This window comes from Salmo salar, chromosome ssa09 (assembly GCF_905237065.1).
Source record: "Salmo salar chromosome ssa09, Ssal_v3.1, whole genome shotgun sequence".
Lineage (NCBI taxonomy): Eukaryota > Metazoa > Chordata > Actinopteri > Salmoniformes > Salmonidae > Salmo > Salmo salar.
In genome coordinates, this window is record NC_059450.1 from 123021845 (window position 1) to 123093933 (window position 72089).

Here is a 72089-nt window from a genome sequence, read left to right on the forward strand (position 1 = left end):
TAGACCATTAGAGGTGTAGCCTAGGAGAGGATGTCCGCAGGGAGCTAGCTTGTCAGGACACCTCCCGTACCTTGGAACAGTTAATAGACGTCCATTCGACTGGACAACTTGCTGGCTGCCCGTGGGCGTCCGGATTGGGTCCTGCTCGTTCCACCTCCCAGCCCACCTGCTCCGATCCCCATGGAATTGGAAAGTGCTACCGCTAGGCCGACCGGAGGAGGAGCCTCCTCCTGCACCAGTTGTGGTTGTAGAGGACACACTGCTGACCGCTGCTGGAGGAGCTCGTCTGGGAGTTGAGAGGGCCGGCAGAGCGCTGTTCGAACATCCCAGGTGAGTCCGCACCAGACTCACCCAGAGCTCCCTGTTGGTAATATGTATGTGTATGTTTCCTTTCCTGAGTTTTCCCCTCACTCCCAGCATAAGGCGCTAGTAGAATTCAGGCGCAGCGGGGAGTTTTATTGATCGTGGGTTCGCTAATAAGTTAGGGATTCCCTTGGTTCAGTTGGACCAACCCTTCTCCGTGCACGCCTTAGATAGTTGACCACTAGGGTCAGGGCTGGTCAGGGAGGCCACGGTTCCACTGGACATGGTGACGCGAGGGGGGCATGAGGAGCGGATTAGTCTCTTCCTCATTGACTCTCCTGCGTTTCTGGTGGTGCTGGGGTTTCCCTGGTTGGCTGATCACAATCCTAAAATTTCATGGAGACAGGGGGCTCTAGAGGGGTGGTCAGAGGAGTGCTCAGGTAGGTGTTTAGGTGTTTCCATCGGTGCGACGACGGGGGAGAGTCCAGACCAAGTCTCCACTGTGCGCATCCCCCCGAATATGCCGATTTGGCTATCGCTTTCTGTAAAAAGAGGGCGATCCAATTACCACCTCATCGACGAGGGGATTGTGCGATAGACCTCCAGGTTAACGCTGCACTTCCTAGGAGTCACGTGTATCCCTTGTCACAGGAGGAGACAATGGCTATGGAGACATATCACTGAATCTCTGAGACAGGGATACATTCGGCCATCCATGTCACCCGTCTCTTCGAGTTTCTTTTTTGTGAAGAAGGATGGTGGTCTGCGTCCATGTATTGACTAAAAAATGTATATTTTTTATTACTTAAGCTACCACTTTCCATTACTGAGTGTCTGTAGGAGCACAAGACCGGATGCTCCCTTTTTAGTGAGACAGTCAGCAAGCTGTTCCTTTGTGTCCGACCCCATAATCCACTGGATTCTCTGTGCTTGAATAAATTCCTTGATGCTGCTAATCTCAAGACAAAGTCTTTTCTCTGTGACAGACTTGGTTGACTTGACAGCATCAACTAAGGAGCAGTTGTCAGTGACAAACTGCAGGTAGAATGTGCCGTTTTGTCTCACCAGTGGTAAGCTCTGAGAACAGAGGTGCCAGAAAGATGACATTGTCTATCCATCCACAAGAGCAAGGGTTTCTCCAGCAACTGTGTTTCTGACAGCCATTCTGATCCTTTTTGACTGCCAACAGATAGGTGAGAATCTTCCTTCTTCATCCATTAACGCGATTAGATGTCCACCTTGCGTGCCACCATCTGTAAGGTTCCCTAGGGAAACATCACTGTAGACAACTAGTTTCAGAGACTCATCTTTTCCAACATGCTGAAACTTTAGTCACTTGTTGTGATTTCAGTTCACGAACAACTTTGTTTGCCTCATGAATGGTTTATACAGTGATGTGCTTTGTGTTGGATGCTAAGTTGCAGCCATCAACTATTACATCAGGTCTACTCTGTCTAGCAACCCATGGAATTTGACCTATCTTTGACCTCAATTTTTTTATTTATTAATTTTTATTTCACCTTTATTTAACCAGGTAGGCTAGTTGAGAACAAGTTCTCATTTACAACTGCGACCTGGCCAAGATAAAGCAAAGCAGTTCGACACATACAACAACACAGAGTTACACATGGAATAAACAAACATACAGTCAATAATACAGTAGAGAGAAAAAAGTATATATACAGTGTGTGCAAATGAGGTAAGATAAGGGAGGTAAGGCAATAAATAGGCCATAGTGGCGAGGTAATTACGATATAGCAATTAAACACTGGAGTGATAGATGTGCAGAAGATGAATGTGCAAGTAGAGATACTGGGGTGCAAAGGAGCAAAATAAATAAATAAATACAGTATGGGGATGAGGTAGTTGAATGGGCTATTTACAGATGCGCTATGTACAGGTGCAATGATCTGTGAGCTGCTCTGACAGCTGGTGCTTGAAGTTAGTGAGGGAGATAAGAGTCTCCAGCTTCAGAGATTTTCTTTTTCTCAGTTAGTTCCAGTCATTGGCAGCAGAGAACTGGAAGGAAAGGCGGCCAAAGGAGGAATTGGCTTTGGGGGTGACCAGTGAAATATACCTGCTGGAGCGCGTGCTGCGGGTGGGTGCTGCTATGGTGACCAGTGAACTGAGATAAGGCGGTGCTTTACCTAGCAAAGAGTTGTAGATGACCTGGAGCCAGTGGGTTTGGCGACGAATATGAAGCGAGGGCCAGCCAACGAGAGCGTACAGGTCGCTGTGGTGGGTAGTATATGGGGCTTTGGTGACAAAACGGATGGCACTGTGATATCCAATTTGTTGAGTAGAGTGTTGGAGGCTATTTTATAGATGACATCACCGAAGTCGAGGATCGGTAGGATGGTCAGTTTTACGAGAATATGTTTGGCAGCATGAGTGAAGGATGCGTTGTTGCGAAATAGGAAGACAATTCTAGATTTCATTTTGGATTGGAGATGCTTAATGTGGGTCTGGAAGGAGAGTTTACAGTCTAACCAGACACCTAGGTATTTGTAGTTGTCCACATATTCTAGGTCAGAACCGTCCAGCGGGCAGCGATCGGTTGAAGAGCATGCATTTAGTTTTACTTGCATTTAAGAGCAGTTGGAGGCCACGGAAGGAGAGTTGTATAGCATTGAAGCTCGCCTGGAGGTTAGTTAGCACAGTGTCCAAAGAAGGGCCAGAAGTATACAGAATGGTGTCGTCTGCGTAGAGGTGGATCAGAGAATCACCAGCAGCAAGAGCGACATCACTGATGTATACAGAGAAGAGAGTCTGCCAGAGAATTTAACCCTGTGGCACCCCCATAGAGACTGCCAGAGGTCCAGACAACAGGCCCTCCGATTTGACACACTGAACTCTGTCAGAGAAGTAGTTGATGAACCAGGTGAGGCAGTCATTTGAGAAACCAAGGCTGTTGAGTCTGCCGATAAGAATGTGGTGATTGACAGAGTCGAAAGCCTTGGCCAGGTCGATGAATACGGCTGCACAGTATTGTCTCTTATCGATATCGTTTAGGACCTTGAGCGTGGCTGAGGTGCACCCATGACCAGCTCGGAAGCCAGATTGCATAGCGGAGAAGGTACGGTGGGATTCAAAATGGTCGGTGATCTGTTTGTTAACTTGGCTTTCGAAGACCTTAGAAAGGCAGGGTAGGATAGATATAGGTCTGTAGCAGTTTGGGTCTAGAGTGTCTCCCCCTTTGAAGAGGGGGATGACCGCGGCAGCTTTCCAATCTTTGGGAATCTCAGACGATACGAAAGAGAGGTTGAACAGGCTAGTAATAGGGGTTGCAACAATTTCGGCAGATGATTTTAGAAAGAAAGGGTCCAGATTGTCTCGCCCGGCTGATTTGTAGGGGTCCAGATTTTGCAGCTCTTTCAGAACATCAGCTATCTGGATTTGGGTGAAGGAGAAATGGGGGAGGCTTGGGCGAGTTGCTGTGGGGGTTGCAGGGAAGTTGACCAGGGTAGGGGTGGCCAGGTGGAAAGGTGGAAATTCTCAATTATCGTAGATTTATCGGTGGTGACAGTGTTTCCTAGCCTCAGTGCAGTGGGCAGCTGGGAGGAGGTGTTCTTATTCTCCATGGATTTTACAGTGTCCCAGAACTTTTTTGAGTTTGTGCTACAGGATGCAAATTTCTATATGAAAAAGCTAGCCTTAGCTTTCCTAACTGCTTGTGTATATTGGTTCCTAACTTCCCTGAAAAGTTGCATATCATGGCGGCTATTTGATGCTAATGCAGTATGCCACAGGATGTTTTTGTGCTGGTCAAGGGCAGTCAGGTCTGGAGTGAACCAAGGGCTATATCTGTTCCTGGTTGTAAATTTATTTAATGGGGCATGCTTATTTAAGATGGTGAGGAAGGCACTTTTAAAGAATAACCAGGCATCCTCTACTGACGGGATGAGGTCAATATCCTTCCAGGATACCCGGGCCAGGTCGATAAGAAAGGCCTGCTCACTGAAGTGTTTTAGGGAGCGTTTGACAGTGATGAGTGGTGGTCATTTAGACCCATTACGGATGCAGGCAATGAGGCAGTGATCGCTGAGATCTTGGTTGAAGACAGCAGAGGTGTATTTGGAGGGCAAGTTGGTTAGGATGATATCTATGAGGGTGCCCGTGTTTACGGATTTGGGGTTTGAGGTACCTGATAGGTTCATTGATAATTTGTGTGAGATTGAGGGCATCAAGCTTAGATTGTAGGATGGCCGGGGTGTTAAGCATGTCCCAGTTTAGGTCACCAAGCAGCACGAGCTCTGAAGATAGATGGGGGCAATCAATTCACATAAGGTGTACAGGACACAGCTGGGGGCAGAGGGTGGTCTATAGCAAACGGCAATGGTGAGAGACTTATTTCTGGGAAGGTGGATTTTTAGAAGTAGAAGCTCGAATTGTTTGGGCACAGACTTGGATAGTATGACAGAACTCTGCAGGCTATCTCTGGAGTAGATTGCCACTCCGCCCCCTTTGGCAGTTCTATCTTGTCGGAAAATGTTATAGTTAGGGATGGAAATTTCAGGGGTTTTGGTGGTCTTCCTAAGCCAGGATTCAGACATGGCTAGGACATCTGGGTTGGCAGAGTGTGCTAAGGCAGTGAATAAAACAAAATTGATAATCTTCAATTCCACAGTGGGGAATTCCTTTGTATGGCTCTTGAAGAATCCATGTGGATGGGTTGAAGATTCTTGATATAGCTTTCCTGTTGCATCAGTATTGTTCCGTCAACTGTAATAAACTCTATGCCAGCATAACAAAAACTATCATGCTCCTCACGACCAACCTGTAAAACAGCTTTGAGGTGTGGAATCACAGTTGTAGCAAAGGTCTGTGAGCTACCCCAGATGAAGTCATCAACATGACAGGCAAGTATTCCAGTCACATTGCAGTCTTGATCAAGCCAATAGAAGACTGCAGGATCCACTTGTGACATTTTTCCTTTGTTGCCTTGACTTTGTTGTACCAGTAGAATGATGCGTCTGCCAGGCCATACAAACACTTTTTTAGTTTCCACAGTGTTCCTTTGCTCTTAGCTTCAGGGGAGGTCGGATGTGAATGTTCCTCGACAGCTCTGTTCCCTGCAAAAATGCAGATTTCATGTCTATTGAATAAAGTTTCATTTTTTTTCTGGCAGATCACTGTCAGAACTCACGACAGTACATGTCGTGAGTTCTTTAGCAGCCAGCTCCTTAAAACCTCTAGCCACTAGACGTGCTCTCGGCATGATTCCAGTTAAGGATGCTTTAAGGGTACACACCCACCTTGTTGAGACACATTTTTGGCCAATGTCTTTGACTTCCTCAAACACAAAATTTTTCCTCCAATTATCTAGTTTAGCTGAGTCAAATGACATGTCCTTTGCTTCAAGTACATCATCATTTTGAATGTCATTCTGTTATTCTCGATTTTCCATTGGTTCAAATCTGAGATTATCTACAAATGACAGGTCAGCTGATCCTGTTGTACCAGAAAGTGTACTTGGTTCAGAGTATTGCAAGTGTACCAGTTCTGTTCCTTTGGCTTTCCTGCTCGTCCAGTGACGGAATGTGGAATACCTCTTTCTCTGTCCATGTATTTAACAGTTTGTCCAGTTTTCAGATTGGAACAACCATGTTGTCTTAATTGAGGATCGGACCCTTTTTTAAAATTTTCGCCTAAAATGACTTACCCAAATCTAACTGGCTGGAGCTCAGGACCTGAAGCAAGGATATGCATATTCTTGATACCACTTGAAAGGAAACACTTTGAAGTTTGTGGAAATGTGAAATTAATGTAGGAGAATAACACATTATTTTGTATCAAGACTGCCCAAATGTGCCTAATTGGTTTATTAATAACTTTTCAAGTTCATAGCTGTGCACTCTCCTCAAACAATAGCATGATATTCTTTCACTGTAATAGCTACTGTAAATTGGACAGTGCAGTTAGATTAACAATAATGTAAGCTTTCTGACAATATCAGATATGTCCATGTCCTGGGAAATGTTCTTGTTACTTACAACCTCATGCTAATTGCATTAGCCTACGTTAGCTCTACCGTCCCATGTTTTCCTCATTTTAACCCTCAACAATATTTGCTGATGCTCCAGATACTCAACTAGTCTTAAGAAGGCCAGTTTTATTGCTTCTTTAATCAGAACAACAGTTTTCAGCTGTGCTAACATAATTGCAAAAGGGTTTTCTAATGATCAATTAGCCTTTTAAAATGATAACCTTGGATTAGCTAACACAAGGTGCCATTGGAACACAGGAGTGATGGTTGCTGATAATGGGCTTCTGTACACCTATGTAGATATTCCATAAAAAAATCTGATGTTTCCAGCTCCAATAGTAATTTACAACATAAACAATGTCTACACTGTATTTCTGATCAATTTGATGTTATTTTAATGGACAAAAAAAATTGCTTTTCTTTCAAAAACAAGGACATTTCTAAGTGGCCCCAAACTTTTGAATGGTAGTGTATATATGACAACTCTCACCTTTTCCATGTGCTACATCTGTACATTATCATATCACCTCTAAACCAGTGATTTTCTTGAAAGATTAATATCCAATAATGTTACACACGAGTGCATATACATTATATACAATAATATTGATCTCTAGACTCTAAGCAGAACCACAGAGGAAAGTGGGAGAGGGAGTGGGTCACGTTCATAATTAAAACACAAAAAACATTACATCCATGATGAATAGATTCATGATGTTTAATCTAAAACACATGTAGGTTATTCTTAATTTTAGTTAAACATCTCAAGGTATAGTACTGTAGGATTGTAAAAGTAGCCTATACAATTTATCATAAGATTAGCGTTTGTTTTTTTAACCGGCCAACTGAATAAACAAGAAAAGCATTCACGCTAAGATTCAATGACTTACGAAGAAAACGCCTAGCGTTCCTGCGCATCCTCGCAGTTGTAGACTACTAGAAGAGGGATCTTATGCGTGCTTATTTGGGGAACAAGTTTGCCAACCGTGCGCGCAGATCTCTTATAAAACATTTGAAGAGCTCCATGCGCAACAGACCCTACGGAGGTGTTCTGAAATTAGCACAGCCGACGCAGCCCCTTGGCTCACTCAGGGATATTGTGGATATTATACTCCGTGGAGCATCCGTTTGGGTAGCATGACAAACGGGGCCATTCGAGACGCAGCGGATCGGGAGAAGCCCCCTCTCAGTCAAGCCGGTGGGCTATGGAGTTCAATCATTCAATGCGTGTTTATTTGGCTGTTTAGCCTATACTGTGAATTAGTGTAGTCTACTGTATTTGAATTAGGCTACTGTTTGAATTAGGCCTACTGTTTAACCATATTATGCTTTGTAAATTATGACAGCATAAATTAAATAGCTTAGTTGAAAGGATTTCGTTTTGGGCAAGTAAAATGCAAGTGATTTTTGTCTGTATACATGAAGGCTATACAAGTTATATGCTTATTTAAAAACATTATTTGTACAGCATTTTGACATAACCTATAATCTCCAAAGTAGTTTAGCCTAATCATTAATCAAATAAAGAAATATATTACATTTATTTGCAGGTTTAACTGTCTTTTTTAAAGATTTACTACGATTTTCTGCATTGGACCTTATTCTAATTTGAGACCTGCCAATGGAAAGAACTCTGACTGACGTGTAACTCATGTACGGATCTCGATCTCTGATCGCAAATTAGAATTCGGCCCATTGTGGTTATTATACTGTCTAATTATCAATTTGCAAACTTGGTAAAGCTGTTTTGCAGATGTGGAGTTATTCTCTGTCTGAGGGTTTTTCATATGTATTCTCTATACTGTCCTTTCAGTATGACACTCCGCACAATAAATGAGCCCTTAATACATCTTAAATGTAATTATTACCATCATATTAATAATCCTTATTATTTTGAAAATAATAAATCATGGACTGGAGCATATCTGCTCCCTCTCTGTGCCAGAGTTCTCAGTAAAAACATGTAATTTCTTATTATTTAAAAAAAATCATAAATGGTCCCAGCCAACATTTCCATGTGGGGCCCATATGGGTTAATGAAGGGCTGTTCCACAGGCCCCATGAGGGAAACCCAACAGGGAGTCAGGGACCCACAACGTTTTGTCCTCAGTATCAAAGTGCCCCACATGTGGTTATGAAGCCCTAAATGAGCCCACATAATGCCCAACATGGCAATCACATGTGGGGCCAACGTGGATTCTGAGGACAAAACTTTGTGGGGCCCCAAGTGTTAACCCTTCTTTAATCCACCTGGGCTAAGTATACATTGTACAGGGAAATAGTATTGTGACTGAATATGCATTTGTGGGTTCAGAGCTGATGAAGAGGAGGAACAGGATGGCGATATGGCTGGTACTGGGCATGCTCTGTCTGTCCCTGGTCCTGGTCATTCTGGGGATCTACACCACCACTCGCACAGAGAGCCTCAGCATCACTGGATATGCCTCTGGAGTCATTGTAAGTACATCTTCATCATTATCATCATCCTCATTATTATTAAAACCATCATTATCATCATAATCATCATTATGTTAATCTGCCATTTTAGTGAAAATTACTCACTATACATATAAATGAACTATTAACAACAACCACATTTTCTCAAATGTTCTCTCTTTTTGTCATAAAAAAACTACACATACCTTAAAAATAAAGAAGTTGCAATGCCAAGAAGGCAGGTCTATTATTGATGGATAGGGAAACTGGTTTGTGAGTCGTTGTCCACAAAACAAGATGTCTTCCAAATCATGACAATTAAAATCTCATAAATGTCGTGAGAGCTGTCATCATTCCCATTGTGGAACAAACCCTCATCTTATTATAGCACATGACAGACAAACAACATATATTTCAGCTGTTATTCACACCACAGTCAGTAAATCTTTCCAGTAGATTTTATACACATTTGAAGACTGATTATTTCTAAGTGTATAATCTCGGTTAACCCAGAACTAAAGTCTTGTGCAATTGGTCAGCTGCTCAATACATTATGGGTCCATACGTATTAACAAATTGGATCAAGAGATGGTAGAACGAGGTGCTCCACCTTCTCTCTTTGCAAGTTACGGTCCGAATGTCCCCTTCCCTTCGGAAATTCGAAATATGCTAACAACTGCGAAATTGTCATTTGTCCAAATAACCAGTGACGAAAAACCCAAACGCTGGAACTACTGCGGCTCATTATCCCACACATCCCATTCCTTTCCGTAGCAGTTATTTTTACGTAGAACTGTCCACGAGAGATTACTACATTTAAGATAGAGAATATTGAATAAAAGTTTGATTCTGTTTTGTAGTGGCATCATAGTTGGAAAGAGAGTCCACGATTCTGTGACATCATAGTAAGCGCTATTGGTTCTTATCCGTTTTTAAAGTAGTCAATTTCTTTTTCTCAACCAATAGGAAGTCCCACCCAATTGACTATTCGAAAATTGTGAAAATCTCCAATGGCGCTGCCCATGCTAAAACAGGCTTTGTGGCAAGTGTGCCCTCTATCCACCTCTATAAATTGTAATATTAAATTGACATGGATAAGACACAGCCATGTTGTTAGCAGGTACATTTTCTATTATGTCCACGCTGGATCACTGCAACTCTATTCTGATTTGGGGGTAACATTAGTGGAGTGATTCAACTGCACAGCTCATTGACGCTCCCAATTCTGTAGTAGTAGTAGTAGTCCACCAGGGAATAATCTTTCCATAACAATAACATCAGTTATATGACTTTTAATAGTGCATAAAGTTCTCAACAGTAAGAGCCAACCTCTGGCATCTCTCTAACAGTGGCTGTTCTATTTGATCTCTGCAGTTGGCGTTTGGATCCTTCCTGGGTGTTCTTGGACTCTGCCTGGAGGAAAACCGAAAACAGCTGGTACATAATACTTCTCACTCATTTGTCATATTTGTACTGTTCTTCCATCTGAATGGTCTCTCTCTATTCCCCTGCTTATCTCATCATGTTCTTGCCTGATCCATCTCTCTCTCATCCTTTTGGTTTAAGTTGCAGCAATGCACAGCAGAGATGGATTTGGGTAACTCCAGGCTGTGTGCAGGCTTTTTTTCCCCAGCCCAACACTTTAACAACTGATTTAGCTGATATTGGACCATTTGTTAAAAAGGAATGCACACCCCATTGCTGTTGCTCGCCCCTGATGCACAGTATTCACAGGGCTAATGACCAAAGGAGTAGTTTCAAAAGAGGTTACTTGGGGTTGAGTTTTGGTTTCAGTGTGTTTCCATACTGCATCTTTTAGTTAATTGTCTTTTTTATCTGTCAAAGAGAGTGGGAGTGATTAACAATAGAGAGTGGTGTGGTATCCAAGTCACAACCACAGCCTCAGTTTGGTGTAAAAGACAGAAATATGGTCTGGCCTGTAAAACATTGAAGGAAAACCCCTAAAACTCATTGGATAATAGTATTGATCAAATCACATCACATTTTATTTGTCACATACACATGTTTAGCAGATGGTATTGCAGGTGTAGTGAAATGCTTGTGTTTCTAGATCCAACAGTGTAGTAATATCTAACAATTCACAACAATTCACTCAACCTCAAAGTAAAAGAATGGAATTGAGGAATATATAAATATATGAGCAATGTCGGACTGGCATGGACTAAATACAGTAGAATAGAATACAGTATATACATATGAGATGAGTAAAGCAAAAATATGTAAATATTATTAAAGTGACTAGTGTTCCATTATTAAAGTGGCCAGTGATTTCAAGTCTATGTATATGGGGCAGCAGCCTCTAAGGTGCAGGGTTACGTAACTGGGTGGACGCCGCCTAGTGATGGCTATTTAACAATCTGATGGCCTTGAGATAGAAGCTGTTTTTCAGTCTCTCGGTCCCAGCTTTGAGGGACATGTACTGACCTCGCCTTCTGGATGACAGTGGGGTGAACAGGCAGTGGCTCGGGCGGTTGTTGTCCTTGATGATCTTTTTGGCCTTCCTGTGACATCGGGTGCTGCAGGTGTCCTGGAGGGCAGGTAGTTTGCCCCTGTGGTTGTGGGTGGAGAAGTTGCCGTAACAGGTGGTGATACAGCCCGACAGGATGCTCTCAATTGTGCATCTGTAAAAGTTTGTGAGGGTTTTAGGTGCCAAGCCAAATTTCTTCATCCTCCTGAGGTTGAAGAGGCACTGTTGCACCTTCTTCACCACACTTCTGTGTGGGTGGACCATTTCAGATTGTCAGTGATGTGTACGCAGAGGAACTTGAAGCTTTCCACTTGCTCCACTGCAGTCCTGTTGATGTGGATAGGGGCGTTCTCCCTCTGCTGTTTCCTGAAGTCCACAATCAGCTCCTTTGTTTTGTCGACATTGAGTGAGAGGTTATTTTCCTGGCACCACTCTCCCAGGGCCCTCACCTCCTCTCTGTAGGCTGTCTCGTCATTGTTGGTAATCAGGACTACTACTGTTGTGTCGTCTGCAAACTTAATGATTGAGTTGGAGGCGTGCGTAGCCACGCAGTCATGGGTGGCTACGCAGTCATGGGAGTACAGGAGGGGACTGAGCATGCACCCTTGTGGGGCCCCTGTGTTGAGAATCAACGAATTAGAGGTGTTGTTTCCTACCTTCACCACCTGGGGCAGCCCATCAGGAAGTCCAGGACCCAGTTGCACAGGGCGGGGTACAGACCCAGGGCCCTGAGCTTAATGATGAGCTTGGAGGGTACTATGGTGTTGCATGCTGAGCTATAGTCAATGAACAGCATTCTTACATAGGTATTCCTCTTGTCCAGATGGGATAGGGCAGTGTGCAGTGTGATGGCGATTGCATTGTCTGTGGATCTATTGGGGCGGTAAGAAAATTGAAGTGGGTCTAGGATGTCAGGTAAGGTGGAGGTGATATGATCCTTAACTAGCCTCTCAAAGCACTTCATATTGACAGACGTGAGTGCCACGGGGCGATAGTCATTTAGTTATTTAGTTCAGTTACCTTTGCTTTCTTGGGTACAGGAACAATGGTGGACATCTTGAAGCAAGTGGGGGAAAAAAATCTAGATCACCTGTACTCCACACACAGAGACGCGTACAAAGCTCTCCCTCGCCCTCCATTTGGTAAATCCGACCACAACTCTATCCTGCCTGCTATCCAGGATGGCTAAGCTGCCTGCCATCCAGGACCTCTACACCAGGCGGTGTCAGAGGAAGGCCCTAAAAATTGTCAAAGACCACAGCCACCCCAGTCATAGACTGTTCTCTCTACTACTGCATGGCAAGCGGTACCGGAGTGCCAAGTCTAGGACAAAAAGGCTTCTCAACAGTTTTTACCCCCAAGCCATAAGACTCCTGAACAGGTAATCAAATGGCTACCCGGACTATTGGCATTGTGTGCCCCCCAACCCCTCTTTTACGCTGCTGCTACTCTCTGTTTATCATATACGCACAGTCACTTTAACAATACATTCATGTACATATGTACATAATACCTCAATTGGACCGATCAACCAGTGCTCCCGCACATTGGCTAACCGGGCTATCTGCATTGTGTCCCGCCACCTGCCACCCACCACCCGCCAACCCCTCTTTTACGCTACTGCTCCTCTCTGTTCATCATATATGCATAGTCACTTTAACCATATCTACATGTACATACTACGTCAATCAGCCTGACTAACCGGTGTCTGTACGTAGCCTCGCTACTTTTATAGCCTTGCTACTGTATATAGCCTCGCTACTGTTTTTCACTGTCTTTTTATTTCTTTACTTACCTATTGTTTACCTAATACCTTTTTGCACTATTAGTTAGAGCCTGTAAGTAAGCATTTCACTGTAAGGTCTACACTTGTTGTATTTGGCGCACGTGACAAATAAACTTTGGTTTGATTTGACAGCAGACTAGGATAGGGAGAGATTGAATATGTCCATCAACACTCCAGCCAGCTGGTCTGTGCATACTCTGAGGACGTGGCTAGGGATGCCGTCTGGGCCAGCAGCCTTGAGAATGTCTTTCTCACATTGGCCACGAAGAAGGAGAGCCCACAGTCCTTGGTAGCGGATCGTGTCGGTGGCGCTGTGTTATCCTCAAAGTGGGCGAAGAAGCTGTTTAGCTTGTCTGGAAGCAAGACGTCATGTCCGATCTATGTCTAGAAATAATTATAAGCAGCTGATATTTGAAGTGAAACATATGGCCTTATAATTGCTGCAAACAAAGATACTGTTTCTAGGGTAGAATTCCGGGTTGAGCATCCCAATCTTTTACACACCAACCATCTTCAACAAGCTCAGGCTAACAGACTCAGCATGGCCAATGCTGTGTCTTTCCAGTCCAAACCACATCCGGAGACAAAGGGCTGTGAGACATGGGTTTAACTCTGGACACATGAAAGGTAGGATGTATACGAAGGATACAGGGCAACAGAAGACAAACAGCAGAGGGGCTAATGATTTTGGAGATAGGAAATGGGCTGATAAACCAGGGGGAGAGTTTACGGGATTCCACCCGGAGGGGCAGATCCCGTGTGGACAGCCATACTTTCTGCCCGAGACAATCCCGGGGAGCTGGGGTCCGGTGGCGATCCGATTGTCGTCAATACCTGGAGGTTGTCTAGAGGAGGGCCGACCGGGCTGGGTACACTGCGCCTAACGAACCTGCTTCCCTATTCCCCAGCCAAGTGCCATCGCCAGACACGAAGTGGGAAGGATGGTCTCAGGTTCGGGGCCGTAGTTGTGGGGCTATAGCGGTGGGACAGCGCATCCGGCTTGACATTCTGGCCGTGTTGAAGGCAGTCTTCCACTCGTTACGTAGATCCAGCTTCGAAAACACAGTGGCCCCCTGGAACAGCTCGAAGGCCGAGGAGATGAGGGGTAGCGGGTAGCGGTTCTTCACCGTTATGTCGTTGAGACCCCGGTAGTCAATGCACGGGCGCAGGGTCTTGTCTTTCTTCTCCACAAAGAAGAACCCTGCACCGGCGGGAGAAGAAGAAGGTCAGATGAATCCTACAGCTAGGGAGTCCCCAATGTAGGTCTCCATCGCCTTGGTCTCTGGTCCTGACAGAGAGTACAGTCGTCCCCGGGGCGCAGTCGTGCTAGGGAGCAGGTCAATCCCGCAGTCATAAGGTCGGTGCGGCGGAAGCGACGTGGCCGGGGCCTTGTTGAACACGTCCCGGAGGTCCTGGTACTCCGCGGGAATGGCGGAGAGGTCCGGGGCGACTTCCGAGCCCCCAGGAAGACACCCCGGGGCAGGTTGTGCTGACTTCAGGCAATGGGCGTGGCAGAACGGGCTCCAGTAGACCAGTTAATTAGGGGATTGTGTCGCTGGAGCCCGAAGAATACCACAGGAATCTGAGGAGACTTAATGAGCAGGAACTGGATAGACTCGCTGTGGTTCCCTGACACATGTAGGTTGATGGGAGTGGTGTTGTGGGTGACCCAGCCTATAGAGCGCCCGTTCAGCGCTCTAACGTCCATGGGAATGGAGCGGGGCTGAGTGGGGATGCCCAGCTCGGAAGCCAGGGTAGAGTCCAAAAAAGCTCTCATCGGCCCCAGGTCAGTAATCCAGATTGGTAGGGAAAAGGTACAGGACAGCAGGCAGGGTCAGGGCAAGCAGGAATGGTCAAAACCGGGAAACAAGAAAACAGGAACTATAGTAAAGACAGGAGCAAGGGAAAAACGCTGGTAGGCTGTTTGTCTGACAGCAGACAAACAGAGAACACAGGTATAAATACACAGGGGATAATGGGGGAGATGGGCAACACCTGGAGGGGTGTGGAGACAATCACAAAGACAGGTGAAACAGATCAGGGTGTGACACCCATGGTACTCTCTGTTCTGTTGTGTTGACTCTCCAGCTCATACAGCAGGACTAATCATTAACAAGTTAGAGAAGATGGACAGAGTAATATGTGTGGGTGTGTGTGCACGTGCACGTGTGTCACGTCCTGACCAGCAGAGGGCGTATTGCTTAGTCTTGGTCAGGATGTGGCAGGTGGTTTGTTTGTTTAATGTTGTGTTGGTGATTGGGACTTCCAATTGAAGGCAGGTGTGTATAGTTGCCTTTGATTGGAAGTCCTATATAGGTGTGTGTGTTTGTCTTTGGGGTTGTGGGGAATTGTTCTTGCACTGCGTTTGCATAGCCTGTAAGACTGTCCATATTGTGAGTATCATTTATTGTTTTGTTTTCCGGCGGATGCTTTGCCTTTTACCATTAAAAGAAAATGAGTATCCACAATCCCGCTGCGCCTTGGTCCTTCTCTATCCAGTATGACATTTTCAGCAACGAGTACGACATATTCTGTGACAACGTGCATGTGTGTGTGTAGTGGATAAGGATATTGATGAGTACATGTGAGGCTGCCCCATACCATACCATCTCATTTTATCCAGTAGAAGAAAACACTGTGAAAAAGGAGGCAGATACTGAGTGTATAAACAGAAAGCAACTCGTTAGGTCGATTCTTAGAAAATATTGCCAGATGGGTATTTGTTAGCTGTTGTTCTGTTATCAATACATTTTACCACAGTTTTCTTGGAATTTAGAAAAACTGTAAACATTAGTGAGGCTGTAATATGAAATAAAGGAGTCTGCAGCTAATTATTCTCACCTGCTCATTTCTGTCTCGTTACGGTTCTTGTAATCGTATAAGAAAACAAGAGTATTTCCAATTAAAATCACAATAAATGTTAAAGAATAATTTTTATGATACTTCAATGTAGATAAAAAGAGACAGAGAGAGATTGCAAGAAAGAGAGTGAGAAGGCGGCGGCATTCCACCTCATGAAGCTGGTTGAGAGAATGCCAAGAGTTTGCATAGCTGTCATCAAGGCAAAGGCTGGCTACTTTGAAAAATCTCAAATACAAAATATATTTTGATATGTTTAACACTTTTCTGTTCACTACATGATTCCATATGTGTTGAAGTCTTCACTATTATTCTACAATGTAGAAAACAGTAAATAAAAAAATAAAAAATTGAATGAGTAGGTATTCTAAAACTTTTGACTGGTAGTGTACTACAATGCCTTCATAAAGTATTTACACCTCTTGACTTTTTCCACATTTTGTTGTGTTACAGCCTGAATTTAATTGAGATTTTTTTGGTCGCTAGCCAACACGCATACCTCATAATGTCAAAGTGGATTTGTGTTTTTTGAAATTGTTACAAATGAATGAAAAATAAAAAGCTGAAATGTCTTGAGTCAGTAAGTATTCAACCCCTTTGTTATGGCAAGCATAAATAAGTTCAGGAGTAACAATTCACATAATAAGTTCCATGGACTCACTCTGTGTGCAATAATATTGTTTAACATGATTTTTGAATTACTACCTCATCTCTGTATCCCACACATACAATTATCTGTAAGGTCCCTTAGTTGAGCAGTGAATATCAAATAGATTCAACCACAAAGACCAGGAAGTATTTCCATGCCTCGCAAAGAAGGGCCCCTATTGATAGATTTAAAACAAAACACACAAAAAAAACAGATATTGAATATCCCTTTGAGCATGGTGAAGTTATTAATTACACTTTGGATGGTGTATCAATACAGTTGCCAAGAGGACGAAAACCGCTCAGGGATTTCACCATGAGGCCAATGGTGACTTTAAAACAGTTAGAGTTTTATCAAATCAAAGATTAGTTGTCACGTGCGCTTAATACAACAGGTGTAGGTAGACCTTCCAGTGAAATGCTTACTTACAGGCTCTAACCAATAGTGCAAAAAAGGTGTTAGGTGAACAATAGGTAAGTAAAGAAATAAAACAACAGTAAAAAGACAGGCTATATACAGTAGCGAGGCTATAAAAAGTAGCGAGGGTACATACAGACACCGGTTAGTCAGGCTGATTGAGGTAGTATGTACATGTAGATATGGTTAAAGTGAGTATGCATATATGATGAACAGAGAGTCGCAGTAGCGTTTTTGTCCTAGACTTGGTACTCCGGTACCACTTGCCATACAGTAGTAGAGAGAGCAGTCTATGACTGGGGTGGCTGGGGTCTTTGACAATTTTTAGGGCCTTCCTCTGACACCGCCTGGTGTAGAGGTCCTGGATGGCAGGCAGCTTAGCCCCAGTGATGTACTGGGCCGTACGCACTACCCTCTGTGGGGCCTTGCTGTCAGAGGCCGAGCAATTGTCGTACCAGGCAGTGATGCAACCAGTCAGGATGCTCTCGATGTTGCAGCTGTAGAACCTTTTGAGGATCTCAGGACCCATGCCAAATCTTTTTAGTTTCCTGAGGGGGAATAGGCTTTGTCATGCCCTCTTCACGACTGTCTTGGTGTGTTTGCACCATTCTACTTTGTTGTTGATGTGGACACCGAGGAACTTGAAGCTCTCAACCTGCTCCACTTCAGCCCCGTCGATGAGAATGGGGGCGTGCTCGGTCCTCCTTTTCTTGTAGTCCACAATCATCTCCTGAGTCCTGAGTTACGTTGAGGGACAGGTTGTTATTCTTGCCCCACACGGCCAGGTCTCTGACCTTCTCCCTATAGGCTGTCTCGTCGTTGTCTGTGATCAGGCCTACCACTGTTGTGTTGTCTGCAAACTTAATGATGGTGTTGGAGTCGTGCCTGGCCATGCAGTCGTGAGTGAACAGGGAGTACAAGAGGGGACTGAGCACGCACCCCTGTGGAGCTCCAGCGTTGAGGATCAGCGTGGCAGATGTGTTGCTACCTACCCTCACCACCTGAGGGTGGCCCATCAGGAAGTCCAGGATCCAGTTGCAGAGGGAGGTGTGAGGGAGGTGTTTAGTCCCAGCTTAGTGATGAGCTTTGAGGGTACTATGGTGTTGAACGTTGAGCTTACATTACATTTACATTTAAGTCATTTAGCAGACGCTCTTATCCAGAGCGACTTACAAATTGGTGCATTCACCTTATGATATCCAGTGGAACAACCACTTTACAATAGTGCATCTAAATCTTTTAAGGGGGGGGTTAGAAAGATTACTTTATCCTATCCTAGGTATTCCTTAAAGAGGTGGGGTTTCAGGTGTCTCCGGAAGGTGGTGATTGACTCCGCTGTCCTGGCGTCGTGAGGGAGCTTGTTCCACCATTGGGGTGCCAGGGCAGCGAACAGTTTTGACTGGGCTGAGCGGGAACTGTGCTTCCTCAGAGGTAGGGGGGCCAGCAGGCCAGAGGTGGATGAACGCAGTGCCCTTGTTTGGGTGTAGGGCCTGATCAGAGCCTGAAGGTATGGAGGTGCCGTTCCCTTCACAGCTCCGTAGGCAATCACCATGGTCTTGTAGCGGATGCGAGCTTCAACTGGAAGCCAGTGGAGAGATCGGAGGAGCGGGGTGACGTGAGAGAACTTGGGAAGGTTGAACACCAGACGGGCTGCGGCGTTCTGGATGAGTTGTAGGGGTTTAATGGCACAGGCAGGGAGCCCAGCCAACAGCGAGTTGCAGTAATCCAGACGGGAGATGACAAGTGCCTGGATTAGGACCTGCGCCGCTTCCTGTGTGAGGCAGGGTCGTACTCTGCGAATGTTGTAGAGCATGAACCTACAGGATCGGGTCACCGCCTTGATGTTAGTGGAGAACGACAGGGTGTTGTCCAGGATCACGCCAAGGTTCTTAGCACTCTGGGAGGAGGACACAAGGGAGTTGTCAACCGTGATGGCGAGATCATGGAACGGGCAGTCCTTCCCCGGGAGGAAGAGCAGCTCCGTCTTGCCGAGGTTCAGCTTGAGGTGGTGATCCGTCATCCACACTCATATGTCTGACAGACATGCAGAGATGCGATTCGCCGCCTGGTTATCAGAAGGGGGAAAGGAGAAGATTAATTGTGTGTCGTCTGCATAGCAATGATAGGAGAGACCATGTGAGGATATGACAGAGCCAAGTGACTTGGTGTATAGCGAGAATAGGAGAGGGCCTAGAACTGAGCCCTGGGGGACACCAGTGGTGAGAGCGCATGGTGCGGAGACAGATTCTCGCCACGCCACCTGGTAGGAGCGACCTGTCAGGTAGGATGCAATCCAAGCGTGGGCCGCGCCGGAGATGCCCAACTCGGAGAGGGTGGAGAGGAGGATCTGATGGTTCACAGTATCAAAGGCAGCAGATAGGTCTAGAAGGATGAGAGCAGAGGAGAGAGAGTTAGCTTTAGCAGTGCGGAGAGCCTCCGTGACACAGAGAAGAGCAGTCTCAGTTGAATGCCCAGTCTTGAAACCTGACTGATTAGGATCAAGAAGGTCATTCTGAGAGAGATAGCAGGAGAGCTGGCCAAGGACGGCATGTTCAAGAGTTTTGGAGAGAAAAGAAAGAAGGAATACTGGTCTGTAGTTGTTGACATCGGAGGGATCGAGTGTAGGTTTTTTCAGAAGGGGTGCAACTCTCGCTCTCTTGAAGACGGAAGGGACGTAGCCAGCGGTCAAGGATGAGTTGATGAGGAAGGGGAGAAGGTCTCCGGAAATGGTCTGGAGAAGAGAGGAGGGGATAGGGTCGAGTGGGCAGGTTGTTGGGCGGCCGGCTGTCACAAGACGCGAGATTTCATCTGGAGAGAGAGGGGAGAAAGAGGTCAAAGCACAGGGTAGGGCAGTGTGAGCAGGACCAGCGGTGTCGTTTGACTTAGCAAACGAGGATCGGATATCGTCAACCTTCTTTTCAAAATGGTTGACGAAGTCATCCGCAGAGAGGGAGGAGGGGGGGAGGAGGATTCAGGAGGGAGGAGAAGGTAGCAAAGAGCTTCCTAGGGTTAGAGGCAGATGCTTGGAATTTAGAGTGGTAGAAAGTGGCTTTAGCAGCAGAGACAGAAGAGGAGAATGTAGAGAGGAGGGAGTGAAAGGATGCCAGGTCCGCAGGGGAGGCGAGTTTTCCTCCATTTCCGCTCGGCTGCCCGGAGCCCTGTTCTGTGAGCTCGTAGTGAGTCGTCGAGCCACGGAGCAGGAGGGGAGGACCGAGCCGGCCTGGAGGATAGGGGACAGAGAAAATCAAAGGATGCAGAAAGGGAGGAGAGGAGGGTTGAGGAGGCAGAATCAGGAGATAGGTTGGAGAAGGTTTGAGCAGAGGGAAGAGATGATAGGATGGAAGAGGAGAGAGTAGCGGGAGAGAGAGAGCGAAGGTTGGGACGGCGCAATACCATCCGAGTAGGGGCAGAGTGAGAAGTGTTGGATGAGAGCAAGAGGGAAAAGGATACAAGGTAGTGGTCGGAGATTTGGAGGGGAGTTGCAATGAGATTAGTGGAAGAACAGCATCTAATAAAGATGAGGGCAAGCGTATTGCCTGCCTTGTGAGTAGGGGGGGAAGGTGAGAGGGTGAGGTCAAAAGAGGAGAGGAGTGCAAAGAAGGAGGCAGAGAGGAATGAGTCAAAGGTAGACGTGGGGAGGTTAAAGTCACCCAGAACTGTGAGAGGTGAGCCATCTTCAGGAAAGGAACTTATCAAGGCGTCAAGCTCATTGATGAACTCTCCAAGGGAACCTGGAGGGCGATAAATGATAAGGATGTTAAGCTTGAAAGGGCTGGTAACTGTGACAGCATGGAATTCAAATGAGGAGATAGACAGATGGGTCAGGGGAGAAAGACAGAATGTCCACTTGGGAGAGATGAGGATTCCAGTGCCACCACCCCGCTGGCTCGATGCTCTAGGGGTATGCGAGAACACGTGGGCAGACGAAGAGAGAGCAGTAGGAGTAGCAGTGTTATCTGTGGTAATCCATGTTTCCGTCAGCGCCAGGAAGTCTAGGGACTGGAGGGTAGCATAGGCTGAGATGAACTCAGCCTTGTTGGCTGCAGACCGGCAGTTCCAGAGGCTGCCGGAGACCTGGAACTCCACGTGGGTCGTGCGCGCTGGGACCACCAGGTTAGAGTGGCAGCGGCCACGCGGTGTGAAGCGTTTGTATGGCCTGTGCAGAGGGGAGAGAACAGGGATAGACAGACACATAGTTGACAAGCTACAGAAGTGTTGTTTCTTGTATTATTGTCTCTTGTGTCTTTAGAGAACTGTTTCACTTTGATATCCTTTTTCTTCTGTCCTGATTTTCTCTTTCTTTTCTTCTGTTAACTAGATATTCTTTGTTGTTCTTCGTTAGCTAGCTAGTTTCTTCCAAAAGAGTTTAGGTATTAGGGCATGTAATGGAAAACTTTAAAAAAAAATTGCAACTGTGGAAAAAGGCATTTCTTATTGGGAAGTCAATGTACTGTAGTCCCTTCCTGTTTCTGGCAGTTTTCTTCAATTTAGTGCCTACCCACTGGGCACAGATATCATTTCAACTTCTAGTTTTGAGTTACATTTCGTTGAGATGTCATCTAATGTGACTTCAACATGAAGTCCACCATGTCATTGGATTTAAGTTAAAAGTTAGGGTAAGAAAATATGAAATTCCCTTACGCTGATGACTTTTTGCAAATCCAATCAGTTTTCCACGTTGATCCAGCATCATCAGATTGAATTCTTTGTTGAAATTAAGTGGAAACAACGTTGATGCAACCAATTCTTTCCCAGTGGGTAATGAACACGTCCCAGAGCAAGCTTCCCCAGGTCCACAAACTCCCCCCCCACCCCTTCCCGCATCTGTTTCTCTTTGTCTGCTGGCGGCCACAGCTCCTTCATATCCTCTCTCTCTCACTCTCTCTTCATCAGATGAAATTGAAAGCTTTAAACATCCCACTGGGAACACACTGGTTGAATCAAAGTTGTGTCCATGTCATTTCAATGAAATGACCTTGAACCAATGTGGAATAGACGTTGAATTGACGTCTGTGCAAGTGGGATTGCTACAACCCACTTGGAAGGATATACGCAGTGTACTGTCTTCCTAGTTTTGTTGTTAAACATTAGTCCTACTAGCATGTGCTCAGTCATGTGTGTATGTTACTATCTTTTTGAATAATGTATTTTTCCTTTTCTCTCCAGCTTGTGGCGGCCATTGTTTTCCTCAGCTTCGGAATCATTGCCTCCTTCCTGTGTCTGGTGGTGGATGGCGTCTTCATCGTTTTGAAGATGGTGAGTCACGTTGCTGCTCCCTGTGTGTCTTTCAGCTCAACATACTGTATCACATGGTATTTAAGACAATTGTGACCGTAAATGAAAATCGAATCTAAAACAAATGTATTTCTCATTCAGAGTGAAAATAGCAATAGTAGGAGGAAAACAACTCATTTGTTTTTCATTTATTTTGTCGGCAGTAGGCTTGATCTCAGTTTCTCTTTCCCCAGTCTCTGATCTCGATGTCATGCATGAGAGTGTTTGTAAACATAGCTATGATATTAGTGTTCATGCATGAGTGTTTCAATGTGTGTGGATGGAGATTGACCCACCCTGTCTGTAATGTTGACAGCAGATTGATGGAGCCTCACTCCCTGTGGATGAGTGAGATCATGAGAAACTTTTGGGTGAGAGAGCGTCCTCTCCTCCCATTTCAATGTGTTAACCCAACCGAAAATTTCACACAAGATCAAATGTTCCATTTACCATGCCAAATGGCACAATATACAGAAACGTTAATACTTTCAATAAACTTTAAAACACATTTAAATCTCAAAGTGGAACAATGCAAAGCTACACAATGACAATGCAAGATAATATTAATGTGTACATTTCTAGGGAAATGGCAAGATGCAAAGGACCCATGGTCCAGAATTGTGCCTACACAGTATATCTGCCTGCCTGTCTGTCTGTCTACATGCCTGCCTGATTGTGCAGGGCATCTTTGTCCGTGTTAGTATGTAGTGGGAGGAAGGCTGGGGAACCCAGCAAGCAAGTTATTTTATTAGACCAGTGATCGCAAAGCTTCAGCTAGGAATGTTTGCCTCTCTATCAAAGCCCTATTAAAAAAATCTAAAGAAACCAAAAGTGAATTGTAAAATACAAAGCACCAATAATACCCCCAAATGAACAAGGTAGACAATATGCCATGTATTATGTATCTAAGTGAGTGTTTTCTTATTCTTTTTTCTATGCAATGATTCATTATGTAAATTATGCATTTCTTCTGTTTTTCTCTAAACTGTGAGCAAGAAAGTAAAAGCAGACAGAAATAAGTCTTTGGCTATAGCAGACTGGTCTCATAGACTAGACGTAACATAGTAAATGTAAGTCCTTGACACCCAAATTAGTATGATATGTTAGGTTTGGTATGGTTACAGATAGGTTACTTAAAGCAAAAATGAAAGAAGGATGGTTGGTCGGGGTGGATGTGTGGGCGTATAACATGACCGTCTAGCAACCCAAAGGTGGCGTGTTCAAATTTCATCACGGACAACTTTTGCATTTTAGCTAATTAGCAACTTTGCAACTACTTACTCCTTTCTAGCTACTTTGCAACAACTTAGCATATTAGCTAACCCTTCCCCTAACCCTAACCATATCCCTTTTAGCTAAACCTTCCACTAACCCTTAACCCTAATCTTAACCCTTCAACCTAACTCCTAACCTTAGCCACCTAGCTAACGTTAGCCACAACAAATTGGAATACGTAACATATCATATTCGTAACATATTGTACGTTTTGCAATTCGTAACATATCATAAGAATTGTAATTCATAAGACATCATACGAAATGGATGATGGACATCCACAAATGAATATACAGTCAATTCAGAAAGTATTCAGACCGCTTGACTTTTTCCACATTTTGTTACGTTACAGCATTATTCTAAAATGAATTTTAAAAAATCCTCATCAATCTACACATGATACCCCATAATGACATAGCAAATGTATTAAAAATAAATAACATTAATACCTTCTTTACATAAGTATTCAGACCCTTTGCTATGAGACTCGACATTGAGCTCAGGTGCATACTTTTTCCATTGATCATCCTTGAGATGTTTCTACAACTTGATTGGAGTCCACTTGTGGTAAATTCAATTGGTTGGACATGATTTGGAAAGGCACACAGCTGTCTATATATGGTCCCAGTTGACAGTGCATGTCAGAGCAAAAACCAAACCATTAGGTTGAAGGAATTGTCCGTAGAGCTCCGAGACAGGATTGTGTCAAGGCACAGATCTGGGGAAGGGTTCCAAAACAATTCTGCAGCATTGAAGGTCCCCAAGAACAGAGTGGCCTCCATCATTCTTAAAAGGAAGAAGATTGGAATCACCAAGAGTCTTCCTAGAGCTGGCCGCCCGGCCAAACTGAGTAATCAGGGGAGAAGGTCCTTGGTGAGGGAGGTGACCAAGAACCCGATGCTCCACAGAGCTCCAGAGTTCCTCTGTGGAGATGGGAGAACCTTCCAGAAGGTCAACCATCTCTGCAGCACTCCACCAATCAGGCCTTTATGGTAGAGTGGCCAGACGGAAGCCACACCTCTGTAAAAGGCACATGACAGCCCGCTTGCAGTTTGCCAAAAGGCACCTAAAGACTCTCTGACCATGAGAAACAAGGTTCTCTGGTCTGATGAAACCAAGATTGAACTCTTTGGCCTGAATGCCAATCGCCACGAGGCATGGTGGTGGGGATGTTTTTCAGCAGCAGGGACTGGGAGAATAGTGTTGAAATGGCGCTGGAGAAGAAGGCTGACGTTTTACGTGTTCCTATCCAATTGTGTTTTTTTGTTCATTATTTCACGTACATAATGTTTCTGCTACCATCACTTATGATCCAAAATAACTTCTGGACATCAGAACTGTGATTACTCACCATGAACTGGCAGAATCCTTATTTTCCTTTAACGAGTCCGACGAGCCCGACGTGAATGACATACTGCTTTCAAGGGGAACAGGCCCAGATCCCCGTCATTTGCGTGAAGAGAAGGCGGAGAAAAAGGGGCCAGAGGGCGGGCTGCCTTCTGAGAATTCGTAGGCGATCTAATAAACCCCAACTGCCTTCCATTCTGCTAGCAAACGTGCAATCTTTGGAAAACAAAATCGATGACCTACGTGGAAGATTAAACTACCAATGGGACATTCAAAACTGTAATATCTTATGCTTCACGGAGTCATGGCTGAACGACGACATTATCAACATACAGCTGGCTGGTTATACGCTGTATTGGCAGGATAGAACAGCGGCGTCTGGTAAGACAAGGGGCGGAAGACTATGTATTTTTGTAAATAACAGCTGGTGCACAATATCTAAGGAAGTCTCGAGATTTTGCTCATCTGAGGTAGAGTATCTCATGATAAGCTGTAGACCGCACTATCTACCTGGAGAGTTTTCATCTGTATTTTTCGTAGCTGTCTACATACCACCACAGACTGAGGCTGGCACTAAGACCGCACTCAGTAAGCTGTATTCTGCCATAAGCAAACAGGAAAACGCTCACCCAGAGGCGGCGCTCCTAGTGGCCTGGGACTTTAATGCAGGGAAACTTAAATCCGTTTTTCCAAATTTCTATCACCATGTTAAATGTGCAACCAGAGGGAAAAAAACTCTAGACCACCCTTACTCCACACATAGATATGCATACAAAGCTCTCCCTCGCCCTCCATTTGGCAAATCTGATCATAATTCTATCCTCCTGATTCCTGCTTACAAGCACAAATTAAAGCAGGAAGCACCAGTGACTCGATCAATAAAAAAGTGGTCAGATGAAGCAGATGCTAAGCTACAGGACTGAGCATGCACTGACAACCTGGCAAGTGTCTTCACTGTCATTTTCAACCTCTCCCTGACCGAGTTTGTAATACCAACATGTTTTAAGCAGATCACCATAGTCCCTGTGCCCAAGAACACTAAGGTAACCTGCCTAAATGACTACCAACTCATAGCACTCACGTCTGTAGCCCTGAAGTGCTTTGAAAGGCTGGTCATGGCTCACATCAACACCATTATTCCAGAAACCCTAGACCCATTCCAATTTGCATACCGCCCCAACAGATCCACAGATGATGCAATCTCTATTGCACTCTACACTGCCCTTTCCCACCTGGACAAAAGGAACACCTATGTGAGAATGCTATTCATTGAATACAGCTCAGCGTTCAACACCATAGTATCCTCAAAGCTCATCAATAATCTAAGGACCCTGGGATTAAACACCTCCCTCTTCATGGCTACCCAGACTATTTGCATTGCCCCCACCCCCTTTTATACCACTGCTACTCTCTGTTGTTATCATCTACGCATACCACTTTAATATCTCTACCTACATGTACATATTACCTCAATTACCTCGACTAACCGGTGCCCCCGCACATTGACTCTGTACCGGTACCCCCCTGTATATAGTCTCGCTATTGTTATTTTAATGCTGCTCTTTAATTACTTGTTACTTTTATTTCTTATTCTTATTGGTATTTGTTTTTATTTTTTAAACTGCATTGTTGGTTAGGGGTTTGTAAGTAAACATTTCACTGTAAGGTGAAATACAAATACCTGTTGTATTTGGAGAATGTGACTAATACAATTTGATATGATTTGATTTTGGTCAGGTTTGAGGGAAAGATGAACAGAGCAAAGTATAGAGAGATCCTTGATGAAAACCTGCTCCTGAGTGCTCAGGACCTCAGACTGGGGCGAAGGTTTACCTTCCAATAGGACAATGACCCAAAGCACACAGCCAAGACAATGCAGGAGTGGCTTCGGGACAAGTAACTGAATGTCTTTGAGTGGTCCAGCCAGAGCCCGGACTTGAACCCGATCGAACATCTCTGGAGAGACCTGAAAATAGCTGTGCAGCAACACTCCCCATCCAACCTGACAGAGCTTGAGAGGATCTGCAGAGAAAAATGTGAGAAACTCCCCAAATACAGATGTGCCATGCTTGCAGCATAATACATGTCACGTTCTGACCATAGAAAGCTTTTATTTTCTATGGTAGAGTAGGTCAGGGCGTGACAGGGTTTTTTGTCTAGTTTATTTATTTCTATGTTGGTTCTAGTTTCTTTTTTCTATGTTGAGGGTTTTGGCTAGTTTCTGTATTTCTATGTGGGGTTCTAGTTTCTGTATTTCTATGTTGTTGTTTTTGGGATGATCTCCAATTAGAGGCAGCTGGTAATCGTTGTCTCTAATTGGGGATCATATTTAAGTTGTTGGTTTTCCCACTAGGTTTTGTGGGAGATTATTTTGAGTAAGTGTATGTTGCACCTCTTCGTCATGGTTTGTTGTTTTGTTCATTAGTTTATTTGTATGTCTTGCATAGTTTCACAGTTATAATAAAATGTGCAACGATACATACGCTGCGCTTTGGTCATTATGACAGCCGTAACAATACACAAGAAGACTCGAGGCTGTAATCGCTGCCAAGTGCTTCAACAAAGTACTGAGTAAAGGGTCTGAATACTTATGTAAATGTAATATTTAAGTTTTTTATTTGTAATGCATTTGCAAAACATTTCTAAACCTGTTTTTGCCTTGTCATTATGGGGTATTGTCTGTAGATTGATGAGAGAGGAAAAAACAATTTAATCAATTTTAGAATAAGGCTGTAACGTAAAACAAAATGTTGAAAAGTGAAGGGGTCTGAATTCTTTCCGAATGCACTGTATACCATACGAAATGTAACACATCATACTAAAAGCAGTGTCTTGGATTTACGTACAGAATAATATGAAATGCTATGAGACCACTTTGGGAATAGGGGCACTAGACTCCACTGGTTGTCTGTTTCCCAATAAGTCTTGATCTGTAAGCAACCCCCACACCACTCATTTGACATTTATTTGTATTTTTGATTCCAAGTAGGATTTGACCCCTGGAAGGGATTAGTATTAAAGTGAAAAAGAAGGATCGATTTTTTTCCATAAATGTTATAGATTTTCATTTGTATCCCTTTATAAGGAGAAGTGTAGCAATTTGACATTTAAATGTTTAGCCTTTCCTCATACTGTCAATATTACTAGGCCATAGTTCTGTTCACAATTATCAACCGGCCAAATCAAGTCCATACAGTCATCTGGCTTAGATGTCTGTCTCTAGATTCTATCAACGCTTATGCTTAGATTTTGTCACAGAAACATTCCAATGCTCTGTACAGATGTAGGATCTTAATTTGAGCAAGTTTGCTAAAGCAGGAAGATAATCCTGCAGCAACAGGAAATGTAAATTATTTTGTAGATTATAATTAATCAGCATTTTTGAAGGAGTTGATAAATGTTTCATAAGTGAAAATCAAGTCTGAAATTTCAAAGTGGAAATTACAAACCTCAGAAGCCTTCTAAAAACCTCAAATACACTACAAGTTTTACATTTCTTGCATTGCAGGAAAGTTATTCTACAACAGGGTGATCAAGTTAAGATCTTACATTTATATGTATTCGGTATTTACAGATGTCAACTTGACTAGTTCCAACATAGTGTCCATCTAGTTGCTATAAATACTTATCTGCAGTATGTGTTGAACAGCGTAGTACATAACTACTATCTGTTTACAACCCCTTAGCAAAACCGTTCTGCTTTTAACATATACAGTACCAGTCAAAAGTTTGGACACACCTACTCATTCCAAGGTTTGTCTTTATTTTTACTATTTTCTACATTGTAGAATAGTGAAGACATCAAAACTATGAAATAACACATATTGACTCATGTAGTAACCAAAAAAGTGTTAAACACAGCTTTGCATTCTCTCAACCAGCTTCATGAGGAATGTTTTTCCAACAGTCTTGAAGGAGTTCCCACATATGCTGAGCACTAGTTGGCTGCTTTTCCTTCCCTCTAAGGTCCAACTCATCCCAAATCATCTCAATTGGGTTGAGGTTGGGTGATTGTGGAGGCCAGGTCATCTGATGCAGCATGGAGTCTACAAGATGTCGAAAGCGTTCCACAGGGATGCTGGCCCATGTTGACTCCAACGCTTCCCACAGTTGTATCAATTTGGCTGGACGTTCTTTGGGTGGTGGACCATTCTTGATACACGGGAAACCGTTGAGCGTGGAAAAACCCAGCAGCGTTGCAGTTCTTGACACACTCAAACCGATGCTCCTGGCACCTACCACCATACACCTTTCAAAGGCACTTAAATCTTGCCCATTCACCCTCTGAATGGCACACAGTCCATGTCTCAATTGTCTCAAGGCTTAAAAATCCTTTGTTAACCTGTCTCCTCCCCTTCATCTACACTGTTTGAAGTGGATTTAACAGGTGGCATCAATAAGAGGCCATAGCTTTCACCTGGATTCACATGGTCAGCCTATGTCATGGAAAGAGCAGGTGTTCCTAAAGTTTTGTACACTCACTGTATATATATATATATATATATATATATATATATATATATTATATCCGTCTTCTGTTTTACTGGAGAACTTTACAATGCCAGAACGATTTGGAGTGTAATTGGTAATGCTATTCAAAAGGTGTGTGCTGGAAATGGATGGAGTCATTGCAACTGTCTTTAGACTATACAACTGCAGTCTATTCAATTCTCTCATGCATTAAGATATCATGTCTGTCTGTCTGTCTGTCTGTCTGTCTGTCTGTCTCTCTCCCTCCCTTCCTACACCAGGATGTCCGTCCTCTGAAAGCAGGAAGATGCCAGTTTTACACGAGTGGAAACAGCTACATCTATGAGAATTACTATGCCTCTGTAAGTACAACTGCACTCATAGCAATATGATTTACTGTGTCAGCTATACTATCCAATTCAGAAAATACATGTGGTACATGCTGTCTGGCAGGGGGAAATCACCTTTGACTAATCTCTGCTTGTACTGTACCTGTCACTCAATACTGTTGATTGGAGTGTCTGCCTCCTCTTGCAGGTGCCATGCCAGGGTCTCACGGAGTCATGTAAGATGAAGGTACGCAGTGGGACCTGCTACTGCTGCGACCTTTATGACTGTGCCAAGTGAGTCAAAGATACACCAACGTTAAAAGGTCCATCATGTAGCTTTGTGTACTACCCAACAAATTTCTGATGGAAATGTTATAGATCTGTCATTCTTATTGGAAGCAAGCCTGATAAGCGGTACATCCAACCAGTAATACAAATGCAGTGCTAAAATAACTTTATATACAGTATGTGTGGTAACTCACCCCTCACATCAGCAATGTGTTGCACCCACCCACTTGTGTGATGCTTGGAAGGCATTTGGTGTCAGAATGTTCTTCACACATTAGCTATCACAATGATAAGGTGTGGAGCGATTGTGACCTATTTAAGCTGAAGTAGGCTCAAACGAGTGCAGAGTTTGTCCTAGCCAGGTCACATGGTGTACAGACCAACTCATCTCACTTCCCAGCATTCACTGCTCCTTCACACCATGCTGCTCATTGGTAAGCAAATGCTCCTGCCACCTGTCTCTTCTTGACCGGTGTTTTGGCTCACTGCACCACAATTTACTGCTTGCTTCTACAGAACCAAGTTGGTCATCTCCCGCTCGTATAGTGTATGTGTAGGCAGTATCCATACAGTGAGCAAGTCCTCCGTTTTCCATACTGGTGTGTGACTCAGGTTTGTGTTGCTTGTGCGTTTTCCATTTCACAGGCTGTGCTTGTTTCAGGTGGCAGGGTGCAAACCCACTGTAGCTAATAGTAAACTTTTAGTACATTTCTATCAAGAGAGACACGGAAGCCCAGTTAGCCTGCCTATTTTAGCTAGTCTGTAGTTTCAAATGGAGGTCGCTAACGAACGGTTTCAACGGTTTTATTTTGCTCTATTCCGGGACAATATGGACTGTCCGGACTTTCAATGTAGCAGAGGAGTACAGAGGCGAAGTGTCTACTCTTAGCAAACACGTAGAGAACTTACACAAGCTACTGGGGAATCCACGTCCGCCTACTATCTCTTCTACTCCAGTAACTGGACGCTGCTCTGGCCTGGTGGGAGTGTTGCCTCCGTGTCGTCTATCCAATTTAATTAGTAGGATGCCTCTAGATGACTTAGTGGATGTTCCTATTCTTGACCCTGCCAACCAGCCATGGAGGCACGTCACTCGCCGTGGAAGTCCCACAAGGAAGCCACTGTTAACGTCACCTACGCTATTAATAGTTTTATATCAAGCTATCATTTTTCTAGATGTGCTCATACCCATACGGGTATTGTCAATAGTTTGTTTTGTGCATATTTACCTGAATTCCACTATTAGCTCCGCAACTTTAAATCCAATCAGGAAGCCTTTTGTGGCTAGCTCATCCAGTTCTATTGACTCTTGTGTCAACATGGATACTCCTGCTGTTTTCAAATCTCACAGAGGGCTTGGACTGTTACATATAAATGTGTGAAGCCTGATGTCTAGACTGGACTTTCTGGGTGTCTGGGTGCATGACACTAGCCCTGATGTTCTGGTTATCTCAGAGCCCTGGCTGAATAATTTCATTATGGATAAGGAAGTAGCCATTGCGGACTACACCATTTTCAGATGTGATAGACCAAAAAAGGGGGAGGGCTGGCTATTTTTGTAAGATCTTTTCTTATGGCGTCATGCTCTCTTAGCATTTCTGTCCCCAAAATATGTGAGCTACTGGTTATGTCCATAAGCCAAAAAAATAATATATTTATTGATGCAGTCTACCGCTACCCCAGCCACAACCAGATAGGGTTATAAATAATTTCAGATTATAATGAAACCCACTCGGATAAATGTAAAAAACCTTGATTGACCTTATCCTGATTTTACCATCCCCATAAATATTTGGCTAGTGGTTTTTGCTAATTATATCAGTGACCACTGCCCTATTGCTTGCATTACAAACACCAAATCGAAAAACTCTGACCATAGTAGAATTGTGAAGAGAATTTATTTTAATTCTTGACCCTGGCGCTCCTTCATGATCTATATTATTTTGAAAAAAACATTTCTTCTACTAGCTGCATACCAGACCCTATTATGGTACTTGAATTTTTCTAATGCAGTTTTACCTCTGGCTGATAAAGACCCCACAAACTAACCCATGGTACTCTCCTGTACTTGCAGACCTCTTGATAAGAAATCAGGCCTGGGCCAAGGCTAGACAAACTGTCTCGTTAGCTGATTGGCAGCTATTTAGGCAATTGAGAAATAGGTGCACTACCTCGGGTTAAACAGGTCAAATCAAACGACTTCCTTAGCGCTATGACAGACTGTTAGAGATCCCTCTAATTTCTCTACTTTCCCGCCTAAGCAAGTAGTTTTAGACTCCTGCAAAAATGACTGAAAATCAGCATTTTATCTCAGCTGCTTTCCTATTTGAAAGAAATGGTGGTCATTTGTTATTTAACTTTAGTATCAGGAAATATTGCAAAAGTGTGGCAAGCAGCTTTTGTGCTACCTCTCCATAAGGGCAGAGATGGTAGGGATCTTTAACTATCGACCCATTTCCAGGCTCCCTTGTCTTGCAAAAATACTAGAATCATTGGTCAATCAACAGATACGTTATTTTCTATCTGTAAATTGTACTCATAATGTTAATCAATCCAGATTCAGACCTAAACATAGCACCACTACGGCTACCAAGCTTGTTGTAAATCATATTGCAATTGCCTTAGATGATAGAAAGAATTGTGCTGCCAAACTTGTCAAAAGCTTTTGATACTGAATCAAATCAAATTTTATTGTTCACATACACATATTTAGCAGATGTTATTGCGGGTGTAGGAACACAAGCATTTCACAAGCATTTCACTATCTCCAACAGTGCAGTAGTATCTAACAATTCACAACAATACACATCTAAATGTAAAAGAATGGAATTAATAAACATATAAATATTAGGACGAGCAATATCGGAGTGACATTGACTAAAATACATACAATAGAATACAGTATATACATATGAGATGAGTAAAGCATTATGTAAACATGATTAAAGTGATTAGTATTCCATTATTAAAGTGGCCAGTGATTCCATGTCTATGTATATAGGGCAGCAGCCTCTAAGGTGCATGTTTGTGTAACCTGGTGGTAGCCGGCTAATGATGGCCATTTAACAGTCTGATGGCCTTGAGATAGAAGCTGTTTTTCAGTCTCTCGGTCCCAGCTTTGATGCACCTGTACTGACCTCGCCTTCTGGATGATAGTGGGGTGAACAGGCCGTGGCTCGGGCGGTTGATTGCCTTGATGATCTTTTTGGCCTTCCTGTGACATCGGCTGCTGTAGGTGTCCTGGAGGGCAGGCAGTGTGCCCCCGGTGATGCGTTGGGCAGACCACACCACCCTCTGGAGAGCCCTGCGGTTGCGGGCGGTGCACTTGCCGTACCAGACGCTGATACAGCCCGACAGGATGCTCTCAATTGTTCATCTGTAAAGGTTACTGAGGGTCTTAGGGGCCAAGTCAAATTTTTTCAGCATCCAAGGTTGAAGAGGCGCTGTTGGGATGGTGTTCTTCGGCTTGCAAGCCTCCCCCTTTTTCCTCCAAACATAACGATGGTCATTATCGCCAAACAGTTCTATTTTTTTTCATCAGACCAGAGGACATTTCTCCAAAAAGTATGATCTTTGTCCCCATGTGCAGTTGCAAACCGTAGTATGGCTTTTTTATGGCGGTTTTGGAGCAGTGGCTTCTTCCTTGATGAGCGGCCTTTCAGGTTATGTCGATCTAGGACTCGTTTTACTGTGGATATAGATTATTTTGTACCTGTTTCCTCCAGCATCTTCACAGGGTCCTTTGCTGTTGTTCTGGGATTGATTTGCACTTTTCGCAGCAAAGTACGTTCATCTCTAGGAGACAGAATGCGTCTCCTTCCTGAGCGGTATGATGGCTGCGTGGTCCCATGGTGTTTATACTTGCGTACTATTGTTTGTACAGATGAATGTGGTACCTTCAGGCATTTGGAAATTGCTCCCAAGGATGAACCAGACTTGTGGAGGTCTACAATTTTTTTTCTGAGGTCTTGGCTGATTTCTTTTGATTTTCCCATGATGTCAAGCAAAGAGGCACTGAGTTTGAAGGTCAGCCTTGAAATACATCCACAGGTTCACCTCCAATTGACTCAAATGATGTCAATTAGCCTATCAAAAGCTTCTAAAGCCATGACATATTTTTCTGGAATTTTCCAAGCTGTTTAAAGGCACAGTCAACTCAGTGTATGTAAACTTCTGACCACTGGAATTGTGATACAGTGAATTATAAGTGAAATAATCTCTGTAAACAATTGTTGGAAAAATGACTAGTGTCATGCACAAAGTACATGTGGCATTGGCATCTTGGAGCGGCCTCTGGGATAATTTCAATTGCCCTGGGGTGTACGAACATAGGATCCAATTCGGGAAAGTCGTATTCCTGGTCGTATTGCTGGTGAGTTACTGCCGCTTTGATATCCAAAAGTTATTTCCGGCTGTATGTAATAACACAAAAAAAATTCTGGGCTAATTATGTAAGAAATAACACACAAAAAAACAAAATACTGCAAAGTTGCTTAGGAGCATGAAGCAGAGCTGCCATGTCTGTCGGTGCCATCTGAAGACCATATTATTCTGTTGAATAAGTTATCCTCGATAGGGTTGGGTACTGATGCTTGCCGATGGTTTCATAATTATCTCAATGAACTCAGGCCATCAAGGTAGATGGGGACAAATCGGAGATCCTTGAGTTACATAAAGGAGGTTCGAAACTCGGCCTACTACGGTTTACAATCTATATAAATAACATTGGTAATGCTGAAAAATAAAAAATAAAAAAATATATATATATATATTTTGTGTGCCGATGATACAGTGTTGTATTTCGTTGCGCAATCGGTTGGCCAAGTCTTTTCATATTTGAAGTTTGATTTTCAAGCACTTCAGAGGTCACTATTGGATCTATAGTTAGTGCAAACAAAACAAAATGCATGTTTTTTTCTAGGTCCCAAAACTCAGATGAAATTAATTTGTAATGACTAGTTTGAACGGTACACAAATAGAGCGAGTTCCTTCCTACAAATATCTGGCTTGATGACAAACTGTCATTTAAAAACATGTCACTGAGCTGGTGAAGAAGTTTACATTCAAGGTTGGTTTCTTTTATAGAAACAATGCATGTCCGACTTTTGTTAATAGGAAGGAAATTGTCCAGGCCACTTTTATATCTATTTTGGATTATGGGGATATTATCTATCTACAATTAAACCACTAGATGCTGTTTTCCATTGTGCTGTTATTACTGGTGATGGTTATAGAACTGATCATTGTGTTTTGTAAAATGGGTTAGTTCTATTTGTATGTAAGGAGAGAGCAGCATTTTCTTGTGTTTATCTACAAAGCACTCATGCAGAAACTTCCTAATCATCTATCATCATTCATTAAATTTAGACTTACAAATGACCATACCTGGCCTCAGGCTTGAATAACACTGTGGGTAAAGCTGCTTTTAGTCTCTTTGCGCCCTTTATGTGGAACAACTTCCAGAGCTCTCTGAAATGAGATGTTCTGGTCTCTCTTGGTCAGTTCAGAGTCATGACCGGAGACCTCTATGTTGATAAATGTCTGTTTTCTTAATGTTTTGTAATTTTGTATATTGTATGTGTTTGATGTATTTATTCAGGACTCATCTGTAAAAGAGACCCCAGTCTCAGTATTACTTCCCTGTCAAAATAAAGGTTAAAGCCTGGTTCATTTCTTGGATTCTTCCTAGGTTCCTGCCTTTCTAGGGAGTTTTTCCTAGCCACTGTGCTTCTACACCTGCATTGCTTGCTGTTTGGGGTTTTAGGCTGGGTTTCTGTATAGCACTTTGTGAAATCTGCTGATGTAAAAAGGGCTTTATAAATACATTTGATTGGTCTGGAAGAACTCCTGGGCCTGCCCAACTCATATCATACTACCTTAATAGTATAGCTTTATAAAGTAGCATAACTATAATAATATTGTTATAGGATTGGTTGTTAGTGACATTCTATTGTCCTGTCTTGTAGTGGGGGCTACATAAACAACTACTATGAGTTTGTGGGTGTGCGGAGCTGCGGGGACGTGCTGTCCCTGTACGTGTTGATCTGGGTGCTGACCAGCCTCAACCTGGTGGCTTTCTTCCTGGGTATCCTTACCACCGCCGTGCTGGGAAGCATCAAGGACAAGGTGAGAGACACAGGCTGCGGCAAAAACTACACGCTAATGTACTTGTGCAATACTTAAAGGTTTGTGGTGTATAATCAGGAGTCTTGAACAGTACTTGCAGTTCAATCATATCCAGGTCTTATTCCATATTGAAATAAATGTAGGCAAAGGGATTGGGAAAAATAATCAAAATCAAGGTGGTATTCTCTTGCCCTGCAGGGCTGCTCTCCTCCCCATGCCAAACATTCTTCTCAGTAGACTACAGGTCTGTGGCGACAGCTCCTTATGAGCGATGTTGGGTGCTGGGCATAACCCGTCTGTAGTGGCGCTCTCCACTGCTGTGGTGCTGAAGCGTCATTTCCCTGCGCTGGCTAGCGGTAGCTGTCCGTGATTCTGGAGTACTTTGGTCCGTTATTTATATAGGCTCATTCTCAGAGCTCGATTCAATTTGTAGCGCTGAAGATCTGAGCTGTAGCACGATATTAATTGTTAGATTCTACTGTACTGTTGGAGCTAAGAACACAAGCATTTCACTACACCTGCAATAACATCTGCTAAAGATGTGCATGTGACCAATAAAATTTGATTTGATTGAAATTTAAAGATAATTTTCGATTGAACCAACATATGTGGTGTTTACCTTGAAGGCAGTCTCTGCGAACGTGTGAACATTGCCTTTACATTTCTATTGCACTGTAGCACAGATCTTCAGTTCTACGGATTGACTCAAGGTCATACTGTTCTTCATTATAGGGACATTTTAGGGAAATTTAACTCGCAATTCAAAGTTTCTCCGTTTTCAGGTTGTGTAGATCCAGCTATGTGTCTCCTCGACCTCAAATGAATGTAAAAGATAAGAAAAACAAATCTGGAAGTTACATGGAGCTTATCTTTTCCATTTGATATAGCTGAATCTACAAAAGAAGACCTGGGACATGGACTTGTCCCAATAGAAGACGTCTGAGATCTGAAAACATAACTCACTTTAAGTACACTATACGTGTTTAACGCCCTATTCCCTATATAGGAGTGGAGGTGAAGCCTCTGTTGAGGACAAACACAGCAAGAGATAGGAGTTGTGTAGAGTAGCAGAGGTATCAAATTACAGGCAATTTCCCAGATGATATATCATGATGACTCCTATGGACATATGGTGTCAAGATGAAACAACAGTGTGAGCCGGTAGGGGTGTGGGCCGGTAGGGGTGTGGGCCGGTAGGGGTGTGGGCCGGTAGGGGTGTGGGCCGGTAGGGGTGTGGGCCGGTAGGGGTGTGGGCCCGGGGAGCCGTTTAAACTTTGAGTCTTTCTTCTGTTATCACTGTTTTTCTGCTATAAAATCGTACAAATACTGCCAGTGTTTGTTTTAGCCTGCCTGGAGTGCAGGGTTGATTGTTTTGGGAATATTTTATTGTTCCATTAAGCCAGGCAAGCTCAATCAAGCACAGATCAAGTATTTATTGGTATTGGTATTTGAACCCAGGTCTGTCTGCTATAATATCCGAGCAAAGCTTGAAGGGGTGGATGGTTGTTAGGTAAGGCATATTCATACTTTCCAGATCAAAACAAATAGAAAAATGTATATTAGTTTCCCAGCAATCCAGATTTTAAATGTCACGACTCACTAAAGAGGAGAGATGTTTCTCTGGCGATCATCCTATGTTGAATGTCCCCAGGAGAAACAGTTAACCGGTCCTGATTGAATTAGGGATGTGTGGAGAGGAGCTGGCGGGGCGGGAGAAGGGGAATATGTTCTGTGTTGCAGCACGATAGAGCTGGGAGACACAGCAGGGCATAGCACTGGAGACACACATCAACGTCAGAGATATATATATATACTGCTCAAAAAAATTAAGGGAACACTTAAACAACACAATGTAACTCCAAGTCAATAACACTTCTGTGAAATCAAACTGTCCACTTAGGAAGCAACACTGATTGACAATACATTTCACATGCTGTTGTGCAAATGGAATAGACAACAGGTGGAAATTATAGGCAATAAGCAAGACACCCCCAATAAAGGAGTGGTTCTGCAGGGGGTGACCACAGACCACTTCTCAGTTCCTATGCTTCCTAGCTGATGTTTTGGTCACTTTTGAATGCTGGCGGTGCTTTCACTCTAGTGGTAGCATGAGACGGTGTCTACAACCCACACAAGTGGCTCAGGTAGTGCAGCTCATCCAGGATGGCACATCAATGCGAGCTGTGGCAAGAAGGTTTGCTGTGTCTGTCAGCGTAGTGTCCAGAGCATGGAGGCGCTACCAGGAGACAGGCCAGTACATCAGGAGATGTGGAGGAGGCCGTAGGAGGGCAACAACCCAGCAGCAGGACCGCTACCTCCGCCTTTGTGCAAGAAGGAGCAGGAGGAGCACTGCCAGAGTCCTGCAAAATGACCTCCAGCAGGCCACAAATGTGCATGTGTCTGCTCAAACGGTCAGAAACAGACTCCACGAGGGTGGTATGAGGGTCCGACGTCCACAGGTGGGGGTTGTGCTTACAGCCCAACACCGTGCAGGACGTTTGGCATTTGCCAGAGAACACCAAGATTGGCAAATTCGCCACTGGCGCCCTGTGCTCTTCACAGATGAAAGCAGGTTCACACTGAGCACGTGACAGAGTCTGGAGACGCCGTGGAGAACGTTCTGCTGCCTGCAACATCCTCCAGCATGACCGGTTTGGCGGTGGGTCAGTCACGGTGTGGGGTGGCATTTCTTTGGGGGGCCGCACAGCCCTCCATGTGCTCACCGGCGGTAGCCTGACTGTCATTAGGTACCGAGATGAGATCCTCAGACCCCTTGTGAGACCATATGCTGGTGCGGTTGGCCCTGGGTTCCTCCTAATGCAAGACAAGGCTAGACCTCATGTGGCTGGAGTGTGTCAGCAGTTCCTGCAAGAGGAAGGCATTGATGCTATGGACTGGCCTGCCCGTTCTCCAGACCTGAATCCAATTGAGCACATCTGGGACATCATGTCTCGCTCCATCCACCAACGCCACGTTGCACCACAGACTGTCCAGGAGTTGGCGGATGCTTTAGTCCAGGTCTGGGAGGAGATCCCTCAGGAGACCATCCGCCACCTCATCAGGAGCATGCCCAGGCGTTGTAGGGAGGTCATACAGGCACGTGGAGGCCACACACACTACTGAGCCTCATTTTGACTTGTTTTAAGGACATTACATCAAAGTTGGATCAGCCTGTAGTGTGGTTTTCCACTTTAATTTTGAGTGTGACTCCAAATCCAGACCTCCATGGGTTGATAAATTGGATTTCCATTGATTATTTTTGTGTGATTTTGTTGTCAGCACATTCAACTATGTAAAGAAAAAAGTATTTAATAAGATTATTTCTTTCATTCAGATCTAGGATGTGTTGTTTAAGTGTTCCCTTTATTTTTTTGAGCAGTGTGTATATATATCTGAGATCCCCCATACCTTCTTGTTTTATCCAAATACCATGGCATCGCTATAATTCTCTCTCCCCACCACTTCTGGTTGATGAACAACGCGTCAGTGTACGTGAACAAGCGGCTGTGTATGTGGGGGGTTGGTTGCATGGCTAGATAGCGCCGGTGATGGGACGGTTGTGGTCAGAGTTGGATGTGTGTTCATCCATGTGGCAGACCGCTGACGTGGTCACATTGGGCCACATGGTTCCTCTCTCAGGCCAGGCCTGGGATTTGCTCTCTTCTGGGAAAGAGAGTGAGGAAGCCTATTGACTAGAGATCACACAAGATATTAGGGCTGAATAGTTGCCTACCAGAAATGTGTTGAATTTATGAGGTTGTTGCTCACGCCATCTTCGTCTCCCAAACAATCCAAGTACATTTGTTTGGCAGATGAAAGCTGAATTATTTTGTATTGACATCATTTTAGATATCCAGCAAATGCCTTGTGTGTGTGTGTATATTTTGTGATCACATTTTGTTTCATAATACACACAAGAGGATCACAACACACTCCTTACTTGTAAGAATTAACACTAAACCAAAAGTGTGTGTGTGTGTGTTTGTTTTACAGAGGAGCAGCTCAGTGACCCTGTCGTCATCGCATTTCTCCGAGGGGGGATTTCGCTTCTCCCCCACTGCCCCCCTGCTGATGGACAACACCAACACAGGACACAAACACCTCTACCCGGTCAGTCTCACACACACTCACTTGTCTCTACCTGGTCAGTCTCTCACACACTCACTAACGCCTTAACGGCAGCCAAAAATAGAGCCCACACAAGGTTTTTCCAGGACGCCAAAGATGTATTTCAACAACAACCTCTGTTTCGGTCTTGGGCCTAAGAAGTCCTGTTATTGGTAATTGGTCTAGTAAAACCAAAGGAGAGAGAAAGGGGTGAGATACTGTACATTGTATGGAAACTCACAGATGTTCTGGGAGGACTCCCTCTGCCATCCCATATTGCCCTGCCGTCATCTGCCCACTGTCTACCTTTCCCTCTGTATTAAAACAACTATTTAACTACTGGCTGCTAGAAAGACAGAGAGCACCAAGTAGCCCTATTAGATCATGCCAGGTACATGCCTCAGTAGACCAAACAACAGCCTCCAACCAATAAACCCCCAGAGAAAAATAAGTTGTCTGAGAAACATTAGGCCTTTCCTCCATTTCGAATCTATTTTATTTGGAAACTTTTATTTGCTTATCCACTCACGTAAGTGATGTTCAGTCTGCTATTTGTAATTATTCCCAAGTAGAGTTGTAGTTACAAATGGGACAATATTGTTTTCCGCTCTTTGCTCAGCTGAATCAAACTAAGCTTTGTTTGTTTTGTGTTTGTTTATTTGGGATATATTACGTTTATGGTTATGGTTTATGGTTTATGGTTTATGTTTGTAACTATTCTTTACCTAGAAGTAGATTAGTTATAATTGGAACAAATTAGCAAAATGTGAATACTGTTTAGCTGAATCCAACTAATCTTAGTGTTTTCTGTTTTTGTTCTGTCTTTCAGAGAGCCTCCCAATACTTTGTCCCAGCAGCGGAGACGGAGTTCCCCCAGAGTGATTCATCAGTACACCCCCGTCCAGACCCCAACCCCTCTCTATAACCTGCTGCCCTACAAACCACAGAGCTTTTCTGTCTGAATTAACCTCCCTACTCCAGCTTTCCATTACCAACTTGTCATACAACTACAGCCAGGAGTTTCCTCCAGACTCTCCTGTCCCTAGAAGTCTCATGACATCCAGGGGGATTCGTATTTTGGAGTTTGTTTTGTAAGAGTTATGTATGGTGTAAAATATCTGTATATGAAATGTAAATATTTTGAGCAATTTCGATTGATTTGCCCAGAAAATGTATGGCTTATGACATGCTTCTACTATCTAGGAAAAGGTTAATTATTTAAGACCTTTTTTGAAATGTACAATTTGACAAAATACATTTACTTTTTATTCTACATCTTAAACTCAACTGTATCTGCTAATAAGGGTTAAGTGGTTAAGTCATTTTTTTCTCATCAAATTGACTTACTGTTTTTTGTTGTGCCACGCTGCCCACACAGACTCGTATTCAATAGAGATGCTGCTTGATGTTGCCTGCCTGGCCTCCTCATTGCCTTAACATTGTTTACCATTGGTCTCACTAGTAATCTACCCCAGGATCATTTCGTTTGGGCCCAAAACTCATTAAGCAATAAGAAATGTGTTCTTTCATGGAACTCAATAGGCAGAGAGAGAGGGGGATGTGTACAAAAATATCGAGCTCCTGGCCAGACAATGCATACCTCAAACTTCTGTGTGGTTTTTTCTTCCTTTTATAAAACATGTTCGCAATGTGCTTCCCCTGGTTACAGAAACACAAGGGTACAGAGCTGAGACAATTCCCCAACATCATCTAAGATGTCTCCTCCGACTGACAGAGCTCCTCACACACACTTTTTTTGTTTCAAGGAGCGAAGACAAATTCCCAAAACCTTCCACTCGTGAGGGCTAAAAACCAATAAACCCAAAAGTAATTTGCTTGCACAATTAAACTTGAAACAATTGTGGAAATGTACAAGACAGAAGATGGCGTAATTATCTGGAGTTTCTTTTTAAGTAAAACACCAGATTTAACAAAAACTCACCAGGGGTCAAAGAGTTTCACAGGACAAAAATAAACCACAAGAACACTGGCTTAGTCTCCTCTTTCTCAGGCAACTGTGAAAATCTGGGTTCAAATACTATTTGAAATCTTTCAAATACTTTGCACGTTTCCTTTAGCCTGTCTCGAGTGCCAGATCGGCAGGCTTTGCACCTTTGCGACTGTTCTATTGCGTTAGGCAAGCTCAATCAAGCTCAGCTAAAGCATTTTAAATTGCATTTGAATCCAAGTCTGCAACTGTGTGAGAGCTTCTGTCTGGTAAGATGATGATGAACTCCTTGTGTTTTAGTGTTCATGCCCCTCATGTCAATGATGATTATAGAGTAACTGTTCTAAGGCTCTTCTGTCTTGCTTATTAAGTTATTTTCAATGGAAGTATAACGTAATACACAGAGATCGAACTTGCATAGCATTCATACAATACATTATGAAATGGTTCATGAACTTATCAGTGTGTGAAAGAATGCAATGTTTTTGACCACTTGGACAGCTTTGGGGGAAGTTACAACATATATGTAAAAAATGCAATGCTAGTCAAATTGCTATAAAAAGCAGCAAATGCTTTATTGCCATTCGCACAGACTTAACAAGAGTGGACATGGTAATTCAGCTGTACTGTTTAGCTTCACCTGCTTATAGGGGAATTCTGCTGGAAATTACAGAAACAATATGCAGCAAATAAAGTGAAAGAGGCCATGTTATGGTTTTACAGGGACGTACAAAAGTTGGCCAAAAATGTATGCAAAACGATCTACACAAAGAAAACGCAATCCTTCTCTTGTTCTTCAAATAAACATCCCTCACATGTCAGATGCTTCAATACAAATACAAATAGAAAATACAATATTACTGCATTCTGCAGTACTGTGTTACATCTTGTTACATAGATAGCCACATGAGACAGTAAAACGCTGAGAGACAGACAATAGCCAAACAGAAAACAGTGTAGCCTTGTGTAGTCTTATAAGCAGTGTCGGGTGTAACTGCGGCTCCTTTACTTCCCATCTCGGATGTTGAGGGCGGCAGGGCAGCTGTGAGAGCGGACATCCCCGTGTTTGACCTCTGCCAGGTCAAGGTCAACGTTGACACCCTGGATCTTAGCCTGGAGACAGCCGTGGAAGCTGGACAGACCCTCTGGACACAGTCAAAGGTCAGAGATAGGCCCAGTTCAAGGGATTGAATTGTGCTTCTTTCTTTCCTCCCTTCCTAGAAGTAATCACTGATGAGACATGACTGGACAGGTGCAGGCCACATAGGGCAGCCCTTTGTGGCAGTATTTGCACGATTTCATAGCAGAAAAACAGTGATAGCAGAAGAAAGACTCGTAAAGTTTTAACGGCTCCCCGGGCCCACACCCCTACCGGCCCACACCCCTACCGGCCCACACCCCTACCGGCCCACACCCCTACCGGCCCACACCCCTCCCGGCCCACACCCCTACCTGCCCACACCCCTCCCGGCCCACACCCCTACCGGCCCACACCCCTACCGGCTCACACTGTTGTTTCATCTTGACACCATATGTCCATAGGAGTCATCATGATATATCATCTGGGAAATTGCCTGTAATTTGATACCTCTGCTACTCTACACAACTCCTATCTCTTGCTGTGTTTGTCCTCAACAGAGGCTTCACCTCCACTCCTATATAGGGAATAGGGTGTTAAACACGTATAGTGTACTTAAAGTGAGTTATGGTTTCAGATCTCAGACGTCTTCTACTGGGACAAGTCCATGTCCCAGGTCTTCTTTTGTAGATTCAGCTATATCAAATGGAAAAGATAAGCTCCATGTAACTTCCAGATTTGTTTTTCTTATCTTTTACATTCATTTGAGGTCGAGGAGGCACATAGCTGGATCTACACAACCTGAAAACGTCGGAGAAACTTTGAATTTCGAGTTTAATTTCCCTAAAATGAAATCATAATGTAAAGGAGGAAGGAACGCTCTGAAATGTTTTACATCTGAATGTTGTCACCCATTTTTATTGGCTATATGTTGCCATATGACCTGGAAGCATATGGTCATTCTTGGGTGAAATGTGGAAATTATTTTATTTTCTATTTTTATTTCACCTTTATTTAACCTGTTAGGGCTAGGGGGCAGTATTTACACGGCCGGATAAAAAACGTACCCGATTTAATCTGGTTATTACTACTGCCCAGAAACTAGAATATGCATATAATTATTGGCTTTGGATAGAAAACACCCTAAAGTTTCTAAAACTGTTTGAATGGTGTCTGTGAGTATAACAGAACTCGTATGGCAGGCAAAAACATGAGAAGATTCCTTACAGGAAGTGGCCTGTCTGACAAGTTCTTGTTATTCTTGACTCTCTTTATTGAAAACTGAGGATCTTTGCTGTAACGTGACACTTCCTACGGCTCCCATAGGCTCTCAGAACCCGGGAAAAAGCTGAATGATGTAATTCCAGCCCCTGGCTGAAAAACATTACAGCCTTTGGTAAGTGGTCTATCAGAGGACAATCTGACTGAGGCGCGTGCACGAGGTGACCCCATGTTTTTATTTTCTCTCTCTTTGAACGTAAACACGCTTTCCCGGTCGGAATATTATCGCTTTTTTACGAGAAAAATGGCATAAAAATTGATTTTAACCAGGTAGGCCAGTTGAGCACAAGTTCTCATTTACAACTGCGACCTGGCCAAGATAAAGCAAAGCATTGCGACACAAACAACAACACAGAGTTACACATGGAATAAAGAAACGTAGAAAAAAATCTATATACAGTGTGAAATTAGCTTATCGGATTTGAGGTGATCCAGGAAACATGAATATAGAGGACAATTAATAGTGGACAATACATGGAGAGGAGATGATTCTGGGACATGGTTTGTGGAAAAGAATGAAAAAAGAAGAATGAGGTGAAACGAAGGAGAGAGCTGAAAATAAGAGAAATGTTTGAGGGTGAGAGAGTGTGGGAAGAGTAGAATAGTAAAAAGTTGGGATGGGTCCACACTTAAAAACATGTTGCATTAAGCTTACTTCATTTTAGATGTTATTATTTTCACTGCATCAGGGATAGCTTACACAGACGTTTCGGCTTCGCGGCTTTCGTGTGTACGAGTAGAATAGTGAATGAGTAAGAGGATTAGGATCAGTTGATGTGGGGAGGATTAGGATCAGTTGATGTGGGGAGGATTAGGATCAGTTGATGTGGGGAGGATTAGGATCAGTTGATGTGGGGAGGATTAGGTTCAGTTGATGTGGGGAGGATTAGGATCAGTTGATGTGGGGAGCATTAGGATCAGTTGATGTGGGGAGGATTAGGATCAGTTGATGTGGGAAGACAGCACGGATAAGATTGGAGGAGAAAAGTATCAGGCCTAAAGTAGCAAGGAATAGGGTGTCATTTGAGACTCAGTGCTCACCTGGCCCGCCCCCCAGGTACACCCTGCTCCCTGGTTGGCTCATCACCCTCTTCAGGAGCTTGTAGTCCCCATCCGTCAACCTCATGGTTGCCTTGGTTACACCCATGCCAAATACCAGCTGGCCTGGCCTCACCTGCAGCTGCAGGAACTGACTCTCACCTGAGCAGAGGGTCTGGGGGTAGCTGCCCGACCAGAATAGAGTCCCCCTCAAACTCAGCATCAGTTCCTAGGGCACAGGATACCCAAACCATGGATGAATCCAAACTTATCCAGGAGAGATTGTTTTTTGCATTATATCACCCCATAAGTTAATGCTTCGTTTAGGGTTTTAAAAGACCTCCACTGGCCGGACAAATTGTCAACACATTGTCATATGGAAACAAATATCATAAGGAGTGGCAGCAAATGCCAGATCAACAATCGGTATCAACAGAACAATCTGCAACAGGAAGCAGCAACATGTCTGTTTGTGCCCTAGACAGACGTAAAAGGTAAAAGTCAGGGTTTGTTCCACACAGCACAAAGAATATGTGTTATAGGCCAACAGAGATCTGTTCACATAGATATTTGTGGGGATTTCCAGTAGTTAAATCCTCTTAAAGTATGGCATGCTGACAGTGACAATTTCAACAAAGCCTCTTTCGGAAAGTTTGACCTCTTCCTGCTTGGCATTTTGCATGACATCACAACATGTGATCATTGGGCTAATCAAGTCAGGTCCCAGACTCAACGGAGGCAGGAGTGTGTGAGTGTGACTTGTTTGTGATCTGCTGCTGTACAGTATGTGTATGTGTGTATGTGTGGGTGTGTGTTTGAGTGACCCGTGTGAGTTTGTGTGTGAATGAGCGTGTATGAGTGTGTGTGTGTCCGTGCGTGCGTGTGTTGACCATGTCTTTGCCATTGTGCCATTCTTAAAGATTCCAAAGCAGTAATAGTGAAGGAATGAGAGAAGATAGAGACTATAACATAACCAAGAGCTGGTCCAGACCAGTTGGGCCGTGAGGCTGTATCGTTCCGGTGTGTTACCTGTGAAGGGTGGTTGAGTTTCAAGGAGAGGATGTAGTCGTTCTGAGTGTCAACCAGAATGAAGAGAAAGCCTCTGGCTGAAACCGTTCTGAGAGCTAGCTCCACAGAGAGAGTCCAGTCTGCACCGTCTGAAGAGTTTCCCAGCAACACTGCAGACACAAAGGCAAACATAACACAGATATCACTCTGCACCCTAACCGGTGCACTTTCTTGTTCATACAACAATGCAGTGTTCCTTTTACAGACCATTGAATGTCTTCACGCTTTTTACTTTACTGACAAAACAAGGAAAGCACCAGATTCAAGTACTTAAACTTCAGCTTCAGATGTTATTGAAGTAATGGCAAGAAGGCAATACCATGGGACAGTAGCTACAGTACGGGAGCATGTGAGACTGTCTGTGGAGACGGCAGGCAGCCTAGCGGTTACTGGCATTGGGCCAGTAACCGAAAGGTCGCTGGTTCAAATCCCCGAGCATGCAAGGTGGAAAATCTGTCGATGTGCCCTTGATCAAGGCACTTAACCTTAATTGCTCCTGTAAGTCGCTCTGGAAAGGAGCATCTGCTAAATTATGAAAATGAGATGGGAGTTAACCAGGGATTAATTCTTAAAAGGGGTAGGTTTCCACATTTTTACCCCAATCTTAATTGTTTTCTTCCCACAAGAGTTCTGTGTTCTTCTTAGAATTCAAATACAGGCTCTACGGAAAGCCCTGTGAATAAAAAGATTTATGGTAGGGGAATATAAAAACTATGAAAAACTAAAACTATAAGTTGAAAACTTCTTTAACAAAATCTTTCATTCTAAGTCCAACACATGTCTTTTGGAGTGATATTGTGGACAATATTGCAATATGTACGATTTTGAAACAACTGTTTCCAACAGTTTTCAGCCCCAAGTTTTCATTGTTTCATATTAAGGTAAACTACCACTAAATGTTTCCAGGGACCTAAAATATAGGGCCCAGAATTTTTCCCTGTCAGGGTGCGTGGACAGAAAAATATATTGTCACTTGTCATGTGACGGGGAAGTGAGGTGGCCTACCTAGAGAGCTGAAACCAACACAGCCAACTCCAGTAAAGTAGGACCCGGGGGCAATATGTTCCCAGCACCTCTGCACCTCAGAATCCTGCAGGGTCCGCTCTAGGATGCTGGAGTCCTGTCTGACCCAGTCCCAGCTCCGCATGCAGCCATCCAGAGGAGGGTTCAGCTAGACAGACAGACAGACAGACAGACAGAAAGACAGAAATTGTATAGAAAAACAAGCCCCATGTGATTGCCCTTCACTACATAGCACTGCTCTTTCTTGTTTTTATTTGTCCATTGCAAAATAGTCAAATTCAGATGAGGGACAGTGGGTGCATTCGAAGAACAGACACGTGCTGTTTGTGTTGGGTATAAAATATAGTAACATGATAAGAACTGCAGTTCCTGCTCCCTCAGGGGTGGTTGAACTCTGAGCTGTGCTTTGATCTGTTGTTCTTATCATGGTGAGAAAGTTGGTGTGCCAGAAAACTGTCTCAGGATGTGCGGTCCAGCTGTGAAAATCATTATTAGAGTTGGCGAGAGCACAGTGGTTATCATTGCATACGGATTAGATAAGCAAATCTCACGTTAAGAGAACCAGCCAGATTCATGGTTAACTCCCATCTCCACAGACAGTCTCACATTCTCCAATATAGTTAGTGTCTCACTAGCAAGCCTTCAATGTTCCTCCCCATGCCCTTCCTCTTCTGCAACCCAGGATATGTCCTAAATGGCATCCTATTCCATTTATAGGTCAAAAGTAGTACACTAAATAGGGAATAATTTGGGATGTAACCCCTATGTAATTATTACAATGGTTCCCATGCCTTCTGCAGACACACATCTTCCTCCATAAAGCTCCCTCTTCAAATTCTACCCCATTCACTCGCTCTCTCCATGCCCCACCACACTTCCACCCCATCTGCAACCCTGTGTTTTATTACTGTTGCTCCTAACCATGGAATGTAAAGGTCCTAACCATTACTGTGCAGACCCAAAAACCTTCAAAAACATCTCACAACATGCTAGTACTACCCATTCTAATTATCTCTCACCCCCACTTCCAGCCTGTCTGTAACCCTGCTGTGTCCCTGTTAGGTCCTAACCCCTCGAAAGACCAACATTCCTTCCCATTGGTCCTCTCACATGCTCCCATTCTGCTCCCTGTCAGTCTGGTGGGGGGTAACAGGACTTAGACTCACCCCCAGGGTAACTCCGCTATCTGGGAGCAGGTCTCCGATAGAGATTCTCAGGACGCCGTTGCCTATCTCGGCCCTCTGGCTCTCAGCAGACTGCTGCACTGTGACGGCTGCCTCCGAGCCAACGCGCACAGCCACAGCTCCCTCATGTTTCATCACTGCAATCTGCATCCATGGACAATGTACAGGTAAGATTTAGATTGCTTCCCTCCAGGCCTGAGGGCACACACTTTCTAGTTGGCTTAGATTGAAGATATGGCAAATAGGAGTGGCAATATCGTCCACTATTATCCTCAGTCATTTTCCATCCAAGTTCTTAGACCCTGGTGGCTTGTCATTGTTGATAAACAACAATAGTTTTTTTCACTTCTTCTACTCTCACTTTACAGAATTCAAAATTTGATCAGTTATACTTGGGTGTGTAGTGTCAGCGTTTGTTGCTGGTATGTCATGCCTAAGTATGCTAATCTTGCCAATAAAAAAATTATTAAATAATTGGCAATATCAGTGGGTTTAGAGATGAATAAGCCATCTGATTCAATAAATGATGGAGCCGAGTTTGCTTTGAACACTTTGAGCCATCTGATTCTGGAACGCGCCAGAGACAGCGTTTTCCATCACCATCAACAAAACATCAAATTATGACATTTCTTGAGGAAGAATGGTATCATATCCCTCCAATAGAGTTCCAGACACTTGTAGAATTTATGCCAAGGTGCATTGAAGCTGTCGTGGTGGCCCTAGGCCCTACAAAGACACTATATGTTGGTGTTTCCTTTATTTTGGCAGTTACTTATACATGCCCCACATTATAATTATGTTATTATGGTTACAGTGGCTTGCGAAAGTATTCACCCCCCCTTGGCATTTTTCCTATTTTGTTGTATTTGATTTACACAACATGCCTACCACTTTGAAGATGCAAAATATTGTTTTATTGTGAAACAAGAAATAAGACAAAAAAACGGAAAACTTGAGCGTGCACAACTATTCACCCCCCCAAAGTCAATATTTGTAGAGCCACCATTTGCAGCAATTACAGCTGCAAGTCTCTTGGGGTATGTCTCTATAAGCTTGGCACATCTAGCCACTGGGATTTTTGCCCATTCTTCAAGGCAAAACTGCTACAGCTTCTTCAAGTTGTATGGGTTCCACTGGTGTACAGCAGTCTTTAAGTCATACCACAGATTCTCAATTAGATTGAGGTCTGGGCTTTGACTAGGCCATTCCAAGACATTTAAATGTTCCCCTTAAACCACTCAAGTGTTGCTTTAGCAGTAAGCTTAAGGTCATTGTCCTGCTGGAAGATGAACCTCTGTCCCAGTCTCAAATCTCTGGAAGACTGAAACAGGTTTCCCTCAAGAATTTCCCTGTATTTAGTGCCATCCATCATTCCTTCAATTCAGACCAGTCTCACAGTCATTGCCGACGAAAAACATCCCCACAGCATGATGCTGCCACCACCATGCTTCACTGTAGGGATGGTGTTCTCAGGTGATGAGAGGTGTTGGGTTTGCGCAAGACATAGCGTTTTCCTTGATGGCCCAAAAGCTCCATTTTAGTCTCCTCTGACCAGAGTACATTCTTCCATATGTTTGGGGTGTCTCCCACATGCTTTTTGGCAAACACCAAACGTGTTTGCTTATTTTTTTCTTTAAGCAAAGGCTTTTTCTGGCCACTCCTCCTTAAAGCCCAGCTCTGTGGAGTGTACGGCTTAAAGTGGTCCTATGGACAGATACTCCAATCTCCGCTGTGGAGCTTTGCAGCTCCTTCAGGGTTATCTTTGGTCTCTTTGTTGCCTCTCTGATTCATGCTGCCCTTGCCTGGTCCGTGAGTTTTGGTGGGCGGCCCTCTCTTGGCAGGTTTGTTGTGGTGCCATATTCTTTCCATTTTTTAATAATGGATTTAATGGTGCTCTGTGGGATGTTCAAAGTTTAGAATATTATTTTTTTTAGAACCCAACTTCTCCACAACTTTGTCCCTGACCTGTTTGGCGAGCTCCTTGGTCTTCATGGTGCCGCTTGCTTGGTGGTGCCCCTTGTTTAGTGGTGTTTCTGACTCTAGGGCCTTTCAGAACTGGTGTATGTACATATATATGCTGAGATCATTGAAACAACACAAAAATACTGTTCATGTAGGCAAACATTGTGATGATAGGAAAGCTAGCTAAACCAACAAGAGAGACAGTTAAATAACCAAACAATTTCTAACAATTGCTGCACTAATTAGAATATGGAGGAAAACCCTGCGCATGTGTATATATTTACATACACCTATACTGAGATCATGTGACAGATCATGTGACACTTATATAAAGTCCACCTGTGTGCAATCTAACTAATTATGTGACTTCTGAAGGTAATTGGTCGCACCAGATCTTATTTAGGGGCTTCATAGCAAAGGGGGTGAATACATACGCACACACCACTTTTCAGTTTATTTTTTGAAACAAGTATATTTTTTTTCATTTCACTCCACCAATTTGGACTATTTTGTGTATGTCCATTACACGAAATCCAAATAAAAATCAATTTAAATTACAGGTTGTAATGCAACAAAATAGGAAAAATGCCAAGGGGGATGAATACTTTTGCAAGGCACTGTATAGCATAGCCTACTGTCACAAAGTAATTTAGAAGATACGGTTCAGGACTTCACCTTCTTCCACTCCCCGTCACTGATCTGGGGCCCAGAGGTGACGAGGATCTGTCCATCCCCGAAGCTCGTCTGGACGCTCAGGTTCCCATGGATCACAGCAAGCAGAAAGTAGTTCTGCTGCCCGCCGATGTCCCCAAAGAATATCACCCCCTCAGGGTCCAGAGTACGCAACTCAAACTCAGAGTCAAAGCTACAGATGGACAGAAAGATACAGACATGTCAAAACACACTGATCCTCAGAACAGCATTACATCTTATTGAGCATACACTGAGTGTACAAAACATTGCTCTGGGAGGGGTTGAGTGGAGCTGAAGAACGGGATTTATTCCAACAAGGTAACAAATGTAAAATATACTGTGCCTGTAAAATGTATATAGGTTCAGCACTTTTGGGAAACAGCACAGTTAAAAGTACATTACAAAATAGAAATCAAACTGGATGGTCTTCAGAGATAGATGGGAGGGGTCGATGGTAGCTAAAGGATGAGATTAAAAACAAACAAAAGATAACTATCGTAAAATACATAGTGTCCTTAAAATGTATATAGTATGTATAAGCTGGAAGTAGAAGCCTAAGTGTTGTTGTCCATTAGTTTATTTGAATTAAAGGGAGGGTAGGGTTAGGGGAAAATAATAAAGGAAAATATATTTAAATAAGATATTAGCACACACACACACACACACACAAATATACGGGGGACTGGAAATTATGCAGACAATTACATTGATGGAAGCTACAATCTGTAGTATTAAAGCTACACCCCTAAAAAAAAAAGAAGCTCTTTCCATGAAAAAGACTAACCAGGCAAATCCAGGTGAAAGCTATAATCCCTTATTGATGTCACTTGTTAAATACACTTCAAATCAGTGTAGAAGGATTTTTAACCCTTCAGACAATTGAGACATGGATTGTGTATGTTTGCCATTCAGAGGGTGAATGGGCAAGACAAAAATGAAAGTTTGTTTGAACAGGGTATGGTGGTAGGTGCCAGGCACACCGGTTGTGTCAAGAACTGCAACGCTGCTGGGTTTTTCACACTGAACAGTTTCCTGTGTGTATCAAGAATGGGCCACCACCCAAAGGACATCCAACCAACTTGACACAACTGTGGGAAGCATTGGCGTCAACAATGGGAAACTATTCCTGTGGGATGCTTGACACCTTTCAGAGTCCATGCCCCAACGAATTGAGGCTGTTCTGAGTGCAAAGGGAGTGGGGTGCAACTCAATTAGGAAGGTGTTCTTAATGTTTTGTACACTCTGTATGTAAATGAGAGACTACGTGGGACCTGGTTCAATCAGTGTGGTTCAGCCGGATGTGCCCCGGCTGGTTAAATGTTCTGAAAGGGGAGTGCTCATTGGTGTCATGATCTCTATAGCCTACCTGGTCAACTCTGTGACCTTGTACTCCAGAATGGGGACATTCCCCACAGAGCTGTTCCCAGTGTACAGGAGATGTGAGGACCTGGACTCGACAAAAGAGTAGCATTCCGGTGATGGCTATGGGGTTGAAACAACACAAAATACTGTTCATGTAGGCAAACATTGTGATGATTGAAAAGCTAGCTAAACCAACAAGAGAGACATTTAAATAACCAAACAATTTCTAAGAATTGCTGGACTAATTAGAATATGGAGGAAAAACCTGTGCATGTGTACTCACAGTAACTGTGTTAGCGGGGTTACTTTCTAGATGTAATCCGTTATGGTTACCAGTTACCTGTCCAAAATCAGTAACCAAGTATTTGGATTACCCAAACTCAGTAACGTATTACTTTGCTACTTTTGTATTACTTTCCCCTTAAGAGGCATTAGAAGACAAAAAAGATCCATCAAATACATTTGGTGTCATCCTAGTGGTCTGATTTGTGGTCACACTCGCTCAAGTGGAACAAAGTTAAACTTGCACACTTTTTCAATGCTCAACTGAATGTCATTGAGAAAACAGAAAAGAGTCATGTATTTTTGTTTGTTGAAGTAATCTAAGAAGTAAGTCTAGTTTTTCAAAAGTATCTGTAATCTGATTAAAATATTTTTTTCTGGTAACGTAACTGATTCCGTTTTGTAATCAGATTATATATATGCAATCAGTTACTCCCCAACCCTGTGTTAGAGTAGAACCGTATAGTAAAATAACGTCATTGTGTCGCCTCTTACCTCCAGTGTCCGTTCAAGCGTTGGATGAACCCAAATCCCTAGGGTCAGCAGAGCCACCACAAACCTCTTCAATGCAAACATGATCTACTAAGGTCTACTTCTTTTCACTGTCCTTCGGGGTGCTTGCTTCTCTTAACCAGACGTTCCTTATGGGGTTGATGTTCTATACTTGTCAGGTGTGATTCTTTGGTCCTTGTCCCTCTAGGCTTTGTACTGGGCTGGAGCATCAGCTGATGAGGCAAGAGCTACAGGGAGTCTGAGAAGTCTTAAGAAATCGGTCTCTTTCCCAGAGTTTCACAAACCTGGCCGTAGCAGACACAACAGCAGATACGAATGGAGACGAGACAACACAATAAATCATGATGGGGAGGTCACTGTCTGGGTCAAGGAGGTGAGTGTTTGTGTTTCAGATAGTGTCCAAACCACAGATATCCTATTATGTAATTATTTGGTCCAAACACAGAGTGGGAACATTTTCACTTTTTAAAGTCATTGCTCTTGGCAGGTTCCATTTTTTTTTGGTTTAAAGCAATGCTCTATTTAACTAATTTGCTTGACAGAAAAAAGATGGCGTAGTAGAAATTCAAGTCATTTCCAAATCCATCGTAAGCCATGCTGTGGCATCTTAAAGAGATTTGTTTTACATGTTTTTGATATTACATGCTTCCTTCCATTTGAAAAGAAAGACTATACCAATCTGCAGGAGCAGGGTAGACTGTGTGAACTGCAGGTAGAAATTGAGAAGTCTCACGCTAGGTGCTCGACATCTAAGTAGCACATCAAAGCAATGTCAGACGATGGGGACAAAACAAATCAAGAAACTTAACCAGATAATGTTCTGACTTAAATGGAGACTTCATTTCAAATCACAACATTGTTGTGTAAAGAGAATGGTGTGATGAAAGAGAATGGTATTTTGTCTTTACACTGACGAATGTATTAAGATTAACTTTTGATAACTTCCATGACCAAAAAGTACGAGTCCAATATGTGCCTTCAGGAGAATGCAGCTGGTGCTTGAAAGTGGTACCAGGGCTAAACAATAACATATAATGTTGTGCACAGGTGCAGTCCTCGGTTAGGAGGACAGGGGAGGCGGGCTGTCACACTATTCTTCCCCTCTCCCGCTTCTTCTTTATCTACAGCAGGGCCGTCCAAAGTGGGGCCTGCGGGCCAAACATGGCCCCGGACGAAATTAGATTTGGCTTGCCAGAGGAATGGTTTTTTTGTGGGGGTTTTTTCAAGCCCAAAAGTTTGGGCACTGATTTATGCAAAGAAATTCTAGGGAAGAGGCTTAAATCCAAGATGCCACAGATGTTCAAGTCCTTCTTATTGAGAAGATTCCACTGAAGTGGCATCAGAGGCAATTTTACGGGGGAGTAAAAATAGCTTTATTGGTTTGTGGATGATTAGTTGTTCCATGTGAAGTGCTGCCAATAGTAAAACCCTTTCCCAAAACTGAATAAAACTGTTTATACATCAGAGTTGGCTGGGTGACTCCCCAGCTTTCGAACAATCTAATGAAAAGGATAGCAGGTTAGGATTTTTCATCATGAATCTTGTTCTGCAGGCAGCTCTGCAGTGGTCAGTAGCTGCCACAGTCACAAAGTCATACAATCTGAACCCAAACCTTAAACTACATCCAAAAAGCTCATTTTTGTTTTCATGAATTTTGACAATATAGACAATTTCGACTTTGCAGCTGGCCCAACTAGCGGAAATTGCTCAGTTCTGCCTCCAGGACAAGACTCATCCCATTAAACAGCAACCTGCTAAATAATATAGCCCCTTCTTGTGTACTCCCCCAATGTCTTTATAGCTTGGTTCCAGATCCGTTTGTGCCATCTTACCAACTCCAATTACCATAGGAAATGGTAAGGCGGCACAAAGAGATCTGGGACTAGGCTAATGTTTCTCCTCTCCTCCGCCTTCCCTAGAGCTTACGTTTAGTAAAGACCACACACCTGAAGTGAAAGGGTTGGCAACATGTTTATTGTAAATTATTTCAAATAAAAGACAGGAGATAAGATTTGACTTTCTGGTTGTGAAAAATAATCCAAAAATGTTTAAATAACAAAAGCAACAACAAAAAGATGTACTCCAGTCCCGTATGCAATGATACGTTCATGGGGTTGAAATATGAAAACAACAGATTCTCTTTGCAGTGATTGATTTTAACATTCGAAAGGCTGCTGATGTCATGGCGATGACTTCACAGATACTGTTCACATGAAGGCCTGTCGAGGGATCGACTGCTAACCATAACTCTTGACTTCCCATGTTATGTTAAATTATCTAACTTTAAAAATGACTGGGCCACACACACACGAAATGTTTCTGATTTAAGTTCCCTGTTGACTGGTAACAGTGTCACTTGTACCTATACTGTGATCAAAGCAACAAAACCCTAGAACGTACAGTACCATCCCATTTGACCAAGCCAACCTGTACATTGTACAATTGTGTCACCCCAAGTTCTCTTTGGGTGTGGGTGGGTTAGTAAGGCCACTGCACGTTTGGATTCATGGGTCTAAAAAAAGGTTCTGGCAACATTAAAAGACATTATGATAAAACATCTGACTGTCAGAGGTAAGGTGAAGAGAAAATTCCCTTATGATTGAAAAACGTTTGAGATTAGTGAAAGAAAACTAATGAACTAACAAGCTCACTCATGATGACATCTTTACCTACGCATTAGAATGACAAAGGACAAGAACCATGAGGCCTGAGAGCCTTTAGCAAAACCACTGACAAACAAAGTCAGGTGGGACCTAACCTGGGTCTCATTCATTAGGCACCAAACGCAAGAAAACTGACTGTAAACAGGTAGAGGCTCCTTTTTTCCCCCGTTGCAAAAAGTTTCCACTGCGTGCTCTAATGAACATGACCCTGGTGTTCTAGACAAAGTTAAACTCCGTAACGTTGCATAAGCTATAGACAGACTCCGCAGCACGCTACCATACAATAGACTCTGTGACATGAAGAAAAGCAGCAAGCTTCCTAGTACCACTGAAGACAAAGAACAAGGTACCGTAACGCACCAACACAGATTTTTTTGCCGTGTTAAAAAACATACATACAAAAGGTACTCTAAAAAAATATACTGTTAAATATACAGGACATGCATGATAGAAATGTATGACGGACCAAAGACAACTTCTGACAGGAATATTTCCATAAGCCAAACAGAAATATATACGAAACATGGTTAACCCTGTACTAACTGTGTTACACCTTCCCTTCTTGTTGTTGATCCAAGCTCAAGTTTCTAGGCATCTGTTTTTACAAACTGTCGTTCCTACGAGTTAACAGATACAAATATAAAGAACGGTGCGACTATGTGGACTAATGCTGAGTTCATTACCAAACTCAACCTCCCTGATCAAAGCTTTGATATTTACCACATACGACTGGGAAGAAAATCCACTTGACTGCCCCACCAACTCGTATTTACAATGAAAAAAATAAACACAACATGTAATGTGTTGGTCCCATGTTTCATGTGCTGAAATAAAAGATCCCAGATATTTCTCATATACACAAAAAGCTTATTTTTCTCATTTTTACATCCATGTTAGTGGGCATTTCTCCTTTGCCAAGATATTCCATCCACCTGACAGGTGTGGCATATCAAGAAGCTGTTTAAAACAGCATGATCATTACACAGGTGCACCTTGTGCTGGGGACAATAAAAGGCCACTAAAAGTTGTGTCACACAACACAATGCCACGGAGCATGCAATTGGCATGCTGACTGCAGGAATGTCCACCAGAGCGGTTGCCAGATAATTGAATGTTAATTTCTCTACCAAAACGTTTTAGATAATTTGGCAGTAAGTCCAACCGGCCTCATAACCCCAGACCACGTGTAACCACGCTAGACCAGGACCTCCACATCCGTCTTTTTCACCTGCGGGATGGTCTGAGACGAGCTACCCGGAGAGCTGATGAAACTCGGTTTGCACAACCAAATCATTTCTGCACAAACTGTCAGAAACCGTCTCAAGGAAGCTCATCTGCATGCTCGTCATTCTCACCAGGGTCTTGACCTGACTGCAGTTCGGCGTCGTAACAGACTTCAGTGGGCAAATGCTCACCTTCGATGGCCACTGGCACACTGGAGAAGTGTGCTCTGCATGGATGAATCCCGGTTTAACTGTATCGGGCAGATGGCAGACAGTGTGTATGGCGTTGTGTGGGTGAGCGGTTTACTGATGTCAACGTGTGCCACATGGTGGCAGTGGGGATATGGTTCCACAGGGTACAATCAACAGCATGATCAACTCTATGCGAAGGAGATGTGTCGCACTGCACAAGGCAAATGTTGGTCACACCAGATACTGATTGGTTCTGATCAACACCCCTACCTTTTTTTTTAAGGTATCTGTGACCAGCATATGCGTATCTGTATTCCCAGGCATGTGAAATCCATAGATTAGGGCCTAATTAATTTATTTCTATTGACTGATTTCCTTATGACCTGTAACTCAGTAGAATCTTTTAAATTGTTGCGGTTATGTTTTGTTCAGTATACTATTGGGAAGCTCATCTATCATCCCTGAGCTCAGACTTCTTCTACATGGTGACCTCTGATGTCGCCTACTAAGGAAATTACCTTGATAACAGCGTTTTTGGCAGTTAAACGTAACAAAACATTATTTCTAAAAAGCAATCAATTTATATGGTTTTTTGAACACTATCATTTGTTTACAAGCATGACAGCTGTACTTTTTTTTTATGGTTGACGCAGCTTGTTGCACATTAGCCAATTAGCGTTTCTCCACTAGTTCAAAGCACGTGAATGCATCTAACCGGTATTTACGACTTCACAACTGGTAATTACCACCTTCCCACTTGGCTATGAACACAGCAATAGTCCTCAGTCTAAAACACACAAAACAATGAATGGGATCTAACTAATATACCGTAATTTCCGGACTATTAAGCGCACCTGAATATAAGCCGCACCCACTGAATTAAAAAATATATATTATTTTGAACATAAATAAGCCGCACATGTCAGCAGCGTAAGTCAATTCCTCACGCTGCTGTTTCCAACGTCTTATCATCGACTCATTAAGACCAAGCTCCCGTGCAGCAGCTCTATTTCCTTTTCCAACAGCCAGATCAATCGCCTTCAAGTTGAAAGCTGCATCATATGCATTTCTCCGTGTCTTTGCCATGAGGGTGACAAAATGACTACCGTAATCAGAATGATGGGAAGTTTGAGAGCGCTCGATTTAATCTAAACAGTAAACAAAAAAGTTGTTTGACCTTAACCTGTTCGGCAATTTCATTGGTCTAATGAAAGCTTCATGCTGGCAAAAAACTGAGCACGTCACAGAATGTGTTTTTTTGGAAGAAAAAAAATTGAAAGCGGGAAAAATTCATATATTAGCTGCGTCATTGTTTAAGACGCGAGGTTCAAAGCGTGGGAAAAAAGTTGCGGCTTATAGTCCGGAATTTACGCTATGTGTGTTTTCCTGATTGTAGATCTATCCAATCACATTTGACTACCAGTTAATGTGGGCCAGTGATGAGGATCTAAGGGGCTAGATTGGCAAGTGAAGGGGGATTGTCTAGCTTGTTGTGATTGATTTGCAGTGACATCACTACATCGTCGTCACAGACATTTCTAGACTACCGACCATGGTCCCTCGGAATTTCCAGAGAACATTATAAGGTTACTCAATCAAATCGTCTAAATCGTTAAAAAGAGGAACAATGCAGTTACCAAAATGTACATGAACGTAATATATACTGTATTTCTCTCCATTTAAAAAAAAAGTCTGTATTCAAAATACATTTATACCCTTTTTTTCCAAGTCGACCTTACGATATTGTCGTCTTTGGTGTAAGAAAATTAGCTATTAAAATCTACAGGCTATAAATGTTATTGTACAGGAATGGAAAGGAGAACGTACTCGAGATCATTGAACTGATCGATATGGGGGGGTATACTGATACCACGTATCTAAAATGATGCCATCTGGAATATTCCAAATATGTAAAGTGCTTGGGCATTAGTCCCTAACTCGAGGATGCGAGAGATTCTTACACATACATCCGTTAAGAGAAATAAGGCAGATCGGTTTCATCCACTTAACTGTACTCTGAAACACCTGCATTTGTTCAAAGCACAGAGGTGGATAGAGGAAGAAGAGAGTACAGTTAAGTTGACCCTTTGATAGAAAATGAGATAAACAAAGTCAGCTTGCTGTTTAGTCGTAAACTGACGTCAAACAGTGAAGCCCCAAGAGATTGTGAGAGCATCATCTTGATTGTTGACGATCGAGATTGAAAACATTGAGTGAATAAAATGGAGTATTTTAGCAGCCTATTCACACACACAAACACACCCCAACTAATGATGTTGTATGGTCTTTGTGCAAATCAAGTAGGAGACGAGAGCAAGCACATATTCCTCTGATTAGGGCAGTGGGGTGTGAGAAAGAGAGAAGGATGGAGACAGACGGGGAGAGCTAGAGAATAAAACTCAACCAAGGTTCTCCTCTTCTGAACCAATGAGAGCTTCTGACCAGGTTCAGGTGACACTTCCGCTATTGGACCGTCCGTCCCAGTCACACGTGGTGGAGGGGGAAGCGGGGGCAGAGCGCGACCTTGGGGGTGTGTGGGTTCTTGGTCCTCGTGAGGCGGGCAGCGTTCTCAGTGCCAATCCCGACTGTGCCACTCTGGGGCTCCAGTGTAGAACTGTGGCAGGTGGCATACTGCCATTTGCTGGAATGGCTGTCTCAGGCCAGACAGACCCACCTAGACTCGTTAGGATGTCTTCCCAACTATCGGATTCTCTCTAGAAAGACACAGAAAAACAAAGAGGATAAATATTTACGTGGCTGTCTATTAGTGTGTGTGTGTGTAAGTATAGACATATCCATGTGTGTACAAGTGTGTGTTAGTATAGACATATGCATGTGTGTGTATAGGCATGTGTGTATACTTACTGGCTGCCATACTGCGCGGTGCCGCTGCGGGTGTCATGCTCGCTCTGCAGCTCCTTCAGGATGTGTGTGATCTGCCTCACTGTGTGGAATGTCTCCTTGGAGTCCTGGATGGTGAACAGGGAGTAGTCGTCCTGCTCCCTCGGAGGACCCTGGTACACAGCGATGCTGGCACACGCATCTGACCACAGGAGACAGTTACATGAGGTCATCATCACAGGCTATCACAGCAAGCTACTGTTGCCAGATTATCACTAAAAAGGGCCAAACTGAGCCAAGCCAATCAGAGCTGTACTGGGCTGGCCTGGTTAGTCATACACAATAATTGCTGGAACCGAGCTGGAAAGGACAATGTGAAAAGAAAATATCCGAGCCAGCAGGGTACGGCTCAGGTGTGAATCAAGTATCAAAGTGTCATGCATGCTGCACAAGCACACATTGATGCAGAGAAAATGCCTCATGCAATAAGCCACTACAGAAACAATCTACTGTGATAAGAATACGTTTTATATTAATTTGTGTGAAAGTTGGGCGATTGACAGGTAGAATCCCTCTTGCCTTCCATCTTCTGTAGCTTGGAGTAGCTGGAGGTGAAGAGGGAGAAGATTCTCTCCGTCTCGCGGTCACAGTCGATGTCCAGCTGTAGGTTAGCCAGCAAGGTACTGGGAGGGGAAACAGGGTCATGTTCATTAGGCACCAAAAACAAAACAGAAAATGTCCAATAACGCATCCTGGATTTGTCCAATTTCTCTACAGTGCTCCGTACTAAATTAGACTGACATGAGACTCTGGTGTCTGATACAAGTAGGCAGTGATTACGGTATGGTCAATTTCTTTGTTGAAGCAGTCGCTATCTCCTAGGAACTTGTGTTGATCTGAGAGGGAAGGATAGCACCAATACAAGAAAATGCCACCTGGTCGATCAGAGTGCAAGATAGAACTATGAACCATATAAAAGGCTCTATGCTCAACTCTTACTAAGTTCTATAAATGAGTCTGGGTGCTGTAGCCCAGGAGTAAATTAGACTTTAAAAAAAATAACTCACAAATAACATTATTCACAATTCACTCAGGATTATCCTAAATCATGGTAGCATCCACATTAATGTAGACGTTTTTAGAAACATATTCCATTTTATTTATAAGAAAAGTGACTCCAAAATGACACAATGCATTATTTACCATTAATTTATATTGGGCACAAAATAATCTGCAACACCACCAAAACAAACAGCAAATGCTGTACAGTCACAAACTTGATGTAGTCATTGCATGCTATGAATATGGGACCAAATACTTAAACTTTTTTACTACACATAAGTGAATTTGTCCCAAAACGTTTGGTCCTGTAAAAATGGGGAGACTATGTACACAAAGTGCTGTAATACCCTCAAATTAAATCTGACAGTCTGCACTTTAACCTCATAGTTATTGTAGAATTTCAAATCCAAAGTGCTGGAGCACAGAGCCAAAACAAGAAAACATTTGTCACTGTCCCAATACTTTTGGAGCTCACTGTATGCCTCTCTATTTATGGGTGGTGATACTTGGGAACAGATTTCCTCAATTAAAATCACTTTGAGGTTATTTCCTGGTGATTATACAAAGTGTAATAAAATGTTATTGGAAAACATTTATTGGGGCACCCTGATCTAGGGACTAGTAGAGGTTGGTTTGAGATTCAGAGCTGAGTACTCACGGTGTGCAGGGTTTACAGCCCGGCTGGCTGTCGCTCAGGCTCCTGCAGCAGAGCCAGGCTCCGGCCAGGTAGGCCGAGGGGTGGAAGGTGCCCAGGCGGTCCGGGTTACAACGGCTCACTTGGCTCAGCACCTCCACCCACTCACTGGCCTCCACGCAGTTCCCTGCCTGTACGTACAGCGGCTTCTCACTGTGGAGCACCTGGAACATCTAAAAAGGGGACAGGAAAGAGGAGCTGTCTATAACACACACACATTACATACAATATCTGATAGGCTGTGAATATGGTGGAAAATTAATTGTCCTTTGCACACAATTAAGATGTTATTTTATTTAGTAACAGACACTCATAGTCCACATATGTATCTGTTCAAATTCACTGCGTAAACTCAAAGAACTTCCCTCAGAACTTACATAGGACCACAGGAGTTTCCTGATCTGTTGACCTGACCAGGAAAACCTCTGAGCCCTTGCATTAGCCTATAGTATAACTGTGCTTTACCGTTTACTGGTCAGGTAGGTGGCCAGGGAAAATTCCTGGCTCTAAACAGACCACAATAGACAGTCATGAGACAGGCTGAGGGGGTCCCAAGTCCTGCTTACATTTTTGCGGTTAAAGGCACTTAAGTCCAGTTTCTCCACAGCCCGGATATTCTTCACAGGCATAATGCAGAGTGCTTCTTTCCCTTGGAAAACAAAAAGAAAAATAAACGTAAATATACGCGCACACAAAATGTCTACATTGGACTCTCTTACCCTTATATAAACAGGCTACTGTAACAAGTTACAAGGATAGTAGCTAGTCTCAACAACAGAAAGAATCCCGTCTCTGGATAAATTATATGGTAATATTCTTCAACTGTTGAAGGATAATGTGGAACCCACCCATGTCGTCTTGGTCAAGCTACATCACTAGGAGGAACATCGAGTTCTTGCACCATGTGACCCTGACTACTAGAAGACATGCAGCATTACACTTCACACAAACTCATCCAACAAAAATACAAAGAGAAAACATTCTTTTTACACTTGATAGACCACCATTTCCTGCGCTGTGTCTGACAAAAGCCCGGGCCAAAACACACAAACCATACACAGTTATAAAAGCAGTCTCAGTATCAGCTCCTGCTATTGGTCTCTCTTCAGTCTCCACCTATCAGCTCACACTCCTTCCCTTCATCTAGCTGATAGAGTGAGGTGTCTGATCCACTGATGATACTTCACATACAACCACCCCCCCCCCTTTTCCTTCTCTCTCCCTTAAATATGTGAATCAAGGTGCATTGGGTGTGTGTGATGAATGTTGCCGTATCAATCTCTCATTTAAGAGGGAGCTTTTTTCTCTGCCTGCCACCTTACTCTTCCTCCGCATTGCCAGTCCGACGGATCCCCCCCGACCCCGCCACGCATACCTCCAGCACCATCAGATTCTCTGCATATCTCCTGCCTTCCAGTTCAGTGCTCACACACACACCCACACACACACTTCAGTTCATCTCCGGACAGCAGGCTACAAATCACTTAAGTTGTAAACACAGATCTTCACTACTCTGGCTACGTTACTGCATTCTGGTACATTATCCATGTTGTACCTCTGAGCTGCTCCAATATCCAACAGGAGTCCCAAATCTAGAGCAGAGCTAGACTCCATTAATGATCTAAATCCCAATGAGAAATGCACTTTATTACAATGCAATGTTCAAGGTGCTGCATTGTTGCCAGAAGCATTATGTCTAGGCAATCAGATGCACATCTGAACATTCTGATCCATGGTTCTCTTCACAATTTTACTGAAACCTCCTGCCAATATATAAAAATAAATAAAAAAATCATGCACACAAACTAGTCTGAAAGTGAACCCAGACACACTTCAGCCGAAGGCGACACACAACTAGGCTGCGTCCCAAATGGCACCCTCATCCCTACATAGTGCACACTACTTTTGACCAGAGCTCTATGGAATTGGTTGCCATTTGAGACGTAGTCCTAGTGGTTAGTTCCATCTGCAGGGATCATCATGAAAATGCTCAGACCAAACGATCATGATCCCTGGAAACTCGAACCCTGTCCTTCTCCCCTCCATTACAAATTGAAACCCATATACAAAATAAAAACTTATGAGACAGCAAACACTCACAGCAACATGAGACTTAGTTCAAAACCTCCTGAACGCCTTTCAAACTTTTTTAGCACCGACTATTACTAACCCCCAAAACAGCACCACCAAGTGCTGCCTGCTGTCATGGTGCTTCAGCTGCACTGCCCAAACCCGGTTGTCACTGTCAATTTAGAGTGACACCAATCTAGTGGCCCCATCTGTCTGCCTGTTCTGCTGTAACAGAGACAGCATTGTAGTGGCAGGGCACAGCTCCAGAGACCACTCCAACACACACAAAAAACACACACAGATGAACACACATGGGTAACAACATCTATGCTTATCTAAGGCATGTGGTTGTGGAGGAATGATCAAATGTTGTGGGATTACAGAATACAATCTACAATCTCCCAAACCTACACACCCAATACTAAAACTTGATAAATTAACATCAGGAAGTTGGCTCCTTCACCAAACATGTACTTTCTGATGATTATCAAATAAACATTGTTTAAATTGCAGCTGTTTGCATGCCCCACATTTCTTTTCAAACCATGTTCTGAAGTGCATCCTCGGTCAATGAAATTATGAAGTTAAACCAAGCTAACTAAATATGGAATTCAATATTGATGCACACGCCGACAGCAGGTTTTCCACATTCCAACAAAAACAAAATAAATGGATAATGAAATGTGTCAAGAATGACCGTTGACATGGCAGTAAAAGGGAGGGGGGGGGCACCCTCCGGAGACCAATGGATCTAGACTGGATTCTTTCTTCAAAGAGTTCATGTGAGTTTACATTGCTCCAAGACTTGAGAAGGACTAGGAGAAGGAGTGGCTGGAGCTGTAGGGCCCGTTGCCCTGAGTCGAGGCCGGGATTTACATGAAACAAACTTTCAAAAGATAGTTTCTGTGTCTGTCGGTCTACTCTAACAATAACATTCACAAACTGACACACATACAGCTGCAAGCAGATACACACGTGTAGGTAGGCCCAACCCTCAACCTCACTTTTATCAACACTCAACAGCCTCCTCTGTGTTGCTCTCCACATCCTCCATTCTGTTAGCCTGCATACTCACACTAAATTCTGTCATTGAAGTCATTTGTGGTGACAAGGGGAATGAGGGGCATGGTACAAAAAGTAATAAGCGATTGGATCGTGTATAACCAAATCAGAGTACCAAAGCCAATGAAGAATTTTCCAACCTGCTTTACCCATGTGTGTTCTGGCTCTGGCCCAACCCAACGGTTTCTGGACCAATCAGACAGCCCAAATGTGTTCGCAGTCGGTGAAGGGTTAGGGACGTACTCAGATCCAGAGTCATTGCGGAGAAAAAAACTAACATCAGTGGGCGTGGCGTTTGGCCAAAGCAAGGAGTCTGGGTAGCCAGGCAACCATTCTGTCACACCCCTGTGAAGCAGTAGGTGCTGTTGTGGTAACATCATGTAGGTCTGATGATGTGATTGGACATTAACTGAACAGTAATGCTATTGGTCAACAGTCTCTATTTGAAGAATGTCAAATATATTTTGATTTGTTTAACACTTTTTTGGTTACTACATGATTCCATGTGTTATTTCATAGTTTTGATGTCTTCACTATTATTCTACAATGTAGAAAATAGTCAAAATAAAGAAAAACCCTTGGATGAGTAGGTGTGTCCAAACTTGACTGGTACATATGATACAAAAAACAAATGATGAATATTACCTTACACACATCTCCCTAGCCCCCTGACACGCACCAAAACTGACACAACAGAGTGGATGAAGAAATGAGTCTTGGTAATTGTTGAGAAGAGTGCTGAGGGAACAGTCTTGGTGGAGTGTGCCATGGACCTGGGAGCAGCAGTAAATTAACGGAAGGTTGGATTTGGCTGGGGCCTGTTCCAAGCAACTTACGTAACTGATTGAAAAAAATGACTTGACATTTCAACAAGAGTGGGGGGGGGGGAAAAACAGTGTTACACAAGACCTTCGGCTCGTTTATGCAAGGTCTAGGCTATCACACCATGTACAATATGGCTTGAAGAGTCTGGCTGCTATTGGCTTTCATTGGACTTAGAGATCGGAGAGGTCTGACAAAGTCCAAGCAGATCAGAAGACTCGACTTGAACATAGTTTGGCTTTGTACACCCAACTTGACAGACCCCAAGGAGGCAAGGTATACTTGACTTGGACTGGAGGTATACTACTCCTGAAACCTAGTCTTCAATTATGACAAACTATGTAGCCAACAAAGTCTTGTGAAGTCTTGTGTATGATCCCAAATTAAATTGAGGTGGTCTCAATGACACACATTTGTAGTCTAGTTTATTGTAGGCTATTTGGAATATGAAACAAATGAACTAGGCCTATATGAGCTTATTGCAGATCTCCATCCATCAAGTTAGGTCTGATTACTAGGCTTGATTTCATCATGCCTTGTTGTCATTGTGAACAAAGCAGAGAGCTAGAGATTAAGCGCTCTGATTTGCTCAGCTTCAACTTCAGACGGTCGAGCCAAAAGCCACAAATGTGCCAACTAGAAGCCTATTTTTTGTGTAATTGTAGGGTCATTTTTCATACCAGCATACTTTGACCTCAAATTGCGTGCATGGTACGCAAAGTGAGCAGGTTGGCAGGTCTGGTGTATGTGCGATACTGCTATGGCAGCAGCCCCCAGCGTCTCATAGCCACCCTCTCTTCAAGAACTACAGGAGCCTAGCGTGCGTGTGTGTGGCTGTGCTCCACTGAGGTGAGCTGAGTAGTAGAGTACTGGACACCCGCCAGGTAGGCCCCACTATAATGACCAGGGTTCTCACTTTTCCTCCTCTTCTGCCGCTCTCTGGCTCTCTCATTATAATGAACAGAGCTTACTTCCTGCATTCCTCCCCCTCTCTGTGGGAGGCCGGTGGCCCATCAATAGATACCTGTGGATAGAGCTCCATATATTCATCATCTCCCCTGGGAGATAAAAGCTAAGAGCCTTGTTCCAAACAATGTTGTATGTCTAGAAAATCTACAATTTCAAAACAACTGGCTAACCTGGCCCATGGAGGGATCTGGTCCAACACTGCCCCCTATGGGGGACTCTGTGGTTGTGGTGTGTGTGTGTGGTTGTGATGGTGTATCTGTGTGTGTGTGTGCATGCCTCACCTCTGTGCTTGTGGTAGGAGAGCTCCCTGTTGGTCACTCTAAGCCACCTCTTCTTAAAGTTCTTGCCGATGCGTTTCCTTCCCTGGGCCCGCTTCTGTACCTCCCTGTAGTAAAATAAATATAGACTTGACATTGGCACGGTAAGTTTAACTTTACAGCCAACAACCCATTTTTATGTGTAGCTTTCTTTATGAACCAGAAAAATCTAAGTTAATGATCCCTCTTAATGACAAACCCCTCTGGTCAGCTCAAACTCAAGTCACCCAACTTTTTACATGAAGTTTAAAGATTTAGTCCTGGACTAAAAAGCACTTTCAGTCCAGGAAACAGGCACAAAATCTTTACCCCACTAGCCAAAACCCAAATTAAATTTGATTTGTCACATGAGCCGAATACAACAGGTGTAGACCTTACAAGCCCTTAACCAACAATGCAGTTAAGAAAATAGTTAAGAAAATATTTACAAAATAAACAAAAGTTTAAAAATATATTTAAAAAAGTAACACAAATAACAATGAGGTTATATACTGGGGGTACCGGTACCGAGTCAATGAGAAGGGGTACAGGTTAATCAAGGTGATTTGTACATGTAGGTATGGGTAAAGTGACTATGCATAGATAAGACAGCTTCCTCTGACACCGCCTAGTATATAGGTCCTGGATGGCAGGAAGCTTGGCCCCAGTGATGTACTGGGCTGTACGCACTACCCTCTGTAGCGCTTTACAGTCAAATGCCGAGTAGTTGCCATACGAGGCGGTGATGCAGCTGGTCAGGATGCTCTCAATGGTGCAGCTGTAGAACTTTGAGGATCTGGGGACCCATGCCAAATCTTTTCAGTCTCCTGAGGGGAAAAAGGTGTTGTCGTGCCCTCTTCACGACTGTCTTAGTGTGTTTGGACCATGATAGTTTGTTGGGGATATGGACAACAAAAGAACTTCAAACTCTCGACCCATTCCACTACAGCCCCGTCGATGTGAATGGGGGTGTGTTCGGCCCTCCTTTTCCTGTAGTCCACGATCATTTCCTATGTCTTGCTCACGTTGAGGGAGAGGTTGTTGTCCTGGCACCACACTGCCAAGTCTCTGACCTCATCATTGTCGGTGATCAGACCTACCACTGTTGTGTCGTCAAACTTAATGATGGTGTTGGGAGTCGTGCTTGGCCACACTGTCATGGGTGAACAGGGAGTACAGAAGGGGATTAAGCACGCACCCCCGAGGAGCCCCTGTGTTGAGGATCAGCGTGGCAGATGTTGTTGCCTACCCTTACCACCTGGGGGCGGCCCGCCAGGAAGTCCAGGATCCAGTTGCAGAGGGAGGTGTTTAGTCCCAGAGTCCTTATCTTAGTGATGAGCTTCGTGGGCACTATGGTGTTGAATGGTGAGCTGTAGTCAATGAACAGCATTCTCACATAGGTGTTCCTTTTGTCCAGGTGGGAAAGGGCAGTGTGGAGTACGATTGAGATTGCGTCATTTGTGGATCTGTTGGGGCGGTATGCGAATTGGAGTGGGTCTAGAGTTTCCGGGATGATGGTGTTGACTTGAGCCATGACTACTGACATGAGTGCTACGGGGCGGTAGTCATTTAGGGAGGTTACAGGGACTTGGGCATAGGGACTATGGTGGTCTGCTTGAAACATGTAGGTATTACAGACTCGGTCAGCGAGAGGTTGAAAATGTCAGTGTAGACACTTGCTAGTTGGTCCGCGCATACTCCGAGTACACGTTCTGGTAATCCGTCTGGCCCCGCAGCCTTGTGAATGTTGACCTGTTTAAAAGGTCTTGCTCACATCGGCTACGGAGAGCGTGATCACAGTCGCCCGGAACAGCTGGTGCTCTCATGCATGCTTCAGTGTTGCTTGCCTCGAAGCGAGCATAAAAAAGGCATTTAGCTCATCTGGTAGGCTTGTGTCACTGGGGAGCTCGCGGCTGGGTTTCCCTTTTTTAGTCTAATGGTTTGCAAGCCCTGCCACATCCGACAAGCGTCAGAGCGGGTGTAGTAGGATTCAATCTTAGTCCTGTATTAACGCTTTGCCTGTTTGAGAGCCGTGCGGAATTTCTTATAAGCGTCCAGATTAGTGTTCCGCTCCTTGAAAGCAGCAGCTCTAACCTTTAGCTCGGTTCAGATGTTGTCTTTAATCCACGGCTTCTGGTTGGGATATGTACGTATGGTCGCTGTGGGGACAACGTCATCGATGCACTTATTGATAAAGCCGGTGACTGAGGTGGTATACTCCTCAATGTCATTGGATGAAACCCAGAACATATTCCAGTCTGTGCTAGCAAAACAGTCCTGTAGCGTAGCATCCGTGTGTGGAGTAAAGGTGGTCTAGAGTTTTTTTCCTCCTCTGGTTACACATGTGACATGCTGGTAGAAATTAGGTAAAAATGGATTTAAGTTTGCCTGCATTAAAGTCCACGGCCACTAGGAGCGCCACTTCTGGATGAGCATTTTCTTGCTTGCTTATGGCCTTATACAGCTTGTTGAGTGCGGTCTTAGTGTCAGCTGGATGTGAGCCACTCACCCCTCTTTGAGAACCACAGAGTCCTCCACCCCGCTGGACTCCTTACTGACGTTGGAGGAGATCTCATCTAGGAACTACACACACAGACACACACACACAATGTTAGAGGGAAACACCATGCTAAATCAGCAATGCAAAAAAAAAATAACATGGAAAACTGGTTGGTAAAACTTTGAGTTTTGACACGTGGTCTACAAAATCTAAATGTGATAGGAAGGTCGCTTCACAACCAACAACTCACCTTTTTTACTTTTCCAATACATTTGTCTTCTTGGAATGATTTGAAGAAATCGTACATGTAGGATTCTTTAAAACTAGACTAAAGACAAAAACAGACACAAAAAGTGTTACATTTGCTAAGAGCAGACCTACAGACAATCCACTGGGCAAAAACTGGTTAAATCAACGTTGTTTCCACATCATTTCAACCCAAAAAAATCTATATGATGATGTTGAATCAACATGGAAAACTAATTGGATTTGCAAAAAGTCATCAATAAGGGCATTGTGTTTTTATTTGCTGACTTTTAACATAAATCCAATGACACGGTGAAATGTTTTGTTGATTTGACGTTGAATTCACATTAGTTGACAACTCAACCAAATGTTTATCAAAAACAGACCTTCAACTGATGTCTGTGCCCAGTGGGAATGAAAGATATGATAGACATGTTGACTGACTGATAAATTGATTGGTGGGCATGTTGACAGGCTGATAAGACAGACATACATGAATACATACCAGTTTGTTTTTGGACAGGCTGCCCCAGCTCCCCAGAGTCTGGATGGTCTTGGAGATTAGAGTGAGTGTTCGGGAGACCTCTAGGTCCTGACAGATGAGTGTACAAAAGACGTCAAATACCAGGGTCATGTTTTAGGCACCGAACAGAATACATTTAAAAAATAAATCAAAAATTAACGGGGAGGGACTAGCTGTGCTTGTCCAATAACTTATTATCAATTACAAACACTTGTTCTCATTTTCCATTTCAAAATGTTTTTTTTTTAATCTATCCGTTGCATGCCCTAATGAATATGACCCAGTTTATATCACAACAGCACAGCAGTGGGCACCACTGCTAAATGATGATTGGGAAACACATTTTTCAGAAATCAGTGTAAAAACAGTCAGCTTAGGTGAATATGCATCAAAACATTTTTGGAATCTAATCAAGTTTCTCAAATCAATCATGGGGACCCTCATTTTTGTTCTAACCCAGTACTAAACATTCCTAACTCAATAAATCAAGGGTTTGATGATAGGTTGAGTATTCTAATCAGGTGTGTAATCGCTGGGTTAGAATAAAAATGTGCTCTCCCCGAGCATACCCCAGGAATTGAATCAGAAACACCCATGTAATCTACCCTTCCAAATATGCCATTTTTGAGATTCAAGAATTACTAAGCATTTTTGTCTTGTTCAGCCTTTGTCATCTCTTATTTTTGGAACAGTTATTTTACTAACAAATATTTGACAAACATATTACATTTGGGTAAAGCCACTGCGTTCTGCTGTGCTAAATAGCTTCTTTGCATGCTTTTTAATCAGCCCTGGTTTCGAAGGAGTTTCAGCTCGCCACAGAATTCTCCCCGTTACAAAACGATCCAACCGCTCCCTTCAGCTCCATCTGTAGATGACCTTCTAGGAATGATAGAAGGCAAACCTCCATCTCCTCAGAGGTCTAATAGTCTCCAGCATCAACAACACTTCATACGCAACCACTGGCTGGCGGATTAGAGAGTAGTACCACACACACACCTCTGGTCCCTCACCGCACCTTCTATGTGGATTACAGATTCTCTAAATGTCCTTTTTAAGGACCAATGAGCATGTACTTCTGGAGTAAATACCATTCACAGACTCTTACTGGATTTAAATGGTCTGAAATGCTTTGAGCGATGCTCATGGTCAACCACAGATCCCTTAAGAGAGCTCGGGTATGGGTTTACTGCAGTAATCTAAGTGAAAGGATTGTCCTGGGATTTTGCACAAAAAAATAGGCCCATCACCTGTAGGACCAAATTCTAACATTTAGGCTACAGTACAGGTACATCTACTAATAAATGACATGGTAAAATGATAATTAGATCAACACAATAATATCATAGGCACA

The 72089-nt window shown here is 43.5% G+C and overlaps 2 protein-coding genes across 4 annotated transcripts; one reads left to right on the forward strand and one right to left on the reverse strand.

The window, feature by feature from the left end:
* Positions 1-7338: 7338 nt before the first annotated feature.
* Positions 7339-41438, forward strand: fa70b (FAM70B). Its single transcript, NM_001141443.1, has 9 exons — positions 7339-7487; positions 8604-8746; positions 10100-10162; positions 22091-22180; positions 29572-29652; positions 29828-29913; positions 35874-36033; positions 40027-40143; positions 40970-41438. Exons 1-9 carry the CDS (start codon positions 7427-7429, stop codon positions 41063-41065), a joined length of 897 nt encoding a protein of 298 aa, NP_001134915.1. The 5' UTR covers positions 7339-7426; the 3' UTR covers positions 41066-41438.
* A 1200-nt stretch (positions 41439-42638) lies between these two features.
* Positions 42639-53869, reverse strand: LOC106612582 (vitamin K-dependent protein S). Of its 3 annotated transcripts, XM_014213870.2 has the most exons (9): positions 53555-53864; positions 53061-53117; positions 52782-52897; positions 51398-51587; positions 48743-48904; positions 47559-47724; positions 46515-46663; positions 45489-45714; positions 42639-43233 (listed from the first exon to the last, which is right to left on the reverse strand). In XM_014213870.2, the coding sequence occupies exons 1-9, from the start codon at positions 53633-53635 to the stop codon at positions 43094-43096; spliced, it is 1287 nt and encodes a 428-aa protein (XP_014069345.1). In that variant the 5' UTR covers positions 53636-53864; the 3' UTR covers positions 42639-43093. The 3 variants fall into 3 exon arrangements, with proteins under 3 accessions (XP_014069345.1, XP_014069347.1, XP_014069346.1); XM_014213872.2 differs by lacking the exon at positions 45489-45714 and having other exon boundaries at positions 53555-53869; XM_014213871.2 differs by lacking the exon at positions 53061-53117 and having other exon boundaries at positions 53555-53861.
* Between the last annotated feature and the right edge of the window lie 18220 nt (positions 53870-72089).

Bases quoted from the DNA above. Each gene is read 5' to 3' on its own strand.
- LOC106612582 (XM_014213870.2), bottom strand. From the start codon at position 53,635: ATGTTTGCATTGAAGAGGTTTGTGGTGGCTCTGCTGACCCTAGGGATT. The intron at 48,905-51,397 runs GTGAAGTCCTGA...CCATGGATGCAG, and splicing joins GTGACGGGGAGTGGAAGAAG to ATTGCAGTGATGAAACATGA. The intron at 43,234-45,488 runs GTGAGCACTGAG...GACTGTGTCCAG, and splicing joins GTACCTGGGGGGCGGGCCAG to AGGGTCTGTCCAGCTTCCAC.
- fa70b (NM_001141443.1), top strand. From the start codon at position 7,427: ATGACAAACGGGGCCATTCGAGACGCAGCGGATCGGGAGAAGCCCCCT. The intron at 8,747-10,099 runs GTAAGTACATCT...TGATCTCTGCAG, and splicing joins GATATGCCTCTGGAGTCATT to TTGGCGTTTGGATCCTTCCT. The intron at 22,181-29,571 runs GTGAGTCACGTT...TTCCTACACCAG, and splicing joins TCTTCATCGTTTTGAAGATG to GATGTCCGTCCTCTGAAAGC.